The following is a 72,089-nucleotide window of genomic DNA, read 5'->3' on the forward strand; positions in this document are numbered from 1 at the left end:
TATATACACTTATATACATATATACACATATATACACATGCATATACACATATATACATATATACACTTATATACATATATACATATACACATATACATATACACATATATACATACATACACATATACATATATACACATACACATATATACACATATACACATATATACACATATATATACACATATATACACATATATACACACATATATACATATATACATATACACATATATACACATATACACATATATTCATAGATACACATATACATATATATACACATATATACACATATATACATATATACACATATATACATATATATACACATATATATAATTTAAAAAATAAAATAATATAGACTGGCCTCATTGATACTTGGGCACCCATACTGTCTTTTGCACATATGTCAAAAAAAAACCCATCCTTAACAAACTGCATTATGCCCACAGCTGGTGCACATGCGTGTGGAATGTAGCATGCTAAGTCATCCGCATGCATTGTGCGGTCATGCATTGTGCGGTCATGGGGGTGTAGAGTGAATGTGGGGAGTGGGAAGATTTGAGGCAGCTGCTGTGAATACCAACTGATCTCTTACCGCCCCCTCTTTCTGAAAAGGGGGTCAGGACAAGACTCTACCGCGAAAGGTAGAGCAGGGCCTGTCTGTGCCCATCACCAACAGGTGTTCCAAGATTTCAGGTCAATGCCAGGCACGGTGGCTCACTCCTGTAATCTCAGCGCTTTGGGAGGCTGTGATGGGGGGATTGCTCGAGGCCAGAAGTTTGAGACCAGCCTGGGAAACATAGCAAGGCCTCACCTCCGAAAAAGAAATGGAAAATTAGGTGGGTGGGGTGGTGCCCATCTGCAGTCCCAGCTACTCTGGAGGCTGAGGCGGGGGGTATTACTTCAGCCCAGGAGGTTGAGGCTGCAGTGAGCTGAGATCACACCACTGCACTCCAGCCTGGGCCACAGAGCAAGACAAGAAAAAGAAAGGAAGAAAGAAAAGAAAGAAGGAAAGAGGAAAGGAGGAGAGGAAGAGAGAAAGAGAAAGAGAGAAAGAGAGAGAGGAAGGAAGGAGAGAGAGAGAAAGAAAGAAAGAAAGAAAGAAAGAAAGAAAGAAAGAAAGAAAGAAAGAGAGAGAGAAAGAGAGAAAGAGAGAAAGAAAGAGACAAAGAATGAAAGAGAGAGAAAGAAAGAAAAAAGAGAGAAAGAGAAAGGAAAAAAATAAAGAGAGAAAAAGAAAGAAAAGAAAAAAGAAAAGAGAAGGAAGGAAGGAAGGGTGGGCTGGGCGTGGTGGCTTACACCTGTAATGCCAGCATTTTGGGAGGCTGGGGTGGGTGGATTACAAGGTCAGGAGTTCGAGACCAGCCTGACCAACATGATGAAACTCCATCTCTACTAAAAATACAAAAATTAGCCAGACGTGGTGGCAGGTGCCTGTAATCCCAGCTGCTCGGGAGGCTGAGGCAGGAGAATCACTTGATCCCGGGAGGCGGAGGTTGCAGTGAGCTGAGATCGTGCCACTGCTCTCCAGCCTGGGGGACAGAGGGAGACTCCGTCTCGAAATAAATAAATAAATAAATAAAAATAAAATAAAAGATAAAAGAAAATAAATAAAAACTGACCCCATTGACACACAGGTACCATCATTGCCTTTTGCGGACCCAGCCACGATGCAAAGGATATTTCCCAGTGTTCCCTTGAGCCCAGGAGCTTGAGACCAGCCTCGTCAACACAGCAAGATCCTGTGTCTACAAAAAATGAAAACATTATTCAGATGTGGTGGCGTGCACCTGTAGTCCCAGCTACTTTGAAGGCTGACGCAAAAGAATGTTTCGAACCCACGAGGCAGAGTTTGCAGTGAGCCGAGATGGTGCCCCTGCACTCCAGCCTGGGCAACAGAGTAAGACAAGAAAAAGAAAGGAAGAAAGAAGGAAAGAAAGAAGAAGGAAGGAAGGAAAGAAGGAAGGAAGGAGGGAAGGAAGGGAGGGAGGGAGGGAGGGAAAGAAGAAAGGAAAGAGAGAGAGAGAGAGGAAGGAAGGAAGGAGATAGAGAGAAGGAAGGAAGGAAGGGAGGGAGGGAGGGAAAGAAGAAAGGAGAGAGAGACAGAAACGAAGGAAGGAGATAAAGAAAGAGGGAAGGGAGGGAGAGAAGGGAGAGAGGAGAAGAGAAGAGGAGAGGAGAGGAGAAGCGGAGAAGAGGAGAGGAGAGGAGGAGCGGAGAAGAGGAGAGGAGAGGAGGAGAGGAGAGGAGAGGAGAACAGAACAGAACAGAACAGAACACAACAGAACAGAACACAACAGGAGAAAAGAGGTCAGGTGCAGTGGCTCACGCCTGTAATCCCAGCACTTTGAGAGGCTGAGGCGGTTGGATCACCTGAGGTTGGGAGTTCGAGACCAGCCTGGCCAACACGGCGAAACCCCATCTCTACTAAAAATACAAAACTTAGCCGGGTTTGGTGGCAGTCGCCCGGAATGTCAGGTACTTGGGAGGCTGAGGCAGGAGAATTGCTTGCACCCGGGAGGCTGAGGTTGCAGTGAGCTGAGATCATGCCACTGCACTCCAGCCTGGGCGACAGAGTGAGACTCCATCTCGAAAATAAAATAAAATAACTATCATTCAAATTCAGGGTCCTTGAGCCGTATTCCTAGTTCTATTGACTCACCTCACTTTAAAACTATCGTTCAACAATGAGAACACATGGACACAGGAAGGGGAACATCACACACCGGGGCCTGTTGTGGGGCGGGGGGAGGGAGGAGGGATAGCATTGGGAGATATACCTAATGTTAAATGATGAGTTCATGGGTGCAGCGCACCAGCATGGCACATGTATACATATGTAACTAACCTGCACGTTGTGCACATGTACCCTAAAACTTAAAGTATAATAATAATACAATTAAAAAATACAATTAAAAAATACAAATAAAAAATAAAATAAAAAATAATAAATAAAAATAAAAAATAAAAATAATACAATTAAATATATATATATATCGTTCAAGTATCTGCCCCCGGTTTTCTTCATCTCTGAATGGCTGTTTTTGCAGAACTGGCAGAAACTCAGAACGAACGCCATTCATTCTTAGGACGCAGAGTTAAATTCTGCAACAGCCACAGCATCCTAACGCCTGGTTGCCTGCACCCGCCAGCCTGTTGCAAATGCTCACAGAAAGTCTGAAAACAGGAAATTCTAAAAGGAGGGTTGCTTTTGTTTGACAACTAGACAGGCCAGTGATTTAGAGCCGGACCCGGCCGCTTGCTCCTGGTCAGCCCTCTCGGAGCAGGCAGGTGACGGCACAAATGTCTCGCACAAATGTTGCCCAGGCTCTGAGAATGTGAGAACGCCTTTTGCTTTTTGCAGTTCAAGAGGACTGTCCACCAGAACTTCCACCCCGGGCGGGAGATGCCAGTTCCAGATAAATGCATTTAGGTGGTTTACTATTCCAACTAATTTAATTAGGATTTAATTTAATTTAAATTTAATTGAGATAATTAAATTTATAAGGATAATTAAATTAATTAATTAATTTAATTAATGAAGTAATTAAATTATTAAATTAATAAATAAATTTATTAATTTATATTTAATTATAAATAAATATAAATATATAAATATATAAATAATTAAATATTGATTTAATAAACAAATAAATATTTATAAATATTAATTATATAAATATAAATATTAATTATATTATATTTTATATATAATTAATTTTATATTTTATATATAATTTTATAGCTATTAATAAATAATTATAAATATTAATTAAATAAATATTAATTAATTGTATATTAATAAGTTAGTTGATAAATTTAATTATTCACAAGTATTGATAAATAAATAATTGATAATTTTAATTATTTATAAATTTAATTATTTATTAATTACTTATAATTAATTATATAATAAAATATTAATCAAATTACTTTATTAATTGATTTGTTTTATTAATTAAATTAATTTTATTAATTGATTTGATTAATAAAGTGCATGAGGTAGTTAATAAATTACTTAAATTTATTAATTAATTTAGTTAGGATGATTCCTACATCTCATACACTTGTTTTTAAGAAACGCCACACACTCCGAATTTAGTAATTCTTAAATATCTTGCAGGCCTTCTCAGAGGAAGTGCTGTTTTTCTTTAAAAATGGGAACCCTATTTTATCTGTCAGTGAGCAGTCCACACGTTGTAATTTTTTTCTTTCATACGCTGTGAAATATGAGGCATTTTTGCTTCCCCCCAACCCCCTTTCTTCGGAAGACAGGGCTTCCTGCTGTCTGGTTTTGCTCTTGTAGCTGAACGTTGCTTGGGGCCAGCGAGATTTAAGCGGTGGTTTTGTGCAAAGCGTTGGAACCTGGCTCATGAAGGCAGCTTGCAGAAATATGGATAACGCCGTTACCTGGGACTTCCCACTCTTGCAGCTTGCCAAAGTCAGAGAGGTATTTGTTCTCTGACAACAAAGCCTTCTTTAAAATAAAATGGGACCCACAATTGCGCTGCTGGGCAAAACTTCGTGAGAAATAAAAACTGATAAAAATATGTATATAAATGTTCTGAGAATGAAGCTCTGATTTTTTTTTTTTTTTTTTGAGACGGGCTTTTGCTCGTTACCCAGGTTGGAGTGCAATGGCGCGATCTGGGCTCACTGCAACCTTCGCCTCCCGGGTTCAAGCGATTCTCCTGCCTCAGCCTCCCAAGTAGCTGGGATTATAGGTGTGCGCCATCACACCCAGCTAATTTTTGTGTTTTTAGTAGAGATGGGGTTTCTCCATGTTGGCCAGGCTGGTCTCGAACTCCTGACCTCAGATGATCCGCCTGTCTCGGTCTCCCAAAGTGCTGGGATTACAGGCCTGGCTCTTGATACATATAAATAAATATGGATATAATTATATAAATATTAAATATATAAAATAAATTAAAAATATATTAAATAGATATAATATATAATTATATATTAATAGATATAATAATTATATATAAAATATATAATCTATAAATTATATATTATATGAAATATATATAATCTATAAATTATATATTATATGAAATATATATAATCTATAAATTATAGATTATATGAAATATATATAATCTATAAATTATAGATTATATTAAATATATATAATCTATAAATTATAGATTATATTAAATATGTGTAATCTATAAATTATAGATTATATTAAATGTATAATCTATAAATTATAGATTATATTAAATATATAATCTACAAATTATAGATTATGTTAAATATATAATGTATAAATTATAGATTATGTTAAATATACATAATCTATATTATAGATTATATTAAATGTACATAATCTATATTATAGATTATATTAAATGTACATAATCTATATTATAGATTATATTAAATGTACATAATCTATATTATAGATTATATTAAATGTACATAATCTATATTATAGATTATATTAAATGTACATAATCTATATTATAGATTATATTAAATGTACATAATCTATATTATAGATTATATTAAATGTACATAATCTATATTATAGATTATATTAAATGTACATAATCTATAATATAGATTATATTAAATATACATAATCTATAATATAGATTATATTAAATATACATAATCTATATTATAGATTATAATATACATAATCTATATTATATTATATTAAATATAATCTATATTATAGATTATATTAAATATACATAATCTATATTATATTATATTAAATATAATCTATATTATAGATTATATTAAATACACATAATCTATATTATAGATTATATTAAATACACATAATCTATATTATAGATTATATTAAATACACATAATCTATATTATAGATTATATTAAATATACATAATCTAGATTATAGATTATATTAAATATACATAATCTATATTATAGATTATATTAAATATATATAATCTAGATTATATATTATATTAAATATACATAATCTAGATTATATATCATATTAAATATATATATATTTTTAATCTTGCCTACATTCCTATCTAAGGGGTCTGGGGAGTGGTGCCCTACAAACCATCCATTCTCATCAGATGGGTTTTATTTAACCTTATTTACCATGACTTACTTTCCAACCTGACTCCAGCATCACATTATGAGACAAGAAAAAAAATCAAATACTTATCCCCAAAATATGTTTCATTGCCATATCTCGAAATGGCCCTGGAAGGCCGTTCTTTGTGGGGGGAAATTCGCATCTGCAGAGAATCTATTCACATAGCTAGATCTTTTCTTCCAGGCCCTCCCAATCCTAAAGAGATTAACTAGGAGTCTAGCAAGCTTGTTCAAGGTCTGAATAAGAAACATTTGTCTTCCGCTGTCTCTAAGGGCAGCCACTATGACACCTCAAAAGAACCTTGGTCTCCACAATCTCTTATCTTAACCCAAACATTTCCTTTCTATGGATCCCAGGTCTTTAAACAAACTCAACCAGTTGTCAACCAATGTTTCAATTCACGGATAGCCTGGAAGCCCCTACTTTGAATTCTCTCGCCTTTGTGGACTGAACCAATACCTGTCTTTTCTTTTTCTTTCTTTCTTTTCTTTCTTTCGTTTCTTTCTTTTCTCTCTTTCCCTTCTTTTCTTTCTTTTCTCTTTCCCTTCCTTCCTTTCTTCCTTCCTTTCTTTCCTTTCTTTTCTCTTTCCCTCCCTTCCTCTGTCTCTCTTCTTTCTTTTCTTTCTTTCCTTCCTTCTTTTTCTCTTTCCGTTCCTTCCTTCCTCTCTTTCCTTTCTTTCTTTTCTCTCTCTCCCTCCCTCCCTCCGTCTCTCTCTCTCTCTCTTTCTTTCTTTCTTCCCTTTTGAGACAGAGTCTGGCTCTGGTGCCCAGGCTGGAGTGCAGAGGCATAATTCAGCTCACTGCAATCTCCACCTCCTTCCTGGGTTCGAGTGTTTCTCCAGCCTCAGCCTCCCGAGTAGCTGGGATTACAGGCGCCCACCACCGCGCCCGGCTAATTTTTGTATTTTTAGTAGAGATGAGGTTTCACCATGTTGGTCAGGCTGGTCTCGAACTCCTGACCTCAGGTGATCCATCCACCTCGGCCTCCCAAAGTGCTGGGATTACAGGTGTGAGCCACCAAGCCCGGCCTCAATAGAAACTTAAAAACAAACTTTACAATAAATCGTATAAAGGGAGAGAAAGTGCAATACACGTGCATATCGATTAAGAGACTCAATATTTTAAGGCGGCTGATGGAGTCTTCAGATTCACTTATAGTTCTCATGTAATTCAAATCAACATTTCAATAGTTTTTTCTGTGGAACTGGAGAAACTGTTTGTAAAATGTAAATGGGAATGGCACTAGAAAGAGAAGGGAATGGGGAGGGGAAGAGGGAGAGCAAGAGGAGGGGGAGGGAAAAACAGAGGAGAAAGAGGAAGAGGAGGAGGGGAGAAGGAGGAAGGAGAGATGGAGGAGGAGGGGAGAAGGAAGAGGAGGGAGATGAAGAGGGGAAAAGGCAGAGATGGGGAAGATAGCAAAGGAGGACAAACAGGAGGAGGAGGAGAAGGAGGAGGCAGAGGAGGAGAATGAGAAGGGGAAGAAGGAGGAGGAAGAGGAGAAGGAGGAAGAGGAAAGGGAGGGAGAGAAAGAAGGAGGGGAAAGAGAAGGAGGAGGGAGAGAAAGAGCAGGGAAGGAGGGGAAGAGGAGGGAGAAGGAGGAGGATGGAAAGGGAGGAGGGGGAGGGTGGGGAGGAGCAGGTGAAGGGAGGAGGAGGGAGGAGTAAGGGGAGTGAGAGGGGGAGGAGGAGGGGAAGGGAGGAGGAGGGGAAGGGAGGAGGAGGGGAGGGGAAGGGGAAGAGGAGGAGAAAAAGAGAAGGAGGAGGTGGAGGGAGGAGGGGGATCAGGAGAAGAGTGTAGGAGGAGAGGAAGGTGGGAGGAGGGGGAGGAGAAGGGAAGAGGGAGTGAGGACGAGGGAGGAGGAGGAGGGGAAGAGAAGAGGAGGAGAAGAAGAGCAGGAGGACAGGGAGGGGGAGGGAGGAGGAGGTGGAGGGGGAGAAGAGGATGGGAGACGAGGAAGGTAGGAGGAGGAGGGGGAGGAGAAGAGAAGTGGAGAAGAAAAGGAGAAGGAGAAGGGAGGAGGAGGGAGGAGGAGGAGGGGGAGCAGAAGGGGAAGAGGAGAAGTGGGGGAGGGGGAAGGGAGGAGGAAGAGGGAAGGGAAATTGTGTTTCCAATGCATTTCTTGCTTCCGCGGAAATTGTCTATCAAATTCATTTCTTTCTTCCGTGATAACTGTCTTTCAGATGCATTTCTTGCTTCTGCGATAATTGTCTGTCAAATGCATTTCTTGCTTCCGTGATAATTGTCTTTCAAATGCATTTCTTGCTTCCGCGGAAATTATCTTTCAAATGCATTTCTTGCTTCCGTGGAAACTGTCTATCAAAAGCATTTCTTGCTTCCATGGAAATTGTCTATCAAATGCATTTCTTGCTTCCATGGAAATTGTCTTTCAAATGCATTTCTTGCTTTCTTGGAAATTATCTTTCAAATGCATTTCTTGCTTCCGTGATAATTGTCTGTCAAATGCATTTCTTGCTTTCGTGGAAGTTGTCTTTCAAATTCATTTCTTGCTTCTGTGATAATTGTCTTTCAAATGCATTTCTTGCTTCCGTGGAAACTGTCTTTCAAATTCATTTCTTGCTTCCGTGATAATTGTCTTTCAAATGCATTTCTTGCTTCCGTGAAAATTATCTTTCAAATTCATTTCTTGCTTCTGTGATAACTGTCTTTCAAATGCATTTCTTGCTTTCATGGAAATTGTCTTTCAAATACATTTCTTGCTTTCCTGGTGAATGGCAGCATAAGAGAATTCGCTAGGTGCTTCTGCTCTAATTTTGGTTGTTTAACATTTTTTTTCAGTGTATGTGCAGCTTTTATTTTTTTTAATTTTATTATTATACTTTAAGTTTTAGGGTACATGTGCACAACGTGCAGGTTTGTTACATATGTATACATGTGCCATGTCGGTGTGCTGCACCCATTAACTCATCATTTAACATTAGGTATATCTCCTAATGCTATCCCTCCCCCCTCCCCCTGGTTGTTTAACATTTTTATTTGATCCTTTTATTATTTAATATTTGCTGAACTGTCTTCCTTCCTTTGGGAAGTCTTTTTTTTTTTTTTTTTTTTTTTTTTTGACGGAGTTTCGCTCTTGTTGCCCAGGCTGGAGTGCGATGGCGTAATCTGGGCTCACTGCAACCTCCGCCTCCCGGATTCAAGCAATTCTCCAGCCTCAGCCTCCCGAGTCGCTGGGATGACAGGCACTCACCACCACGTCCGGCTAATTTTGTATTTTTAGTAGAGACAGGGTTTCTCTATGTTGGTCAGGCTGGTCTCAAACTCCCAGCCTCAGGTGATTCACCTGCCCCTTCCTCCCAACGTGCCGGGATGACAGGTGTGAGCCACCGCGTCCAGCCTTGGCATTATTTTACAGTGCAGTGTCCCACATGCCTCAAGACAGATGTGCTTGTTCAGAAGCCCCTCCCCGGGTCTACCGTTTTCCTCTCCCCTGCTGTGGGATGAGCCACAGACAAAACTCCTCAGACACCGGATTAAAGAAGGAAGAGCTTTTCATTCGGCCGGGAGCGTCGGCAGACTCGCGTCTTAAGAGCCGAGCTCCCCGAAAAAGAAATTCTTGGCCTTTTTAAAGGCTTACAGCTTTAAGGGGTCCACGTGAAAGGGTCGTGATATATCAAGCAAGCGTGGGGAATGTGACTGGGGGCTGCACGCGTCAGCTAACAGAACAGAAAGTTTTACAATGTTTTTTTCATACAGTGTCTGGAATTTACAGACAACACAAGTAGTTTAGGTCAGGGGTTGATGTTATTATTTTTACTTTTTTTTAAGTCCTAGGGCCGGGCGGCGGTGCCAAGGGTGTCTGGCTACTTACCTTACTGAGGTGTAGGGAAAAGAAAGACAAATCAGACTGTTACTGTGTCTATATAGAAAGGAAAGACATAAGAGAGTCCATTTTGAAAAAGATCTGTACTTTGAACTATTGCTTTGCTGAGATGTTGTTAATTTGTAGCTTTGCCCCAGCCACTTTGCCCCAACCTGGAGCTCACAAAAACATGTGTTGTATGAAATCAAGGTTTATGAAATCGGGGTTATGAAATCAAGGGCTGTGCAGGACGTGCCTTGTTAACAAAATGTTCACGAGCAGTATACTTGGTAAAACTCATCGCCATTCTCTAGTCTCAATAAACCAGGGGCATGATGCACTGCAGAAAGCCACAGGGACCTCTGCCCTGGAAAGCCAGGTACTGTCCAAGCTTTCTCCCCATGTGATAGTCTGAAATACGGCCTCATGGGATGAGAAAGACCCGACCGTCCCCCAGCCCGACACCCATAAAGGGTCTGTGCTGAGGTGGATTAGTAAAAGAGGAAAGCCTCTTGCAGTTGAGATAGAGGAAGGCCACTGTCTCCTGGCTGCCCCTGGGAACTGAACGTCTCGGTATAAAACCCGATTGTACATTTGTTCAGTTCTGAGATCGGAGAAAAACCGCCCTATGGTGGGAGGCGAGACATGTTGGCAGTAATGCTGCCTTGTTAATCTTTACTCCACTGAGATGTTTGGGTGGAGAGAAACATAAATCTGGCCTACGTGCATGTCCAGTCATAGTACCTTCCCTTGAACCTAATTATGATATAGATTCTTTTGCTCACATGTTTGTTGCTGACCTTCTCCTTATTATCACCCTGCTCTCCTACTACATTCCTTTTTGCTGAAATAATGAAAATAATAATCAATAAAAACTGAGGGAACTCAGAGACTGGTGCTGGTGCAGGTCCTTGGTGCGCTGAGCGCCGGTCCCCTGGGCCCACTGTTGTTTCTCTATATTTTGTCTCTGTGTCTTATTTCTTTTCTCAGTCTCTCGTCCCACCCGACTAGAAATACCCACAGGTGTGGAGGGGCAGGCCACCCCTTCACTGACGGAAGAGAGAGACCCTCTCATATTGTTTTATATTGTTTTATACTCATTACCTGTTTTAAGAAAAAAACAAGGAAGTGAGATCAAAGACAGGCAGCCCGGTGCCAGGCCCGAAACCAGGCCTGGGGCTGTCTGGCCTAAACCTAGTAGTTAAAAATCAACTCATAACTTAGAAACCGATGTTATTCATAGATTCCAGACATCGTATAGAAGAACACTGTGAAACTCCCTGCCCTGTTCTGTTTCTCTCTGACCACAGGTGCATGCGGCCCCTGTCACGTACCCCTTGCCTGCTCAAATCAATCATGACCCTTTCATGTAAAATCTTTAGTGTTGTGAGCCCTTAAAAGGGACAGAAATCGTGCATTCGGAGAGCTCGGATTTTAAGGCAGTAGCTTGCCGATGCTCCCAGCTGAATAAAGTCCTTCCTTCTGCAACTCGGTGTCTGAGAGGTTTTGTCGGTGGGTGTTGTGAACCCTTAAAAGGGACAGAAATTGTCCATTTGGAGAGCTTGGATTTTAAGGCAGTAACTTTCCAATGCTCCCAGCTGAATAAAGCCCTTCCTTCTACAACTTGGTGTCTGAGAGGTTTTGTCTGAGGCTCGTCCTGCTACATTACTTTTGTGGGTTTTTTTGTTTTTTTTTTTTTCCAACTTCTTGCTTTTTCTCTCCTCCTGTCTTGTGAACTAGGCGAGATGAGGGGACGAGGGCAGCAGGAGGAGTACTGGTCTCCTTCCTTAAGAATATCCCTGGAAACTCTCTTTCCCATCTTGCACGATGGCAGGTGAAAAAGTTGAGAAGGCAGATACTAAAGAGAAGAAACCTGAAGCCAAGAAGGCTGATGCTGGTGGCGAGGTGAAAAAGCGTCACCTCAAGGCTAAAAGGCCCAAGAAGAGGAAGCCCCATTGCAGCCACCACCGTGTCCTTGTCAGAGGAATTGGCAGGGAATCCCTATATCTGCCGTGCCAAGGACGGAGGTACCCGCGTGGTTAAACTTCGCAAAATGCCTAGATATTATCCTGAAATGCCTAAGCTTGTTTTTACTTTAACTCGTTACTTTGAATTTTGTTCTGCTTGTCTCTTTAATCACCTAGCCTTGCTTCTCATGTAAATGAGACTCTCTCTAGCTGGGAAAGCCGGACAAACTCCAATTGACCGCTTAATTTACAAGACTCTAAGGGCTCCTCACCCAACCCCCTTCCGTAAGGAGTTGGCCTGCGTAAACAGATCCTCTGCATTTCAAATGAGCCCAATTAACTGATAAGGTACTAACACCCACAATGTATGAAGTTCCCCAGGAATTTTCCTCCAAGAGATAACAACATAAAACCTTGAGTTCGTGTCCGGCATAGACCCTACATATAATTACAATGAAAGATTTAGAACCTTGCACCTGCTACCGTTGCTCTTCTTGTCACCATTTGTCTTTTAAGTCGTTTATCACTCTGTAACCCTTTTGATTTTTTTCATTCTTGCATGTTTTTACTTCCGTAGAATTATTACATTTCAGTCCCCCTCCCCTTCCTAAACCTAGGTATAAAAGTTAATCGAGCCCCTTCCACATGGGGGAGAGAATTTTGAGCGTTAGCCGTCTCTTTGGCCGCCGGCTTAATAAAGGACTCTTAATTCGTCTCAAAGTGTGGCGTTCTCACTAACTCGCCTGGGTACAACAATCCTACTGAAGATGTACCCGTCAGCACGTGAGAAAACGGCGAGCCAGCATTACGCCCGGGACCATTCGGATCCTCCTCACTGGAGGCCACATGGGCAACAGGGTGGTTTTCCTGAAGCAGCTGGCTAGTGGCTTGTAACTTGTGACTGGACGTCTGGTCCTCAGTCGAGTCCCTCTACGAAGAACGCAGCAGAAATTTGTCATTGCCACCTCAACCAAAATCGGTATCAGCAATGTAAAAATCCCAAAACATCTTACTGATGCTTACTTCAAGAAGAAGCATCTGCGGAAGCCCAGACACCAGGAAGGTGATGGTTTTCCTGAAGCAGCTGGCTAGTGGCTTGTTACTTGTGACTGGACGTCTGGTCCTCAGTCGAGTCCCTCCACGAAGAACGCACCACAAATTTGTCATTGCCACCTCAACCAAAATCGGTATCAGCAATGTAAAAATCCCAAAACATCTTAGTGATGCTTACTTCAAGAAGAAGAAGCTGCGGAAGCCCAGACACCAGGAAGGTGACATCGTCGACACAGAAAAAGAGAAATATGAGATTACGTAGCAGCGCGAGATTGATCAGAAAGCTGTGGACGCACAGATTTTACCAAAAATGAAAGCTATTCCTCAGCTCCAGGGCTACCTGGGATCTGTGTTTGCCCTGACGAATGGAATGTATCCTCACAAATTGCTGTTCTAAATGTCTTAACAACCTCATTAAATAGCTGACTACAAAAAAACAGAAAAAAAAAAGGAATATACCTGGAACAAGCAGCAGGTTCCGTAGCGGGAACTTCCTTGGAATCAAAACACCTTAATCGGGAAGAGGTTTCCTCATCTCTCCTTCTTGTCACCTGCTTTCCTTTGCCCTGCAAAGGCTGCAGAACACACCACCTCAAAACATGGGGCTTTGTCACAAAGATTTCTGAAACGAAAGCCAGTGAGAAGAACGACAGATGAGAAAACCTCTTCCCAATTAAGCCACTTCCTCATCACAGCTTGTCTTACCAGGGACCAGGGACTCATGTGCCTGGTTTTATGAAATGAGACCATCACTTCTCCTGTTGTCCTTCCCAGCTTCTCCCCAGCCTCCCCTTTTCCCTAGTTTATAAGACAGGACAAAATGGAGAAAGCAAAAAGTTGGAAAGAAACAGAAGTAAGATAAATAGCCAGACGACCTTTTTTATCTATAATATTTTATTACAATATTTTATTATATAATAATATCTATATTACCTATAATATTTTAATATAAATATTATAGATATTTAATATAAATATTAGATATTATAATATATTATATTATAATATCTATAATATTTATTATAATATAATAATATATAAAATAATATAATATATCATATTATATATTATATCATTATATTATAATATTATGATATATTATATTATAATATGATATATAATATAATATAATATAATATCTATATTTTTTATTATTAAAATAATGAAATATTATTATTATAAAATAATAATGAAATATTATTATTATAAAATAATAATGAAATGTATTATTATAAAATAATAATGAAATGTATTATTATAAAATAATAATGAAATGTATTATTATAAAATAATAATGAAATGTATTATTATAAAATAATAATGAAATGTATTATTATAAAATAATAATGAAATGTATTATTATAAAATAATAATGAAATGTATTATTATAAAATAATAATGAAATGTATTATTATAAAATAATAATGAAATGTATTATTATAAAATAATAATGAAATGTATTATTATAAAATAATAATGAAATGTATTATTATAAAATAATAATGAAATGTATTATTATAAAATAATAATGAAATGTATTATTATAAAATAATAATGAAATGTATTATTATAAAATAATAATGAAATGTATTATTATAAAATAATAATGAAATGTATTATTATAAAATAATAATGAAATGTATTATTATAAAATAATGAAATGTATTATTATAAAATAATGAAATATATTATTATAAAATAATGAAATATATTATTATATAATAATAATAATATATTATTATATAATAATAATAATATATTATTATTATTATATAATAATATATTATTATTATTATATAATAATATATTATTATTATAAAATAATATAATATTAACCCCTGACCAAAACTACTGGTGCTATCTGTAAATTGCAGACATTGTATGAGAAAGCACTGTGAAACTTTCTGTTCTGTTAGCTGATGTATGTAGCCCCCAGTCACGTTCCTCACGCTTACTTGATCTATTATGACCCTTTCACATGGACCCCTTAGAGTTGTAAGCCCTTAAAAGTGCTAGGAATTTCTTTTTCGGGGAGCTCAGCTCTTACCACACAAGTCTGCCGACGCTCGCGGCCGAATAAAAAACCTGTTCATTCTTTAATCCGGCGTCTGAGGAGTTTTGTCTGCGACTCGTCTTCCCACAGTTTCAGGGACTCCTGTGCCTGGTTTTGTGACAGGAAAGGAGGGGTCCTAGTCCAGACCCCAAGAGAGGTTCCTGGATCTCGTGCAAGAAAGAATTCAAGGCCAGTCAAGACAGTGCAAAGCAAAAGCACGTTTATTAACAGAGGACAGGCCGGGGCGCGGTGGCTCACGCCTGTCATCCCAGCACTCTGGGAGGCCGAGGCAGGTGGATCACCCGAGGTCAGGAGTTCGAGACCAGCCTGACCCACACGGTGAAACCCCGTCTCTACTAAAAATACAAAATTAGCCAGGCGTGGTGGTGCATGCCGGTAATCCCAGCTACTGGGGAGGTTGAGGCAGGAGAATGGCTTGAACCCGGGAGGCGGAGGTTGCAGGGAGCCAAGATCCCACCATTGCACTTCAGCCTGGCTGACAGAGTAAGTCACCATCTCAAAATATATAATAATGATAATCGGCTGGGCGCAGTGGCTCACACCCGTCATCCCAGCACTCTGGGAGGCCGAGGTGGGCAGATCACCTGGGGTCAGGAGTTCGACACCAGCCTGGAAAACATGGTGAAACCCCGTCTCTACTAAAAATACAAAAATTAGCCGGGTGGCGTGGCAGCCTGTAATCCCAGCTACTCGGGAGGCCGAAGCAGGAGAATCACTGGAACCCGGGAGGCGGAGGTTGCAGTGAGCCAAGATCGTGCCACTGAACTCCAGACTGGGTGACAGAGTGAGACTCTGTCTCAAAAAATAATTATTATATTATATAATTATAATTATATTATATTATTATATATTCTATATAATATAATATAATAACATTAATATTATATATTATTATATAATATAATATATAATAATATATATTATATTATATATTATATTATACACATTATATATAATATATTATTATATATATTAAATATTATATATTACATATTAAATATATATTATTATATAATATTATTATATAATATTATTATATATTATTATATATTATATATTATTATATATTATTATAGGTTATATATATTATAATTATATTATTATCATATATAATTATATATTATATATTATAATTATATTACATTATTATAATATATAATATAATATAATATAACATATTATATTATATTACATTATTATTATATATAATATATTATATATTACAATTATATTTATATTGTATATAATTATATATTATATATTATAATTATATTGTATTATTATATATAATTATATATTATATATTATAATTATATTTATTATTATATATTATAATTATATTTATTATTATATATAATTATGTATTATATATTATAATTATATTGTATTATTATATAACTATATATTATATATTATAATTATATTATATTATTATATATAATTATATATTATGTATTATAATTATATTATATTATATTATATACAATTATATATTATAATTATATTATATTATTGTGTATAATTATATATTATATATTATAATTATATTATATTATTGTATATAATTATATATTATATATTATAATTATATTGTATTATTGTATATAATTATATATTATATATTATAATTATATTGTATTATTGTATATAATTATATATTATATATTATAATTATATTATATTGTTGTATATAATTATAATTATATTACATTATTATATATAATTATAATTATATTTTATGATATATACTTATATATTATATATTATAATTATATTATATTATTATATAATTATATATTATAATTATATTATATTATTGTATATAATTATATATTATTATATTATATTATTATATATAATTATATATTATAATTATATTATATTATTATATATAATTATATATTATTATTATATTATTATATATAATTATATATTATAATTATATTATGTTATATATAATTATATTATTATTATACTATTTTTAAATATTATTTATTATTATTATTATATCACAGAAAAATAGCTGAAGGCCACCGAGGCAGCTCATCCGTCATCACCCTCCACGTTTTATGTTTGAGGAAGTCCAGAGACGTCTGTAATTGCCGCAGAATTCCTAAGACGTGTGGAAGCATGAAACGACATATGCACTAATACCTTTGCTGTAGGAAAAACACAATCTTCCTAGCCACGTTTACGACCCTTTCCCTCCAAGGGCTTTCGGATGCAAACGCATACACGCTAATGATGCAGAAATTAAAAGGTTCTCCACGTCCCCTGTGCAACTGAGGGGTTTTTTTGTTTTTTTTTTTGAAGCTGGTGTTTCCAGCATTACAGGTCGCGACCACCCGGTTGCAGAAGCCAGGCACAGAGCCAGGGCAAGGAGGAGGAGGAACTTTCTTTCTGCAAAGCCTGCGTGACTTCAGCAGCCCAGGCAAGATCCACAGAGGGTCCAGAAGCAAGGCTCGGCCAAGAACAAAATAGAAAATCGCTTGCTCGCTTGTAAAATTTAACTGTCCTTTGCAATTGCAGGAGCCACGATTTTTTTTTTTTTAATAACATGAATGCGTGAGTATGTGTGTCTAAGTGGACTTTGCCTCTAAGAACTTGGTAAAAAGCGATTTTAACTTCAGCCTTGGAGGGAATCTCTCAACCCACAGAGCTCAGCACGTCTTAAATTCATGGAGTTTTTGGCAAGCGCGTGGGGGCACCGTCTCTAGCCTCTAAATACTCATTTTATGCGTTTTTTTTTTTCAGTTGAAGAAAATGTCAAAAGGTTGTCACAGCTGTGTGGAGGAAAAGTTAAATATTAAATTTGAACTCAATTGAAGATGGACACAAGCAATGGTCACCAAGTCCCAAAACAGGGTGGAGGCCTTCATCCAGCGGTGTTTCGTAGAAATGTCTATTTCAGTCTATTCTTTTCTTTTTTCTTTTTTTTTTTTTTGAGATGGAGTCTCACTCTGTCACCCAGGCTGGAGTGCAGTGCTGCAATCTCAGCTCACTGCAACCTCTGCCTCCCGGGTTCAAGCCATTCTCCTGCCTCAGCCTCCCAAGTAGCTGGGACTACAGGCACCCACCACAACAGGCTAAGTTTTGTTTTATTTTTATTTTTATTATTTTCTGTGACACAGTCTCGCTCTGTCGCCCAGGCTAGAGTGCAGTGGTGCAATCTCAGCTCACTGCAACCTCCACCTCCCAGGTTCAAGCCATTCTCCTGCCTCAGCCTCCCGAGTAGCTGGCACTACAGGCGCCTGCCACCACGTCCGGCTAATTTTTGTATTTTTAGTAGAGACGGGGTTTCACCGTGTTAGCCAGGATGGTCTCGATCTCCTGACCTCAGGTGATCCACCCGCCTCGGCCTCCCAAAGTGCTGGGATTACAGGCGTGAGCCACCGTGGCTGGCCACACCTGGATAATTTTGTATTTTTAGTAGAGACGAGGTTTCCACATGTTGGTCAGGCTGGTCTCGAACTCCTGACCTCAGGTGATCCGCCCGCCTCGGCCTCCCAACGTGCTGGGATGACAGGGGTGAGCCACCGTGCCCGGCCTCTATACTGTTTTTTATAGAGCTTGTACTAATTTACGTTCCCACCAGGAATATATAAAGCATTCTCTTTTCACCACACTCACGCCAATATATATATTTTTTAACTTTTTAATAACGGTCATTCTGCCTGGGGCAAGACGGTGTCTCAGTGTGATTTTAATCTGCATTTCCCTGATGCAAATTTCATCTCCATTTAAACAACAAAGAAAACAGTAGCCAGGCACGGTGGCTCATGCCTGTAATCCCAGCACCTTGTGAGGCCGATGTAGGTGGATCACCTGAGGTCACGAGTTTGAGACCAGCCCGGGCAACATGCTGAAACCCTGTCTGTACTAAAAATACACAATTATTTGTATACAAATACAAATACAAAATACAAAACCCTGTCTCTACTAAAAATACAAAAATTAGCTGGGAGTGGTGTCACATGCCTGCAGTCCCAGCTACTTGGAAGGCTAAGGCAGGAGAATCACTTGAACCCAGGAGGCAGAGGTTGCAGTGAGCCGAGATTGAGCCACTGCACTCCAGCCTGGCAACAGAGTGAGACTCTGTCTCAAGAAAAAAAAAAAAAATATGCCAGGCCCAGCGGCTCACACCTGTAATCCCAGCACTTTGGGAGGTCAAGCCAGGTGGGTCACCAGAGGTCAGGAGTTGGAGACCAGCCTGTCCAACATGGTGAAACCCCATCTCTACTAAAAATACAAAAACTAGCGGGCATGGTGGCGGTTGCCTGTAATCTCAGCTACTCAGGAGGCTGAGGTAGGAAAATGGTTTGAACCCAGGAGGCAGAGGTTGCAGTGAGCCAAAATCAAGCCACGGTACTCCAGCCTGGGCAGCAAAGCCAGACTCTGTCTCAAGAAAACAAAAAAAAACAAAAAAAGCCCGGGCGCGGTGGCTCACACCTGTCATCCCAGTACTTTGGGAGGCCGAGGTGGGTGGATCACGAGGTCAGGAGATCGAGACCAGCCTGGCCAACATGGTGAAACCCCGTCTCTACTAAAAATACAAAATTATCCAGGTGTGGCCGGGCGCGGTGGCTCACGCCTGTCATCCCAGCACTTTGGGAGGCTGAGGTGGGCGGATCACGAGGTCAGGAGATCGAGACCATCCTGGCTAACACGGTGAAACCCCATCTGTACTAAAAATACAAAAATAAGTCAGGCGTGGTGGCGGGTGCCTGTAATCCCAGCTACTCAGGAGGCTGAGGCAGGAAAATCACTTGAACCCGGGAGGCGGAGGTTGCAGTGAGCCGAGATTGAGCCACTGCACTCCAGCCTGGGCGACAGAGCGAGACTCTGTCTTAAGAAAAAAAAAAAAAAAAGCCAGGCAGAGTGGTTCACACTTGTAATCCCAGCACTTTGGGAGGCCAAGGCAGGTGGATCACCAGAGGTCAGGAGTTGGAGACCAGCCTGGCCAACATGGTGAAACCCCATCTCTACTAAAAATACAAAAATTAGCCAGGCGTGGTGGCGGGCAGCTGTAATCCCAGGTACTCAGGAGGCTGAGGCAGGACAATTGCTTGAACCTGGGAGGCAGAGGTTGCAGTGAGCTGAAATCGTCATGTGCTGCTTCCTATCTTCTTTTCTGAGAATCAGCACGTGTCCAGCTGCTCAGAAGCCTCAGGAAACGGTGTGGTTTCCCTCATTGCTGGCTGGAGCACACGGTCTCGAAACGGGGGGCCGGGGAGGGCTCAGAGAACAAGGGTCAAAGCTTTCTTAGGAAATGTCAGGCCGCTGGTTTCATTTAACTTGTTTTTTTGTTTGTTTATTGTTGTTGTTTTGAGATGGAGTCTCGCTCTGTGGCCCACGCTGGAGTGCAGTGGTGTGATCTCGGCTCACTACAACCTCCACCTCCCAGGTTCAAGTGATTCTCCTGCCTCAGCCTCCTGAGTAGCTCGGATTACAGGTGCCAACATCACACCCGGCTAATTTTTGTACTTTTGGTAGAGACAGGGGTTTCACCATGTTGGTCAGGCTGGTCTCGAACTCCTGACCTGAGATGATCCACCCACCTCGGCCTCCCAAAGTGTTGGGATTACAGGCGTGAGCCACCACACCCGGCCCATTTAACTTGTTAGTTCATGCTTCCAGGATTCTGCCTTTGTAACCTTCCGCAAGGCACCTGTTTCATGTCAAATTCCTGAGTTAGAGATATTCAACTATAACAATAGTCACAGGCCAGGCATGATGGCTCACGCCTATAATCCCAGCACTTTGGGAGGCCGAGGTGGGTGGATCACCTGAGGTCAGGAGTTCGAGACCAGCCTGGCCAACATGGCGAAACCCCGTTTCTACTAAAAATACATAAATCAGCCGGGCGTGGTGGCGGGTGCCTGTAATCCTAGCTACTGTGGAGGCTGAGGCAGGAGAATGGCTTGAACCTGAGAGACGGAGGTTGCGGTGAGCTGAGATTGCGCCACTGCACTCCAGCCTGGGTAACAGAGCACGACTGTGTCAATAAAATAAAATAAGATAAAAATAAAATAAAATAAAATAAAATAAAATGAAATAAAATAAATAATAAAATAAAATAAAAATAAAATAAGATAGAATAAAATAAAATAAATAAAATAAAATAAAATATAATGAAATGAAATAAAATAAAATAGTCACAGAAGCATTCCACCCTGGGACGCCATCCCCAACCGAGGCCACGGCTCCTACAAGACTCAGCTTCAAGCCTCCACCTCTCCCTGTTGTCATTGACAAATGCCCCACTTCCAGCAGGGTCACAGAAGGGCAAGTGGGGTCCCCTGCCCCTAAAGAGCCCAGCTGACCTTCCCCCACGTAAAAAATGACCTTCCCCCATTTTTTACGGCAGCAGTGCTAGGGCTGCCGTAAACAATGACCACAATGGCCAGGCACAGTGGCTCACGCCTGTAATCCCAGTACTTTGGGAGGCTGAGGTAGGTGGATCACCTGAGGTCAGGAATTCGACACCAGCCAGACTAACATGGAGAAACCTCCTCTCTACTAAAAATACAACATTTAGCCGGTCGTGATGGCGGACACCAGTAATCCCAGCTACTCGGGAAGCTGAGGCAGGAGAATCACTTGAACTCGGGAGGCAGAGGTTGCGGTGAGCTGAGATCGTGCCACTGCACTCCAGCCTGGGTAACACAGCAAGACTCTGTCTCAAAAAAAAAAAAAAAATGACCACAAACCAGGGGCTAAAACAACACACATTTATTCTCTCCCAGTCCTGGAGACCAGGAGTCTGAGACCAATGTGTGGACAGGGCTGTGTTCCCTCTGAAGATTCTAGGGGAGGGTCCTTCCTGCCTCTCCCAGCTCCTGGGGGCTCCGGGCATCCCTGGACTTGTGGCTGCATCACTCCAGTCTCTGCCTTCCTCTCCACGTGGCCTTCTCCTCTGTGTCTGTGTCTCCTCTTCTGTCTCTTTGAAAGACACCTGTCATTGCATTTAGGAGACACGCTACTCCAGGATGGTCTCATCTCAAGATCATTAACTTTCTTACATATGTGGAGACCCTATTTCCAAATATAAAGTCCCATTCATAGGTCTGGGGGGTAGGACATAAATATGTTTTGGGGTCACCATTCAATCCATTACAGTTGTACCCAGTTCCCTCTGGAGGCTCTAGGGGAAGGTCCTTCCTGCCTCTCCCAGCTCCTGGGGGCTCCAGGCATCCCTGGGCCTGTGGCCCTATCACTCCAGTCTCTGCCTCCGTCTCCACGTGGCCTTCTCCTCTGTGTCTGTGTCTCCTCTTCTGTCTCTTAGAAGGACGCCTGTCATTGCATTTAGGGCCCACCCTACTCCAGGAGGATCTCATCTCAAGATCTTTACCTTAAGATAACACCTGCAAAGACCCTATTTCCAAATAAACTGTCATTCTTAAGGACAGCATGAACACGAATTTGGGGAAGGAGACACTGTATAACCCACTGCTTTGACACAGTGACTTTAAAAATCTATAAATACTCACTGAGCAAATCACTGGTCAACCTCTTCTCCTAAATATTTGGCCATGATGTTGATGGTGATTCACAGAACTTTCCCCAACTTTTAGGTGTATGCCAGTGATTATATCTCTGCCATAGGGGTGTTTTTTTTTTTTTTTCTGACACGGTCTCGCTCTGTCGCCCAGGCTGGAGTGCAGTGGTACGATCTCAGCTCACTGCAACCTCCACATCCCAGGTTCAAGCGATTCTCCTGCCTCAGCCTCCTGAGTAGCTGGGATTACAGGCACGTGCCACCACGCCCCACGCCCGGCTAATTTTTGTATTTTTAGTAGAGACGGGGTTTCACCGTGTTGGCCAGGCTGGTCTTGAGCTCCTGACCTCCAGTGATCCGCCCGCCTCGACCTCCGAAACTGCTGGGATGACAGGCGTGAGCCACTGCGCCCAGCCAGGAGTTTCTTTTATGAGATGGAATCTGCTCATTTGAAAATACATTTTTTTTTGCAAAAATCTTTAGACAATACTGAGTGTGTCACAAAAATTAGCCACCACACCCAGCTAATTTTCTTTTATTATTATTTTTTGTAGAGATGGGGTCTTGCCGTGTTGTCCAGCCTGGTCTTGAACTCCTGGGCTCAAGGGATCCTCCCAGCCCAGCCTTCCCAAAGTACTGGGATGACAGGAGTGAGCCACTGCACCTGGCTTCTCGGTTCTTTGTTATCTGCCTTTTCAAGTCACACTCAGGGCCGGGAACACCCAGGTTTTCACCTAGGGCTTTCGGGTGTGAACCTGCCATGTCTGCTACTGATCAGAAGTAATGATTATTTCAGAGGAGAGGGACAGGGGCCTCCCTCTGATTCAGAATGTTCCCCAAAGGAGAGATAGCATCTGTGACTCATGACTAATTCTCTAGAACATGCTCTGCGGGGCTGTTTCTGCTGGGGTTTTTTTTTTGGGGGGGGTGGGGGGCACGGAGTTTCGCCCTTGTTGCCCAGGCTGGAGTGCAATGGTGTGACCTTGGCTCACTGCAACCTCTGCCTCCCGGGTTCAAGCAATTCTCCTGCCTCAGCCTCCCGAGTAGCTGGGAGACCTCGGCTCACTGCAACCTCCTCCTCCCAGGTTCAAGCAATTCTCCTGCCTCAGCCTCCCGAGTAGCTGGGATTACAGGTGCCCGCCACCACGCCCGGCTAATTTTTGTGTTTTTAGTAGAGACAGGGTTTCGCCATGTTGGTCAGGCTGGTCTCGAACTCCTGACCTCAACTGATCCACCCGCCTCGGCCTCCCAAAGTGCTGGGATTACAGACGTCAGCCACTGCGGAAGGCCTTAAAACTCAATTTCCAGTACCCCACTGAGGAAAAAAGACAACGTGGTCATCAGCTTGCTGTGGAGTGAACACTGTCATCGTGACCCTAAACCTGAGTCCCTGGGTTCCCATTTAATCACTTTTCTGACTTTTATCTTTAAACATTAGCCGGGCGTGGTGGCGGGTGCCTGTCATCCCAGCTACTCGGGAGGCTGAGGCAGGAGAATGGCTCGAACCCGGGAGGCGGAGCTTGCAGTGAGCCGAGATCGCGCCACTGCACACCAGCCTGGGCAACAAGAGCAAAAATCCACCTAAAAAAAAAAAAGACGGATGCCCTGGAGAAACAACTGCGTAATCTCCCGCCATGGGTAGAATAGAGATTTATTTTTATTTTATTTTTTTCGGGGGGAGGAGGGACAGGGTCTTGCTCTGTCGCCAGATTGGAATTCAGTGGCAACATCTCGGCTCACTGCAACCTCTGCCTCCCGAGCTCAAGCGATTCTCCTGCCTCAGCCTCCTGAGTAACTGGGATTACAGGTGCCCGCCACCACCGCCTGGCTAATTTTTATATTTTTGATAGAGACGGGGTTTCACCATGTTGGCCAGGCTGGTCTCGAACTCATGAGCTCAGGAGATCCACCCACCTCGGCCTCCCAACGTGCTGGGATGACAGGCGTGAGCCACTGCGCCTGTATACACTTATTTTGATACATAGTGTATATTATATACACTTACTTTTAAATATACACTTACATGCAAAATATACAAAAAAAAAGTTAGCTGAGTGGGGCGGTGTGTGCCTGTCATCCCAGGTACTCAGGAGGCTGAGGCAGGAGAATTGCTTGAACCCGGGAGGCAGAGTTTGCAGGGAGCCGAGATCGCACCACTGCACTCCAGCCTGGGCGACAGAGCGAGACTCTGTCCCATAAAAAAAAAAAAAAAAAATTTAAACTAATAGCCAATTGGGTAAAGTATGAAATGTGAGGTCCCATTCCAGTCAATGGAAAGTGGATGCAGCAGTAGGTTAGACGTGTCAGGTTGTAAATAACTCTGTCTCCTTTGTTCAGTGTACTCTGGTGGCTGGACAGCTATTGAGTAGCGATCATTTCTTCCTGCGTTAATTCTTTTTTTGTGTGTAGTTTTTTTTTGTTTTTTTTTTAGGGGAGTCTCACTCTGTCACCCAGGCTGGAATGCAGTGGCACGATCTCGGCTTCATTTGCAACAATGTATAAACCTAGAAAATCTGAGACAGGTCGGGGCACAGCTTGGTTTTTCTTGTTTTGAGTTTTTTGTTTTTTTTTTTTTTGTAGGGGTAGGGGTGGTTTGGAGTCTCGCTCTGTAGCCCAGGCTGGAGTGCAGGGGCACCATCTCGGCTCACTGCCACCTCCGCCTCCCGGGTCCGGGTTCAAGCAATTCTCCTGCTCCCGAGTAGCTGGGATTACAGGCACCTGCCACCACGCCCAGCTGATTTTTGTATTTTTAGTAGAGACGGGGTTTCACCACGTTGCCCAGGCTGGTCTTGAACTCCTGAACTCAAGTGATCCACCCGCCTCGGCCTCCCAAAGTGCCGGGATGATGGGCGTGAGCCACCGTGCCCGGCCACAGCTTGGTTTTATACATTTTAGGGAGGCGGAGCTTGCAGTGAGCCAAGATCACGCTACTGCACTCCAGCCTGGGCGACAGACTGAGACTCCGTCTCAAAAAAGAAAAAAAAAAAAAAGTAGTACAGGATGGGCTCAGCGGCTCACACCTGTCATCCCAGCACTTTGGGAGTCCGAGGCAGGTGGATCACAAGGTCAGGAGTTCGAGACTACCCTGGCCAACGTGGTAAAACCCCGTTTCTACTAAAAATACAAAAATTAGCCAGGCGTGGTGGCTCACGCCTGTCATCCCAGCACTTTGGGAGTCTGAGGCAGGTGGATCACCTGAGGTCAGGAGTTTGAGACCAGCCTGGCCAACATGGCAAAACCCCGTGTCTACTAAAAATACAAAAATTAGCCAGGTGTGGTGGTGGGCGCCTGTTATCCCACCTATTTGGGAGTCTGAGAGAGGACAGTCGCTTGGACCCGGGAGGCGGAGGTTGCGGTGAGCCAAGATCGTGCCACCGAACTCCAGCCTGGGTGACAGAGTAAGACTCTGTCTCAAAAAAAAAACATAAAAGAAAACAGAAAAAAAAGAACCTTTGTTTCCGCCCAGAAAGGCAGGGACAGCACAAAGCCAGGAGCAGGTTTCCAGGTAACAGGTAGGTGGGAGACAGATGGTTGCACTGTTTTGAGTTTCTGATAACCTTTTTTGAAGGAGATCAGATGTGGCTCTGTCTCACTGAGCAGAGGGGTGACTTTGAATACAATGGGAGGCAGGTTTGCCTGTAGCAGTTCCCAGCTTGAATTTTCCTCTTAGCTTCCTGATTTGGAAGGGGCCTAAGATGTTTTCCTTCCACCCTATACGCTGTGGAATATACTACACAGCCATAAAAATGAAGGAAATAAGGTTTTGTGCAGCAACCTGGATGCCGCTGGAGGGCATTATCCTAAGAGAATTAACAAAGGAACAGAAAACGAAATACCGCAGGTTCTCACTTTATAAGTAGAAGCTGTATATGTATATGTGTATATACATGTATTTGTATATGTATATGTATTTGTATATGTATTTGTATATGTATATGTATGTGTATTTGTATATGTATATGTATTTGCATATGTATATGTATTTGTATATGTATATGTATTTGTATATGTATATGTATATGTATTTGCATATGTGTATGTATTTGTGTATGTATATGTATATGTATTTGTATATGTATATGTATATGTATTTGTGTATGTATATGTATATGTATTTGTATATGTGTACATATATATGCACTCTGTAACATTGTTAACACACACTATAAGATTGCTATCCACTACTAGCATCTATATACACATCTATATATATATACATCTATACATCTATATATAGTGTATATATATAGTGTATATATAGTGTATATATAGTGTATATATATAGTGTGTATATATAGTGTATATATATAGTGTGTATATATAGTGTATATATATAGTGTGTATATATATAGTGTGTGTGTATATATATAGTGTGTGTATATATATAGTGTGTATATATATATAGTGTGTGTATATATATATATATATATAGTGTGTGTGTATATATATATATATAGTGTGTGTATATATATACTATAAGATTGCTGGCCTGGCGCGGTGGCTCACGCCTGTAATCCCAGCACTTTGGGAGGCCAAGGCAGGCAGATGACGAGGTCAGGAGATCGAGACCATCCTTGCTAACACGGTGAAACCCCGTCTCTACTAATAATACAAAAACTTAGCCAGGCGTGGTGGTGTGCACCTGTAGTCCCAGCTACTCGGGAGGCTGAGGCAGGAGAATGGCATGAACCCGGGAGATGGAGCTTGCAGTGAGCCAAGATCATGCCACTGCACTCCAGCCTCGGCGACAGAGCGAGACTCCGTCTCAAAAAAAAGAAAAGAAAAAAGATGAAATGCTTTACTCTTTGTTTAAAAAAAAAAATCCTCTGAAAATCAGATGAGGTGTCTCAAGCCTGTCATCCTAGCACTTTGGGAGGCTGAGGTGGGTGGATCACCAGAGGTCAGGAATTTGAGACCAGCCTAGTCAACGTGGTGAAACCCTGTCTCCACTAAAAATGGAAAAATTAGCCGGGCGTGGTGGTGGGCACCCGTAGTCTCAGCTACTCAGGAGGGTGAGGCAGGAGAATCACTTCAACCCGGGAGGCAGAGGTTGCAATGAGCCAACACTCTGCCACTGCACTCCAGCCTGGGCAACAGAGCGAGACTCTGTCTCAAAAAAAAAAAAAAAAAAAAAATTCCTCTGAGAGCTGGTCGTGGTGGCTCACGCCTGTAATCCCAGCACTTTGGGAGGCCGAGGCAGGAGGATCACCTGAGGTCAGGAGTTTGAGACCAGCCTGGCCAACATGGCAAAACCCTATATCGACTAAAAACAGAAAAATTAGCCAGGCATGGTGGCAGGCACCTGTAATCCCAGCTACTTGCGAGGCTGAAGCAGGAGAATCATTTGATGGGAAGTGGAGGTTGCAGTGAGCCGAGATTGAGCCACTGCACTCCAGCCTGGGCAACAGAGTGAGACTCCGTCTCAAAAAAAAAAAAAAAAATGCTGGGGACAGTGGCTCACGCCTGTAATCCCAGTACTTTGGGAGGCCAAGGCAGGTGGATCACCTGAGGTTAGGAGTTCAAGACCACCCTGGCCAACGTGGTGAAACCCCATCTCTACTAAAAATACAAAAATTAGCCGGGCGTGGTGGCGGGCAGCTGTAATCCCAGGTACTCAGGAGGCTGAGGCGGGAGAATCGCTTGAACTCGGGAGGCGGAGGTTGCAGTGAGCCAAGATCGCGCCCCTGCACTCCGGCCTGGGCGACAGAGTGAGACTCTGTCTCAAAACAAACAAACAAAAAATCCTCCGAGAATCCAATGCTATGGGAATGGTACATGGACGGAACTGGGGACTCACAGAGTGGGAAGATGGTTTTACGGCATTTTGGACGTGCTGCCTTGGGGTTTATGTGACAACGTTCAGGCACGAAAAGGAACTGGAAGTAACTCTCCTCGAGCAATCGGCTCCCATCTGCCATCAAGCCTTGGAACACAGAGACTCATGTGGGGGAAAGTTAGCAGGGCAGTGGCTGCAGTAGGCGGTGAGGCTGGGTCTTCAGAGTCTCCTAGTCCTACCATCATTGGCGTGGAGACTTCCCCTCCATGGTGGTGTGGAGTCCCCGGGACAGTCCCTCTGTCTTTAAATGTCAACGTGGATCCTGACGTTGACTTTGAGACTGGTGTGTCCATCACAACGCCACGTAGGAGCTGTCATTCATCACAAAGGTGAAGCCCCCGATTGCGACCACATCACCGCCTTGGAGGGGCTGGTGGGGAAGCTGGAGGGATCCCCCAGAGGCCTCTTTTCCTCGGTCTGTGGGTCCAGCATCCTGGGAGACTCGGCTTCAGTCTTGGCCAACTGGACCACCAGGGGCTCCTCGGGGCCAGTTTCTTGCTCTGCACCTGCCATCTTGTGGAGGTGGGCCACGTTCTGGGTGTCTGTGATCCACTCCTACCAGGAAGAACATTCTAGCTCAAACACAGTGGAGACACCACAGACAGCGTCCTGAGCATCCGTACAGACGGTACCCACCACAGACATCCCTGGACATCTTTCTCTTTCTTTCTCTTTCTCTCTTTCTTTTCTTTTCTCTTTCTTTCTCTTTCTTTCTTTCTTTATCTTTCTTTCTTTCTTTCTTTCTTTCTCTTTCTTTCTCTCTTTCTCTCTCTCTCTCTTTCTTTCTTCCCAAGAAACAACACCATTCCCAATGGAACAGGAAAGCCCTCTCATCTGGGAGGTCTGAGCCCTTACAAAGCTCTTGTTTGGGGCATCCAGGAGCTCTGACACCAATACCCTTGTAAACCAAAAATAATTTTTTTTTTTTTAAGACGGCATTTCACTCTTGTTTCCCAGGCTGGAGTGCAACGGCGCGATCTCGGCTCACTGCAGCCTCCGCCTACCCGGTTCAAGCGATTCTCCTGCCTCAGCCTCCCGAGTAGCTGGGATTACAGGCACCCGCCACCACACGCGGCTAATTTTGTATTTTTAGTAGAGACGGGGTTTCACCATGTTGGTCAGGCTGGACTCGAACTCCCAACCTCAGGTGATCCACCCGACTCGGCCTCCCAAAGTGCTGGGATCAAAGGCGTGAGCCACCGTGCCTGGCCCCCAAAAATAAAATTCTAAGCCCTCCAACAGACTGACGGACTCTCCAGTCAGCCAAGGTGATTCCAAAGTTAAGTTAAAACCTAGTTTGAGCCGGCCAGGCACGGTGGCTTATACCTGTTATCCCAGCACTTTGGGAGGCCGAGGCGGGCGGATCACGAGGTCAGGAGATTGAGACCATCCCGGCTAACAGGGTGAAACCCCGTCTCTATGAAAAATACAAAAAATTAGCTGGGCATGGTGGCAGGCACCTGTAGTCCCAGCTACTTGGGAGGCTGAGGCAGGAGAATGGCGTGAACCCGGGAGGCAGAGGTTGCGGTGAGCCGAGATCGCACCACTGCACTCCAGCCTGGGCGACAGAGTGAGACTGTGTCTTAAAAAAAAAAACAAAAAAACAAAAAAACAAAAAACACCTAGTTTGAGCCATAATGGCAAGTCAGAGTTGGACATGCTTCTTTATACCCTCTTCCCTTTGAAATTCAGACACAGCTGACCAGCATTAAAATCAACACATAGGACACACAAACCGGGCACGGTGGCTCACGCCTGTCATCCCAGCACTTTGGGAGGCCAAGGTGGGTGGACTTGAGTTTGAGACCAGCCTGGACAACATGGTGAAAAAACCCCTCTGTACCAAAAATACAAAAAATTAGCCAGGTGTGGTGGCGGGTGCCTGTGATCCCAGCTACTCAGGAGGCTGAGGCAGGAGAATCATTTGACCCCGGGAGGTGGAGTTTGCAGTGAGCAGAGATCAAACCATTTTTCTTTCTTCCTTCCTTTCTTCCTTTCTTTCTTTCCTTCTTTCTCTCTCTTTCTTTTTTCCTTTTCTTTTTTCTTTCTTTCCTTTTTTCTTTCTCTTTCTTTCTTTTTCTTTTCTTTTCTTTTCTTTCTTCCTTTCCTTCCTTCCTTCCTTCCTCTCTCCCCCTTTCCTCCCTCCTTCCTTCCCTTCCTTCCTTCTTTTTTTTTTTTTCTTGACAGAGTCTCACTCTGTCACCCAGGCTGGAGCGCAATGGCACAATCTCAGCTCACTGCAACCTCTGCCTCCACAGTTCAAGCGATTCTCCTGCCTCAGCCTCCAGAGTCGCTGGGACTACAGGAGTGAGCCAGCACGCCCAGCTAATCCTTGTATTTTTAGTAGAGATGGGGTTTCACATGTTGGCCAGGCTGGTCTCGAACTCCTGACCTGAAGTGAGCCTCCCACCTCGGCCTCCCAAAGGGCTGGGATGAGAGGCGTGAGCCACTGCACCCGGCTGTTAATGTCGTTCTCTAAAAGGGTCGCGCTCAGAGAGATAGGAATGCATGCAGAGGTGCACCTGCTTGGTGGAGAGGAGAAGAGACACAAGGAGAGGGCGGATACCTGGAAGTTCCCTTGGTGTATCTCAAAGAGCCCAGGGAAGATGGATTTCGGGTCTGGCACGCTGGGCATGAGAAACTTCTTCACTCTGAAATAGAGACGGAGAGTGTGGTCAGGTCGGCCACAGTCCCGCAGGAAGGGTTGGCAAGAAGCACCTACAGGGCATGGACCCCAGGGACAGACCAAGAATGGCAGAGTGGGGCCTTCCACATGGACACATGTGTCTCCTCCCGCTCCCCAGGGACCCTGCCTCTGGGGTCCTCATAAAGTTCCCATCAGGAGGCCGGGTGCGGTGGCTCACGCCTGTAATCCCAGCACTTTGGGAGGCTGAGGCAGATGGATCACCTGAGGTCAGGAGTTCGAGACCAGACTGGCCAACATGGTGAAACCCCCCTCTAATAAAAATACAAAAAAAAAATTAGCCAGGCGTGGTGGCGGGCACCTGTAGTCCCAGCTACTCGGGAGTCTGAGGCTGGAGAATGTCGTGAACCCAGGAGGCAGAGGTTTCAGTGATCCGAGATCGCGCCACTGCACTCCACCCTGGGTGACAGAGTGAGACTCAGTCTCAAAATAAATACATAAATACATAAATAAATATATAAGAAAATGACTCAACCTCCCAGCTACTTGGGAGGCTGAGGCAGGAGAATTGCTTGAATCTGGGAGGTGGCGGTTGCAGTGAGCCGAGATCGCGCCACTGCCCTCCAGCCTGGGTGACAGAGTGAGACTCAGTCTCAAAATAAATACATAAATAAATATATAAGAAAATGACTCAACCTCCCAGCTACTGGGGAGGCTGAGGCAGGAGAATCGCTTGAACCCAGGAGGCGGAGGTGGCAGTGAGCCGAGATCATGCCACTGTACTCCAGCCTGGGTGACAGAGTGAGACTCCATCTCAAAGTAAATACATACATACATAAATAAATATATAAGAAAATAACTCAACCTCCCAGCTACTCAGGAGGCTGAGGCAGGAGAATTGCTTGAACCCGGGAGGCGAAGGTTGCAGTGAGCCAAGATCACACCACTGTACTCCAGCCTGGGTGACAGAGTGAGATTCCGTGTCAAAATAAATACATAAATAAATAAATCAATAAATAAGAAAATGACTCAACCTCACATTTTTGAAAAGTTCTCTGTGGTCTGAAAGAATATTGTTTCGTCTAGAACTCTCACTGGATTCAAAGCCAAAAATTCAGTGAGAGATGGAGCAAAGACAATATTAGATCTTGGACCATTCTTCTTGCTGCCCTCACCAAGTTGCCCAGCTTACCTGGACTTCTTTAGTTTTGTTTTTGAGAGACTGGATCGTGCTCTGTCACCCAGGCTGGAGTGCAGTGCTGCAATCACAGCTCACTGCAGCCTTAAACTCCCAAGCTCAAGCCGTCCTTCCACCTCAGCCTCCCAAATAGCTGGGACTACAAGTGCACGCTACCACGCCCAGCTAATTTTATTTTTTCCTTTGTTTCAGACAGAGTTTCACCGTTGTTGCCCAGGATGGAGTATAATGGTGCAATCTCAGCTCATGGCAACCTCTGCCTCCTGGGTTCAAGCGGTTCTCCTGCCTCAGCCTCCGGAGCAGCTGGGACTACAGGTGCTAATTTTTATATTTTTATAAATATATATATATTTATATAATTACATATATATTTTATACATATTTTTATATATTATATATATTTATATAATTATATATATTTTTATATATATTTATATAATTATATATATTTTTATATATATTTATATATATTATATATATTAAATTATATATTTATATATTATATATTAAATTATATCTATTTATATATTATATATTAAATTATATATATTTATATATATTTTTATATAGATTAAATTAAATATATATTTACATATATTAAATTAAATATATATTAATATATTTTATATATATTAAATTAAATATATATTAATATATTTTATATATATTAAATTAAATATATAGTTGTATAAAAATATATATTTTATATATATACATTATATATATTTTTATATATACACATTATATATATTTATATATAAATATACATTATATATATTTATATATATTATATATAAATATATATAATATATATAAATAGAAATATATATAATTATGCGCCCAGCTAATTTTTATATTTTTAGTAGAGGTGGGGTTTCGCCATGTTGGCCAGGCTGGGCTCGAACTCCTGACCTCAGGTGATCCACCTGCCTCGGTCTCCTAAAGTGCTGGGATTACAGACATGAGCCACCACACCTGGCAGGGCTAATTTTTTTTTTTTTTTTTTTTTTTGAGACAGAATCTTGCTCTGTTGCCCAGGCTGGAGTACAGTGGCGCGATCTCGGCTCACTGCAAGCTCTGACTCCCAGGTTCACGCCATTCTCCTGCCTCAGCCTCCCGAGTAGCTGGGACTACAGGCGCGCACCACCATGCCCGGCTAATTTTTTTTTATTTTAAGTAGAGATGGGGTTTCACCATGTGGGCCAGGCTGGTCTCGAACTCATGACCTCGTGATCTGCCGGCCTCGGTCTCCCCAAATGCTGGGATGACAGGTGTGAGCCACCATGCCCGGCCCCTCCGAAATTTCTTATAATGCACCGTCAGAAGAGTGGGCATTGTATGGAAACTGAGGCCCAGGGAAATGACTCTATCAGGCGATTAATCTTTTTTCCTACTTCACAGACATTGTGCAAGCAGGTCCCTCCACCCACGGGCGGCAGGAGTCATCCTTACCTCCATAATTTCCATAAAGACAGAAGGAGGAGAGACACCATCAGAAGGATGGCCAGGCTGGAAATTAAAATAAATTTGGACAGCTTTGGTTTGGGAGGCGTTGGTGTCTCTGCACAGGCATCTGAAACAAAACGAAAAGGCGGCTGTAAGTTTTCAACATGACGTGGGGCTGTACGTTTTCAACATGATGTTACATCTCATCCCTAACCACTCTCCCTCATTTTTTGGTGTTTGTTTTTTTTTTTCTTGGTTCTTGTTTGTTTTTTGTTTTGTTTTTGTTTTTTGTAAATATTCGTGTCAGCAAATCTTTTACTTATTTTTTTTTTTTTTTTTTTTTTTTTTGAGACAGAACCTCACTCTGTTGCCCAGGCTGGAGTGCAGTGGTGCCATCTCAGCTCACTGCAACCCCCGCCTCCCGGATTCGAGCGATTCTCCTGTCTCAGCCTCCCGAGCAGCTGGGATGACAGGCACCTGCCACCACGCCCGGCTAATTCTTTGTATTTTTGAGTAGAGACGGGGTTTCACCATGTTGGCCAGGCTGGTCTCGAACTCCGGACCTCGTGATCCACCCGCCTCGGCCTCCCAAAGTGCTGGGATCACAGGCGTGAGCCACTGTGCCCAGCCCAGTCTGGTATTTTTAATACAGTAATTCTCCTGCCTTAGCCTCCCGAGTAGCTGGGACTACAGGCATCCGCCATCACACCGGGCTAATTTTTGTATTTTTAGTAGAGATGGGCCTATTTTTTTTTTAAATGAATGTTAGTGTCAGCAAATTTTGATTCCTATGGAAAATATCCTGGAAAGAGACACCGTGTCTCTGGACAACAACACATCCCACAGCCACCCCCAGGAAGTAAGGGCAGGTACAACATGCAGCCTTTGGAGGCTTCTGGTTGCTGGAGTTGTTTACAGCATATGAGAGCTTGCTTTCGTGTGTTGGTGGCTGTGCTCCTTAAATCATGCCCCCTGAAAACATACGTCGAAGGCCGGGCGCGGTGGCTCACGCCTTTAATCCCAGCACTTTGGGAGGCCGAGGCGGGCGGATCACAAGGTCAGGAGTTCGAGACCAGCCTGGCCAATATGGGGAAACCCCGTCCCTACTAAAAATACAAACATTAGGCGGGCTTGGTGGTGCGTGCCTGTAATCCCAGCTACCTGGGAGGCTGAGGCAGGAGAATCACTTGAACTCGGGAGGCAGAGGTTGCAGTGAGCCAAGATCGTGCCACTGAACTCCAGCCTGGACCACAGACTGAGACTCCCTCTAAAAATAAAAATAAAAATAAAAAAATAAAAAATAAAAACATTTAATCAGGTGTGCTGGCGTGTACACTGTAATCCCAGCCACTCGGGAGGCTGAGGCGGGAGAATCGCTTGAACGTGGGAGACAGATGTTGCAGGGAGCCGAGATCGCGCCACTGCACTCCAGCCTGGGCACCATGAGAATGTTTGTCAAAAAAACAAAAGAAAGAAAACTCTCCCAAGTGAAAGCAGCCCGAGAATGAAACAAGGAGAGGAATTACTTTCAGATGCGGCCCTGGAGGATGACAGAAGGCTGAGCTTGCTCAGACACACCCTCCTGGGAAGGCAGGACACCCTCCCTCCCACCTCGAAGGCAGGACACCCTCCCTCCCACCTCCCGGGAAGGCAGGACACCCTCCCTCCCACCTCCAGGGAAGATAGGACACCCTGCCTCCCACCTCGAAGGCAGGACACCCTCCCTCCCACCTCCCAGGAAGGCAGTGGCTATGCCTACTCCAGCCTGGTGACAAGGCTATGGGGCACTGCCGCGTAACAAGCATTACCCCGAATCTCGCCTCTCTGCCAGCACGTCACCTCTGACCAGTCGCTTGGGTATGTGTCTGGCCCATATACATCCTCCATAGCCTTCACCCTGACCCAGAAAGAGTAACACTTCTCAGCATCCAAGCCTTCTATGGTGACGTTGCAGGTATTTTCCTGTTTGGACTGGAGAAACACACACACACACACACACACACACACACACAATGATTAGTGATGTAAACTGTCTGTCCGGAGTTTTCCTTCTGGAGGGTTCACAGTCTCGCTGACTTCAAGAATGCAGCCGCGAGGCTGGACACGGTGGCTCACGCCTGTAAACCCAATGCTTTGGGAGGCTGAGGCGGGTGGATCACCTGAGGTCACAAGTTCGAGACCAGCCTGGCCAACATGGAGAAACCCCGTCTCTACTGATAATACAAAAATTAGCCAGGCGTGGTGGCAGGTGCCTGTAATCCCAGCTACTTGGGAGGCTGAGGCAGGAGAATCGCTTGAACCTGGGAGGCGGAGGTTGTAGTGAGCAGAGATCGCACCACTGCATTCCAGCCTGGGTGACAGAGCAGGACTGCGTCTAAAAAAAAAAAAAACAGATGGGGTCTCGCTCTGTTGCCCAAGCTGGTCAACAACTCCTGGGCTCAAGCGATCCTCCTGCCTTGGCCTCCAACAGTACTGGGATTACAGGCATGAGCCACTGTGCCTGGCCTGTATTTACTTTATTATTATTTTAAAATATTATTTACTTATTTACTGAGACAGAGTCTTGCTCTGTTGCCCAGGCTGGAGTGCAGTGGTGCGGTCTCGGCTCACTGCAACCTCTGCCTGTCAGGTTCAAGCAATTCTTGTGCCTCAGCCTCCCGAGTAGCTGGGATTACAGGCACCACCATGCTCGGCTGATTTTTGTATTTTTAGCAGAGACGGGGTTTCACCACGTTGGCCAGGCTGGTCTTGAACTCCTGACCTCAGGTGATCCACCCTCCTCGGCCTCCCAAAGTGCTGGGATTAAAGGTGTGAGCCGCTGCATCCAGCCTGTATCTACATATCTTTACAGATATAAATGGATATAAAGATACAGATGAATGTTCTATTCTATGTATCAGTTTATACATATATAGTTTATATATGTTTGTAGATATATATACCAATAAGATATCTCTATATGTATATTTATATATGTGTGTATAAGCTGTATATATATAAGGTGTGTATATATAAATGTGTATATATAAGCTGTGTGTATAAGGTGTGTATATATCTCTGTGTATAGAAGCTGTGTATACGTGTATATATGTGTATATATAAGCTGTGTATCTATATGTGTGTGTATATATGTGTGTATATAAGCTGTGTATGTCAGGTGTGTATATATGTATGTGTGTATATATGTGTATATATAAGCTGTGTATATTAGGTGTGTATGTACGTGTGTATATATGTGTATATAAGCTGTATATATAAGGTATGTATATAAAAGTGTGTATATATGTGTATATAAGCTCTGTATATATGTGTGTGTATATATATGTGTGTATATATGTGTGTATATGTATGTGTATATAAGCTGTGTGTGTATATATATAAAAGGTGTGTGTATATATAGTGTGTGTATATACATGTGTGTATATATATGTGTATATAAGCTGTGTATATAAGCTGTGTATATGTGTGTATATATGTGTGTATATAAGGTGTGTGTATACGTGTGTATAAATATGTGTATATAAGCTGTGTATATAAGGTGCATATATACGTGTATATAAGCTGTGCGTATATGTGTGTGTATATATATGTGTATATAAGCTGTGTGTGTGTATATATATATGTGTATATAAGATGTGTATATATGTGTGTATAAATATGCGTATATAAGGTATGTATATATGTGTGTATATATGTGTATATAAGCTGTGTATATAAGGTGCATATATACGTGTATATAAGCTGTGTATATAAGCTGTGCATATATGTGTGGGTATATATATGTGTATATAAGCTGTGTATGTGTGTATATATGTGTGTATATAAGATGTGTATATATGTGTGTATAAATATGCATATATAAGGTATGTATATATGTGTGTATATATGTGTATATAAGCTGTGTATATAAGGTGCATATATACGTGTATATATACGTGTATATAAGCTCTGTGTATATAAGCTGTGCATATGTGTGTATATATATGTGTATATAAGCTGTGTGTGTGTGTATATATGTGTGTATATATATGTGTGTATATAAGATGTGTTTATACGTGTGTATAAACATGCGTATATAAGGTATGTATATATGTGTGTGTATATATGTGTATATAAGCTGTGTATATGTGTGTATATATGTGTGTGTATATACGGTGTGTGTATACGTGTGTATAAATATGTGTATATAAGCTGTGTATATAAGGTGCATATATAGGTGTATATATATGTGTATATAAGCTGTGTATATAAGCTGTGCATATATGTGTGTGTATATATATGTGTATATAAGCTGTGCATATATGTGTGTGTATATATATGTGTATATAAGCTGTGCATATATGTGTGTGTATATATATGTGTATATAAGCTGTGTATGTGTGTGTATATATATGTGTGTATACAAGGTGTGTATATACGTGTGTATAAATATGCATATATAAGGTATGTATATATGTGTGTATATAAGCTGTGTATCTATATGTGTATGTATATGCATGTGTATATATGTATATGTAAGCTGTGTATATAAGGTACGTACATATGTGTGTGTGTATATGTGTGTGTGTGTACACACACATATAGGTAGATATACAGTCATGCATTGCTTAACGATGGGGACATGTTTTGAGAAATGCATTGTGAGGTGATTTCTTCATTATGAGAATATTCTAGAGTTTACTTACACACACCTAGCTGGTCTAGCCCGCTGCACACTTAGGCTGTATAGTAAATTGCTCTTCAGCTACACACCCATACAGCACGTTACTGTACTGAATACTGCAGACAAACCTAACGCAAGGGTAAGTATTTGTGTATCTAAACATATATAAACAGAGAAGCTACAGGAAAAATATGGTATAGAAGAAAATAATTGGGACAGCTGCATAGGACAGCTGTGTGATAATCATAGGAGACTACCGTGATATATGCAGTCTGCTGATGACCAAAAGGTCGTTAAGCAGCACATGACTGTGTGTGTGTGCCTGTGTGTGTCTGTGTGTGTCTGTGTGTGTCTGTGTGCCTGTGTTTGTGTGTCTGTGTGTGTGTGTGTGTGTGTGTGTAGAGAGACAGGTGTGTAGAGATAGAAATAGAGATAGGACTAGAGGTAGACAGATAAAGAAATGACAGACAGACAGACATATTATTGGTTCTCTTTCTCTGGAGACCCCTCAGAGACACAGAGAGAAACATGAAAAAGCCAAGCTGGACTAGAGCTCTCTCAGGAAGGTACAGCAGAGTGGAATTCAGGAAGGTGTAGACAGAGGGGAGCGGGGTCTGATGAAACAGCGAATCCCACAGCCCGCACCCGGGGGAAGCTCAGCCACCATCGCCCTGAGTCGCGGCCATCCGGCTCACCTGCCACTCGGTGTCGAAGGGGCTCCGGTACTGAACCTCATAGAGGAGATCCCCGTAGGACAGGTCAGAACACGTCACCGTCACTGCATCCTGATGCCACGAAAATCTCACGTGCTTCGGGGAACTGGGTTTCACTGAGAAGAAGAAATAACGGAAGCGACGTCCCTCCTCTCTGAGCTGATTGTGACAGGCTGACCTCATCCCCTTTCTCTAGCCTGTACCCCTCCTCCCCTTAATGCCTTATGGATCTCGGGGTTCACCCGTCCTCATTACTTTTATAGGAGAAGCTTCCACCAGAGCTCCGAGAACCTGTACGTTTGTGAAGGAAGGAACTCTCTAAAATTCTGCGGAAAATGTCCTGTGTGTCTGTTACGGGCTACATTAAGTCCCCCACAAAAATATATGTTAAAATCCCAACTCCCCAGAAACTCAGAATGGAACTGTATTTAAAAATAGGATCCTTTAGAAGGCCGAGGCGGGTGGATCACCTGAAGTCAGGAGTTCGAGACCAGCCTGGCCAATATGCTAAAACCCCGTCTCTACTAAAAATACAGGCATGGTGGCCGGCGCTTGTAATTCCAGCTATTAGTGAGGCTGAGGCAGGAGAATCGCTTGAACCCGGGAGGCGGAGGTTGCGGTGAGCCGAGATTGAGCCACTGCACTCCAGCCTGGGTGACAGAGCGAGACTGTCTCAAAAAAAAAAAAAAAAAAAGGATCATTATAGATTCAGTTAGTTAGGATGAGGTCATACTGGAGAAGGAAGGGTTCTAAATCCAATGACAGGTGTCCTTCTCGGAGACAGAGGAGGAGACACAGACACAGAGGAGGAGGCCACGTGCAGATGCAGGCAGAGACTGGAGTGATGCGGCCACAAGCCCAGGGATGCCTGGAGCCCCCAGGAGCTGGGAGAGGTGGGAAGGATCCTCCCCTAGAACCCTGGAAGGAACTGAATATAATTATACCGGATGGAACAGTGGCCCCCAGAAAGATCTGTCCACATCCTAAAGCCCAGGACCTGGAATGAGACCGGATTTGGAAATAGGTTCTCTGCAGATGTAATTAGGTGAAGGACCTTGAGGTGAGGTCATCCTGGAGTAGGGTGGGTCTTGAATGCAATGACAGGTGTCCTTGTAAGAGACAGAAGAGGAGACACAGACACAGAGGAGAAGGCCACATGCAGAGGGAGGCAGAGACTGGAGTGATACGGCCACAAGCCCAGGGATGCCTGGAGCCCCCAGGAGCTGGGAGAGGCAGGAAGGATCCTCCCTTAGAGTCTCCAGAGGGAGCACGGCCCTGAGACTCCTTGACCTCAGACTCCTGGTTTCCAGGACTGGGAGAGGCAGGAAGGACCCTCCCTTAGAGCCTCCAGAGGGAATGCGGCTCTCAGACATCTCCATCTCAGACTTGTGGGCTTCAGAACTGGGAGAGAATATATTTCTGCTGTTTTAAGCCTCCAGTTTGTGGTGACCTATTATAGCCCAGGAAACGCACCCAGTATCTGTAAGTAATTTCGCGAATAAAGAGTTCATAGTTCTCACCGGATTCTCAAACAGATCCGTTTCCCCTACCTCTAAAAAAATAAAAAAGTAAAAAAGAAAGACAGCCTTAGAGAATTCTAGGATAAAGAATAAACATTTTGGAAACAGGGTTTCCCTACATTTGTCCCTCATTTCCTCACCCGAGACTTAACAGCCAGTTCTCAACGCACATAAGAAAACCAGCCTGGGCAACAGAGCAAGACCCTCTCTCTCAAAAAAAAAAAAAAAAAAAAAAAAAAGAGAAAATCCAGTGAGTGGGATGAGGATGAGAGAGTATTTCCAGCTCACTCTGTGTGTGTGTGTGTGTGTGTGTGTGTGTGTGTGTGTGTGTGTGTGTGTAGGCAGGGCACCAGAGGGCATCTCTAATTAATTCCCTTATTTAATTTAATGAGTTTATTTATTTGAGATGGAGTTTCACTCTTGTTGCCCAGGCTGGAGTGCAATGGCGCGATCTCGGCTCACCACAAACTCCGCCTCCCAGATTCAAGCGATTCTCCTGCCTCAGCGTCCCGAGTAGCTGGGATTACAGGCATGCACCACCAAGCCTGGCTAACTATGTATTTTTAATAGAGATGGAGTTTCTCCATGTTGGTCAGGCTGGTCTCGAACTCCCCACATCACGTGATCCCCCTGCCTTGGCCTCCCAAAGTACTGGGATTACAGGGGAGAGCCACCGCCCTGGGCCTTATTTATTTTTAAATAATAAATTTATAAATCGCCTAGGCTTCAGTGCAGTGGCACCGTCTTGGCTCACTGCAGCCTCCGCCTCCCGGGTTCAAGCAATTTCCCTGCCTCAGCCTCCCGAGTAGCTGGGATTACAAGCGTGCGCCACCACACCTGGCTAATTTTTTTATTATTATTTTTAATAGAGACGGGATTTCACCATGTTGGCAAGGCTGGTCTCGAACTCCAGACCTCAAGTGATCCGCCCGCCTTGGTCTCCCAAAGTACTGGGATTACAGGGGAGAGCCACCACCCTGGGCCTTATTTATTTTTAAATAATGAATTTATAAATCGCCCAGGCTGGAGTGCAGTGGCACCATCGTGGCTCACTGCAGCCTCTGCCTCCCAGGTTCAAGTAATTCCCCTGCCTCAGCCTCCCGAACAGCTAGGATTACAGGCATGCGCCACCAGCCCGGCTAATTTTTTGTTTGTTTGTTTATTTGTTTGTAGAGATGGGGTTTCACCATGTTGGTGAGGCTGGTCTCGAACTCCAGACCTCAAGTGATCTGCCCGCCTTGGCCTCCCATAGTGCTGGGATTACAGGCGTGAGCCACCGCGCCCCGCCTTTAATTCATTCCCTTAAATCACAGTCTCCCAGGGTCATCTGGTCTCCCCACGGGGGCAGATTCAATCCCCAACCAGTGTGCGGGTAAGAGGGAACTTCCTGGAAGGCCGGTTTCTTCCCACTTGGAGTCAGGAGCTGGGCACCGGGCTCTAGTGGCCAATGGTCCATGAGCTTGATTTTCAGAACTTACTGAAAGTAACTGGAGGTAAGGAGATGAAGGGGTACTGAAAAGTGTGCTGGGCTTGCTTTTCAATCGTTACGGTAATCATTGATCCCGCGACTTGCGAGACCTTGCTTTTCGGTACTTATGGTAATCAGCTGAAGGAAGTACTGAAAAGCATGCTGAGCTTGCTTTTCAATAGTTATGGTAATCATTGATCCCGCGACTTGCGAGAGCTTGCTTTTCAGTACTTATGGTAATCAGCTGAAGGAAGTAATGAAATGTATGGTGAGCTTGCTTTTCAATAGTTATGGTAATCATGGATCCGGTTATTTGCATGAGCTTTTGTATTTATGGCAATAAGCTGAAGGAAGTAGTGAAAAGGATGCTGGGCTGCTTTTCAATAGTTACGGGAATCACTGATCCTGCGACTTGCTAGAGCTTGCTTTTCAGTACTTATGGTAATAAGCTGAAGTAAGTACTGAAAAGCATGGTGAGCTTGCTTTTTAATAGCTACGGTAATCACTGATCCAGTGACTTGCATGAGCTTGGTTTTCAGTACTTATGGTAATAAGCTGAAGGAAGTACGAAAAGCATGGTGAGCTTGCTTTTCAATAGTTATGGTAATCATGGATCTGGTGATTTGCATGAGCTTTTCAGTACTTATGGTAATAACCTGAAGGAAGTACTGAAAAGCGTGCTCGGCTTGCTTTTCAATTGTTACGGTAATCATGGATCCCGAGACTGGCATAAGCTTGCTTTTCATTACTTACGGTAATAAGCTGAAGGACGTACTGAAAAGCATTCCGAACTTGCTTTTCAATAGTTATGGTAATCATGGATCCGGCGATTTGCATGAGCTTTTCAGTATTTATGGTAATAAGCTGAAGGAAGTAGTGAAAAGTAGGCTGGGTTGCTTTTCAGTAGTTACGGTAATCATTGATCCAGCGACTACATGAGATTGCTTTTCGGTACTTACGGTAATCAGCTGAAGGAAGTAGTGAAAAGCGTGCTGAGCTTGCTTTTCAATTGTTACGGTAATCATGGATCCGCCGATTTGCATGAGCTTTTCAGTACTTATGGTAATAAGCTGAAGGAAGTACTGAAAACTCTGCTGAGCTTCCTTTTCAATAGTTACGGGAATCACTGATCCCGCGACTGGCTGGAGCTTGGTTTTTCGTTACTTACAGTAATAAGCTGAAGGAAGTACTGAAAGGCATGGTGAGCTTGCTTCTCAATAGTTAACGGTAATCATGGGTCCGGCGATTTGCATGAGCTTGGTTTTCAGTCCTTGTGGTAATAAGCTGAAGGAAGTACTGAAAAGCATGGTGAGCTGGCTTTACAATACTTACGGTAATAAACCATCCAGCGACTTGCGGTGAAGACGGGGTGCGTCCCATTCCTGATGGAGAAATAGAGAATGTCGTCTCGCTGCTCTGCGTCTAGGAGGCACCCCGAAGTGTGACCTTCCTGGAGAAGGTAGTTGGTGCACTGGTCATAGGCCTCATCACCGTTGAATCTGTGGTTTAAAACGACGACCATTCAGCAACAGAACAAAAAAAGCAACTCTTATTTATTTAGAGATGGGGTCTTGCTCTTGTCGCCCAGGCTGGAGTGCAATGGCGCGATCTCAGCTCACTGCAACCTCTGCCTCCCGTTCAAACCATTCTCCTGTCTCAGCCTCCTGAGTAGCTGGGATTACAGGCACCTGCCACCGTATACAGATAATTTTTGTAGTTTTACTGGAGACAGGGTTTCACCATGCTGGGGCCAGGGTGGTCTGGAACTCCTGACCTCAGGTGATCCACACACCTTGGCTTCCCAAAGTGCTGGGATTAGAGGTGTGAGCTACCACACCCGGACTTTTTTTTTTTTTTTTTTTTTTTTTAAGACAGTGTCTCGCTCTGTCCCTGAGGCTGGAGTGCAGTGGCACGATCTCGGCTCATTGCAATCTCTGCCTCCCGGGTTCAAGCGATTCTCCTGCCTCTGCCTCCTGAGTAGCTGGGATTACAGGCACGCACCACCACCCCCAGCTAATTTTTGTGTTTTTAGTAGAGACGGGATTTCACCATGTTGACCAGGCTGGTCTCGATCTCCTGACCTCAGGTGATCCACCTGCCTCGGCCTCCCAGAGTGCTGGGATTACAGGTGGGAGCCACCGCGCCCGGCCGTTTTTTTGTTTGTTTGTTTGTTTGTTTGTTTGTTTGTTTTTTGAGACAGAGTTTTGCTCTTGTTGCCCAGGCTGGAGTGCAATGGCGTGATCTCGGCCCACTGCAACCTCTGCCTCCCGGATTCAAGCGATTCTCCTGCCTCAGCCTCCCAAGTTGCTGGGATTACAGGCGCACGCCCCCGCGCCCGGCTAATTTTTTTGTATTTTTAGTAGAGACGAGGTTTCACCATGTTGGCCAAGCTGGTCTTGAACTCCTGACCTCAGGTGATCCATCCCCCTCAGCCTCCCAAAATGCTGGGATAACAGGCATGAGCCAACACACCCCCCAAGAACTGCCCCTTTTACAGAGGAAGAAACTGAGCTGAATTCTGCAACCACGTGCAAAATCCAGCACTTTTTTTTTCTTTTTGTGAGGTTTTTGTTTTGTTTTGTTTTGTTTTTGAGACAGTCTCGCTCTGTCGGCCAGGCTGGATTGCGGTGGTGCAATCTCGTCTCACTGTGAACTCCGTCTCCCAGGTTGAAGCGATTCTCTTGCCTCAGCCTCTTGAGTAGCTGGGATTACAGGCACCTGCCGCCACGCCCGGCTAATTTTTGTATTTTTAGTAGAGACGGGGTTTCACCATGTTGGCCAGGATGGTCTTGGAACTCCTGATCTCAGATGATCCACCCACGTCGGTCTCCCAACGGTGAGTCTTATTTTCCAAATAACTTCGTTTTAAAATTTCCCTGTTCTGTACACTTTGCCGTTTATCTCGTTTGTTATCAAACTGAAGAATCATCCACCCATGACTAAATTTATTGGAAAAACCCTTCCTGCAATGTTCGCACGCATACTTCTGGGTGTCTAACTAAGCCAAAGTAAAAATAAAAATAAAGTCACATCAGGGAGACACAGGGTTGGGGGTAGCCCCGGGTAAGGCTGTGAAATGTTTCAGAGACTGAGTCTTTCCCTCCCCAGCTGCCTAGCGGATAAGACTTCATGTTCACCCAGAGCTCTGGGTGAACAAAACTCTCTGTTAATCTCCCGTGAAGAATCTAGGTGATTTTCAATCCGGATGCCGTGACTCATGCCTGTCATCCCAGCACTTTGGGAGGCCGAGGTGGGTGGATCACCTGAGGTCAGGAGTTCGAGACCAGCCTGGCCAACACGGTGAAACCCCGTCTCTACTAAAAATACAAAATTAGCCCAGCGTGGTGGTGCGTGCCTGTAATCCCAGCTACTCGGGAGGCTGAGGCAGGAGAATTGCTTGAACCTGGGAGGCAGAGGTTGCAGTGAGCCGAGATTGCGCCACTGCACTCCAGCCTGGGCGACAGAGCGAGACTCCGACTCAAAATAAAAACAAACAAAAAAAAGAATGTAGGTGATTTTGAGAGTGAGTCAGCCATCCCTTGGCAAGAAGGTTTGGGGCAATGAGATTGTGGTTGTGGTGAGGCCTGAGGGTTTCACAGAACAAACATTCCGGCTTGCACAGTCTGATGCTTTACACTTTTGTTCTCAAGCATTCCCGATCGCAGATGGCTCAGAAGAGAGATTTTGAGCCCCCCGGGCGTGGGGTTCGCTTTCTGGGGGCCACTTACCTGTAGTGGAAAGTCAGGTTGGTCCTAGAGTATTTGCTGGCATTCCATGTCACCTGCATGGTTTCTAAATTGAAGTAGATGATCTGAATCTGTACTCCTTCTCCTAGACACAGAGAGATGCATGAAGTTCACAGTGAGGCAACGCTATTTTATTTTTTTATTTTTTTAATTTATTTTTCTTTTTGAGACGGAGTCTCTCTCTGTCACCCAGGCTGGAGTACAATGGCACGATCTCGGCTCACTGCAACCTCCGCCTCCAGGGTTCAAGCGATTCCCCTGCCTCAGCCTCCCGAGTAGCCGGGATTACAGGCACCTGTCACCACGCCCGGCTAATATTTTATATTTTTAGTAGAGACGGGGTTTCACCGTGTTAGCCAGGATGGTCTCGATCTCCTGACCTCGTGATCCGCCTGTCTCAGCCTCCCAAAGTGCTGAGATTGCAGGCGTGAGCCTCCGCACCCGGATGCTTTTGTTTTTGTTTTTGTTTTTCTTTTTGCAAAAGGTAAGTTCACCCACTAGTGCCATGCACAGATGTATCTGTATACATCAATCATGTATCCAACGACACATCCCCTGTGGATACCTAAGGTGGCATCGGAAACTGTCCCCATCGATCCACCTTACTGTCTTTCTCAAAACACCACACACACCAACTTCAGAAATGGACCGGCCAGGTGCAGCGGCTCACGTCTGTAATCTTAACACTGGGAGGCCGAGGCGGGTAGATCACCCGAGGTCAGGAGTTTGAGACCAGCCTGGCCAACATGGTGAAACCCCGTCTCTACTAAAAACACAAAAAAATGAGCTGGACATGGTGGTGGGTACCTGTAATCCCAGCTACCTGGGAGGCTGAGGCAGGAGAATGGCTTGAACCCAGGAGGCAGAGGTTGTAGTGAACCGAGATCGTGTCACTGCACTCCAGCCTGGGTGACACAGCAAGACTCCCTATCAAAAAAAAAGAAAGAAAGAAAAGAAAAGAAATGGGCCAACCGTAAAGAAGACTTTCTACGTTTGCTAGGAAGGTTGCATAGACTTCAGTAGGTTTGATGTTTCAAGAAGTCTGGGTTTGTAATTCTGAACGGGGACAGTGGAAATATTTTAGGATTGAGCAAACATGTAATGATATTTTGGATAATGAAAGCCAAGTCTCTTTTTTTTTTTCAGACAGAGTCTCACTCTGTGGCCCAGGCTGGAGTGCAGTGGTGCGATCTCGGCTCACTGCAAGCTTTGCCTCCCGGGTTCATGCCATTCTCCTGCCTCAGCCTCCCAAGTAGCTGGGACTACAGGCGCGTGCCACCACGCCCGGCTGATTTTTTGTATTTTTTAGTAGAGACGGGGTTTCACCATGTTAGCCAGGATGGTCTCCATCTCCTGACCTCGTGATCCGCCCACCTCGGCTTCCCAAAGTGCTGGGATTACAGGCGTGAGCCACAGCACCCGGCCAAGTCTCTCACTGTCAAAGAAGTCAGTTACAGGTTTGGAAAGATGGGGTACAGTGAACCTTGTCATGTTGGGTTCTAAGTGGAGGTATCTGGAGGATAGATAGATACAGATAGATAGATAAATGGTAATGTTAGATAGATAGAATTATATAGATGATGAGAGAAATAGACACAGATAGATAGGGATGGGTAGGTAGATGGATGAATCAATGGACAGGTGGGTGTATAGGTGGAAGACAAGTGGATGGGTGGGTGGATGGGTGAGTGGATGGATGAATAAATGGATGAACAGATACACAGGTGAATGGGTGGATGGGTGGATGGATGCATGGATAGATGGATATGTAGATGTGTACATGGGTGGGTGGGTGGATGGATGGATGGATGGATGGATGGATGGATGGATGGATGGATAAGTGGATAATAGTGTGGGGGAATGCATGGGTGGATGGATGGTTTGATGGATGGGTGGATGGATGTATTGGTGGATGGATGTATTGGTGGATGGATGGATGGATGGATGGATGACAGATGGGTGGATGGGAGGATGGATGGATGGATGGATAATAGATGGGTGGATGGATGGATGGGTGGTTGGATGGATGGATGGATGGGTGGATGAGTGAATGAAAGGTTGGGTGGACGGATGGCTGGGTGGGTTGATGGGTGGGTGAATGTATGAGTGGATGGATCGTTTGATAGATGGGTGGATGGATGTATTAGTGGATGGATCAATGAATAATAGATGGATGGATAGTGGATGGATGGGTGATTAATGGGAAAAGATAGATGAGATACATTGATGGATAGATTAAAAATGAATATATCAATCAATCAATCAATAGATAAACACACACACGCACACATACAGTTCCTAGTTCTGGCCACCGAAAGGGCATATAAGCAGTGGATATTCCAGGAGCAATAAGTATACTTATTATTCATGTATTTACTTATAAATATGTTTTGTCCCAGCTACTTGGGAAGCTGAGGCAGGAGAATTGCTTGAACCCAGGAGGTGGAGGTTGCAGTGAGCCGAGATCGTGCCACCGCACTCCAGCCTGGGCAACAAGAGCGAGACTCCGTCTCAAAAAAAAAAAAAAAAGAAAAGAAAAGAAAAGAAAAAAGAAACCTCCATGCTCATTGTTTAAGTTTTACAAAATAAAGAGTGCCTGGTTGCAAAGGAAACCACAAGCCAAAATACAACAAGAAGAGGGTGTTTAAATAATTACCTGCTCCTCCTTGCCCCAAGGCCATCCAGCCTCCCAGCAGAAAGACGGCAGCTCCCCACAGCAGAACCAACCGCCCCATGCCTGAAACAGGAGTGGAGAGTGAGGTCCTCAAGGGACCTAAGACGAACAGATCACTCATGACTCATAAGCAGAGGTCACCATCGATTTTAAAAAGTCAGAAAGGAAACTAGGGAAATGATTACAGGCAGGAAGCACAGTGACAGTTGATTTTAAAAGATACGCTTGTCAAGAACACACACACACACACACACACACACACAATCAATCCAGGATCAGGACTGCCACACACACTGCTGAGCTGAGCCCTCCCCTTCCCTCCCTCTCCCCTCCCCTCCCCTCCCATTCCCTCCCCTTTTTTCCCCTCCCCTCCCCCATCCCCTCCCTTCCCCTCCCCTCTCCCCATCCCCTCCCTTCCCCTCCCCTCTCCTTCCTTTCCCTTCCCCTCACCCCTCCCCTTCCCCCCTCTCCCCTCGCCTTCCCCCTCCCCTCCCTTCCCTTCCTTTTGCTTCCCCTCCCCCTCCCCTCTCCCCTCCCCTCCCCTCAATCCCCTCCCCTCCCCTCCCTTCCCCTCTGCCTCTCCCCCACCCCCTCCTCCCTCCCCTCCCCCTCCCCCTTCCCTTTCCTCCCCTCCCCTCATCCTCCCCACCTCCCTTCCCCTCCCCCCACCCCTTCCTCCCTCCCCTCCCCCTTCCCTCTCCTCCCCTCCCCTCCCTTCCCTTCCCTTCCCTTCCCCTCCCTTCCCCTCCCCTCCCCCACCTCCCCCTCCCTTCCCATCCCCCTCCCATCCCCTCACCTTTTGTTCCCCTCCCTTCCCCCACCCCCTCCACCTATCCCCTCCCCTCCCCTCCCCTCCATGGATGGTATATGGATGGATGGATAAGTGGATGAAATGGTGGGTGGATGGGTGTGTGGATGAGTGAGTGGATGGATGGATAAGTGGATGGATGGATAAATGGATGAACAGATACATAGGTGGATGGGTGGATGGATGCATGCATAGATGGATACGTAGATGTGTACATCCCCTCCCCTCCCTTCCCCTCCCCCTCTCCCCCCACACACTCCTCCCTCCCCTCCCCCTTCCCTCTCCTCCCCTCCCCTCCTCCTCCTCACCTCCCCTCCCCCTCCTCACCTCTCCTCCCTCCCCCTACCCCCTCCCCCTACCCCCTCCTCCCTCCCCTCTCTCTCCCCCTTCCCTCTCCTCCCCTCCCCCTCCCCACCTCCCCACCTCCCCTTCCTTTCCCTTTCTTTTCCTTTCTTTTTTTTGAGCTGCAGTCTCACTCCCTGTCACCCAGGCTGGAGTGCAGTGGCACGATCTTGGCTCACTGCAACCTCCGCCTCCCGGGTTCAAGCGATTCTCCTGCCTCAGCCTCCCAAGTAGCTGGGATTACAGGCGCCCACCTCCACACCTGGCTAATTTTTGTATTTTTAGTAGAGATGAGGTTTCACCATGTTGGCCAGGCTGGTCTCAAACTCCTGACCTCAGGTGATCGGCCCGCTTCAGCCTCTCAAAGTGCTGGGATTATAGGCGTGAGCCACCGTGCCCAGCTTTTCTTTCCTATTCTTTGAGACAGGATGTCCGTCTGGTACCCATGCAGGAGTGTCGTGGTGCAATCAGGACTCACCACAGCCTCAAACACCTGGGCTCAAGCAATCCTCTTGCCTCAGCCTCCCTAGTAGCCGGGATTACAGATGCATGCCACCCACCCTGCTGATTTTTGTATTTTTCGTAGAGACAGGGTTTCACCATGTTGACCAGGCTGGTCTCAAACTCCTGGACTCAGGTGATCCACCCGCCTCGACCTCCCAAAGTGCTGGGATTATAGGCGTGAGCCACCGCACCTGGCCTGAGCTTTGCTTGAAAGCATATCACAGAGCAGCCTGGCCAACATGGCGAAACCCTCTCTCTACTAAAAAAAAAATACAAAAATTAGCCGGGCGTGGTGGTGGGCACCTGTAATCCCAGCTACTCGGGAGGCTGAGACGGGGAGAATCGCTTGAACCCAGGAGGCAGAGGTTGCAGCGAGCCGAGATCATGCCACTGCACTCCAGCCTTGTTGACAGAGCGAGACTCTGTCTCAAAAAAAAAAAAAAAAAAAAAAAAAAAAAATGACATGCTAACTTTCTAAGCCCGGAATTGTTGCTCTCTGCTAAATGATGAGACTCGTGGATGAGTGTGCAGTTGTGTGGTCAGTGTTCTGTGATATACTCTGCACCCAAGCTGGGCTGGACATCCAGAGACTTCATAGTTCATCTGTCTTCAGACAAATGCAGAGTTCCCCTTTGCTGCTGACCAGCTTCCCAGACCAAGGGACTCAAGATTGTAGGTATTCTCCTCGTAACACCACAAACACTGTGATGGTAGCATATGCTGGATAGATGGCGCCCCAGTTTAAGACTGTAGAGGGCCGGGCACGGTGGCTCACGCCTGTCATCCCAGCACTCTGGGAGGCCGAGGCCGGAGGATCCCCTGAGGTCAGGAGTTCAAGACCAGGCTGGCCAACATGGTGAAACCCCGTCTCTGCTAAAAATACAAAAATTAGCCGGGCATGGTGGCGGGTGCCTGTAATCCCAACTACTCAGGAAGCTGAGGCAGGAGAATGGCGTGAACCCGGGAGGCAGAGTTTGCAGTGAGCCAAGATCGTGCCACTGCACTCCAGCCTCTGTGATGGGAGCAAGACTCCGTCTCAAAAAAAATAAAAGCCTGGGCCGGGCACGGTGGCTCACGCCTGTCATCCCAGCACTTTGGGAGGCCGAGGCGGGTGGATCATGAGGTCAGGAGATCGAGACCATCCTGGCTAACATGGTGAAACCCCGTCTCTACTAAAAATAGAAAAATTAGCCGGGCGTGGTGACGGGCACCTGTAGTCCCAGCTACTCAGGAGGCTGAGACAGGAGAATGGCATGAACCCGGGAGGCGGAGGTTGCAGTGAGCCGAGATCGCGCCATGACACTCCGGCCTGGGTGACAGAGCGAGACTCTGTCTCAAAACAAACAAACAAACAATTCAATGAAGAGAGCACTTTTAATTTGTCATATGAGAAAGTGTCATTACATGACATTACTACTTAAAGCCTGGTTTCATGGAGACCAAAAATAAACAAATAATACGGTCATGAAGGCTGATATATTTTAACTCCATCAATCTGGGTCTCTACCTCCCAGGAGCCTGGTATCTACTCTGTTTCTGACACAGGGAGGCTAAAAGTTGGCTGAATAAATAAATGGATATATGAGCCAGGTGCCGTGGCTCACGCCTGTAACTCCAGCACTTTGGGAGGCCGAGGCGGGTGGATCACTTGAGGTCGGGAGTTTGAGACCATCCTGGCTAACACGGTGAAACCCCGTCTCTACTAAAAATACAAAAAAATTAGCCAGGCGTGGTGGCGGGCACCTGTAGTCCCAGCTACTCAGGAGGCTGAGGTAGGAGAATGGCGTGAACCCGGGAGGCGGAGGTTGCAGCGAGCCGAGATCGCGCCATTGCACTCCAGCCTGGGCCACAGAGCGAGACTCCGTCTTAAAATAAATAAATAAATAAATAAATAAATAAATAAGTAAATAAAGTCTGGAGAGAGCTGGTTGGAACAGACATGTCATCTTAAAAGATCTCGGCTCATGCCTGGAGATTCCTTGCGGTCAAAACACAAGTGCGCCAGGCAGAGCAGGTGATTCCTGTTGGCTGCCACCACTCCTTCCTACAAGCAAAGCAGAAGTGGTTGTGGGATCTGTTTAGAGATGCGGTTTGGGGACTTTCAGAGCACAAATGCGGGATCTTTCTCCAGTACGTGACTGAAAGAATTCTAGGTGTTCTTTTGCTTGAGAGCAGGAAGATTGGATTAACCGTGAGTGACCAGTTTGAGACTACTAACATTTGTTTTATGTTTTTTTGAGGTGGAGAGTCTCCCTCTGTCACCCAGGCTGGAGTGCAATGGTGCAGTCTCAGCTCACTGCAACTTCTGCCTCTTGGGTTCAAGCAACAGGCACCTGCCACCACACCTGGCTGATTTTTTGTTTTTCTGTTTTTGAGGGGCTATTTTTTGAGACGGAGTTTCTCTTGCTGCCCAGGCTGGAGTGCAATGGTGCAATCTCAGCTCACCGCAACTTCTGCCTCTCTGGTTCAAGCAGTTCTCCTGCCTCAGCCTGCCGAGTAGCTGGGATTACAGGCAGCTGCCACCACACCTGGCTAATTTTTTGTTTTTCTGTTTTTTTGTTTTTTGTTTTTTTGAGACGGAGTCTCGCTCTGTCGCCCAGGCTGGAGTGCAGTGGTGTGATCTCTGCTCACTGCAAGCTCCACCTTCAGGGTTCACGTCATTCTCCTGCCTCAGCGTCCCGAGTAGCTGGGACTACAGGCGCCTACCACCACGCCCGGCTTATTTTTGTATTTTTAGTAGAGACGGGGTTTCACCATATTAGCCAGGATGGTCTCGATCTCCTGACCTCGTGATCCGCCCGCCTCGGCCTCCCAACGTGCTGGTATGACTGGCATGAGCCACCGCGCCCCGCCCAATGCTTTCATTATTGAGAGCTCTGAGCTGTATGGTTCATCATGGAAGAGATAAAATAATCCAAATAATGATACAGTGTGAAAGGTTAGATGACAACGTTGACCAGAATACCATGTCTCATGGAACCCTGTAGAGAGTAGGGGACAAGAAGGAAGTGTGAGCCTCAAGAACCATCTCCTGCCGGGTTCAGTGGCTCACGCCTGTCATCCCAGCACTTTGCGAGGCCGAGGCAGGAGGATCACCTGAGGTCAGGAGTTCAAGACCAGCCTGGCCAACATGGAGAAACCCCGTCTCTACTAAATATGCAAAAATTAGCCGGGCGTGGTGGCAGGTGCCTGTAATCCCAGCACTTTGGGAGGCTGAGGCGGGAGGATCACCTGAGGTCAGGAGTTCAAGACCAGCCTGGCCAACATGGAGAAACCCCGTCTCTACTAAATATACAAAAATTAGCCGGGCGTGGTGGCAGGTGCCTGTAATCCCAGCACTTTGGGAGGCTGAGGCGGGAGGATCACCTGACTTCTGGAGTTAGAGACCAACATGATGAAACCCTGTCTCCACTAAAAATAGAAAAATTAGCCAGGCGTGGTGGCGGGCACCTGTTATCCCAGCTGCTCGGGAGGCTGAGGCAGGAGAATCGCTGGAACCCGGGAGGCGGAGGTTGCAGTGAGCCAAGATGGCACCACTGCATTCCAGCCTGGTGACAGGGCAAGACTCTGTCTCAAAAAAAAAAAAAAAAAAAAAAAAAAAAAAGGAAGCATCTCTGCCCAGGACTCTCCACAACTTCTGCTTCTACAGATGACAGAAATGGCTTCATTCAATACTCACTCAAGATACATTTGTTGAGGGTCTGTTATCTCCCAGGCACTGGGGAGGTGACAATAATATCACCTAGCTCAGAGAGACAACGTGATAATATACATAAAACATTGAGCATCGTTCTGAATTCAGCCCCCAGTCAACGTCCACTGTTACTACTGGACAGTAGATACTGTCGCATGCAAAGTAGGCAAGTCTGCAGAGAGAGAGAAAGGAAGTTGGCCTAAAAACAGACAGGACTCCCTGCCCTCGTGAAGAATGTGTTCTGTAGGACGAGCCGAAGCTTAAATAAGTACGTATGCCCTGGACATGGTCATGGTGAGCGCTGGGAAAAGGGGAAGTGGCCCGGCACGGTGGCTCACGCCTGTAATCCCAATACTTTGGGAGGACGAGGTGGGTGGATCACCTGAGGCCAAGAGTTCAAGACCAGCCTGGACAACATAGTGAAACCCTGTCTCTACTGAAAATACAAAAATTAGCTGGGCGTGGTGGCGGGTGCCTGTAATCCCAGCACTTTGGGAGGCCGAGGCGGGAGGATCACCTGAGGTCAGGAGTTTGAGACCAACATGGTGAACCCCCGTCTTCACTAAAAATACAAATATGAGCTGGGCGTGGTGGCATGCACTTATAATCCCAGCTCCCCAGGAGGTTGAGGCAGGAGAATCACTTGATCCCAGGAGGCAAAGGTTGCAGTGAGCCAAGATCACACCACTGCATTCCAGCCTGGTGACAGAGCAACACTCCGTCTCAAAAAAAAAAAAAAAAGAAAAAAAAAGGAAGCATCTCTGCCCAGGACCCTCCACGAGTTCTGCTTCTACAGGTGTCAGAACTGGCTTCATTCAACATTCATTCAAGATATATTTGTTGGCCGGATGCGGTGGCTGACTCCTGTAATCCCAGCACTTTGGGAGGCCGAGGCGGGTGGATCACCTGAGGTCAGGAGTTCGAGACAAGCCTGGCCAACATGGTGAAACCCCGTCTCTACTAAAAATACACACACACAAAAATTAGCCAGGTGTAATGGCAGGCACCTATAATCCCAGCTACTTGGGAGGCTGAGGCAGGAGAATCACTTGAACCCAGGAGGCAGAGCTTGCAGTGAGCCGAGATTGAGCCACTGCACTCCAGCCTGGGCAACAGAGTGAGACTCCGTCTAAAAAAGAAAAGAGAAGCAGCCCGTCACGGTGGCTCATGCCTATAATCTCAGCACTTTGGGAGGCCGAGGCAGGTGGATCACAAGGTCAGGAGTTTGAAACCAGCCTGGTCAATGTGGTGAAACCCTGTCTCTACTAAAAATACAAAAATTAGCCAGGTGTGGTGGCAGGTGCCTGTAATCCCAGCTACTCGGGAGGCTGAGACAAGAGAATTGCTTGAACCCAGTAGGTGGAGGTTGCAGTGAGCGAAGATCGTGCCACTGCACTCCAGCCTAGGTGACAGAGTGAGACTCTATCTCACAAAAAAGAAAAAAAAAAAGAGAAAAAAAAGGAAAGGGAAAGGGAAGTGGAGGGGGAGGAAGGGCAGAGGCAGAACTGCTGATTTCTGTGGTCAGGAAGGTTTTCGGGCTGAGGACCTTCAGGCGTAAAGGAAGAAGCCCCTAAACCCAGCCTAGGCATCTCACTTACCCAGGGGTTCTTGACCTCTACCCTCGTGAGATTTTAGCTGGAGAATTCTTGGTTGTGTGGGCTGTGTTATGCTTCATAGGATGCTGAGAAGTGTCCATGACCTCCACCCACTAAATGTCAGTAGCCCCTCCCAGCTCTTGCTGTGACAACCAAAAATTCCACTGAGGTTGCCAAGTGTTCCCTGGGGGGTGGAATCACTCCTGATTGTAAATCGCTGCCATAGATAGATAGATAGATAGATAGATAGATAGATAGATAGATAGATAGATAGATAGATAGATAGACAGATACATAGCTACATAGAGTGATAGATAGATAGATAGATAGATAGATAGATAGATAGATAGATAGATGATAGATACATAGATACACAGATACATAGATAAATGAATGGGTAGATATGACAGATTAGATACATAGATAAATAACAGATTGATAAATAGATGATAGATAGATAAATGGATAGATAGATACATAGATACATAGATGAATGGATAGATGTGACAGATTAGATAGATGGATAGATGATAGATGATAGGTAGATACATAGATACAAAGGTAGGTAGATGAATGAGTGAGTAAATAGATGATACATAAGTGGGTAGATATAGATAGATGACGGATGGATAGATGATAGATAAATGGATAGATGAATGGATAGATATGACAGATTAGATAGATGGATAGATGAATAGATAGATTATAGGTAGACAGATACAAAGGTAGAAGAATGAGAGGCGGGTAAATAGATGATAGATAAGTGGGTAGATAAATGATAGTTATAGATAGATAGATATGACAGATGGATAGATGATAGACGGATAGATAGATACATAGATACATAGATGAATGGATAGATATGACAGATTAGATAGATAGATATGACAGATGGATAGATGATAGACGGATAGATAGATACATAGATACATAGATGAATGGATAGATATGACAGATAGATTAGATACATCGATGAATAGATAGATAGATGATAGATAGATACATAGATAGATACAAAGGTGGGTAGATAGATAAGTGGGTAGATAAATGATAGATATAGATAGATAGATATGACAGATGGATAGATGATAGACGGATAGATAGATACATAGATACATAGATGAATGGATAGATATGACAGATTAGATAGATAGATATGACAGATGGATAGATGATAGACGGATAGATAGATACATAGATACATAGATGAATGGATAGATATGACAGATAGATTAGATACATCGATGAATAGATAGATGATAGATAGATACATAGATAGATACAAAGGTGGGTAGATAGATAAGTGGGTAGATAAATGATAGATATAGATAGATAGATATGACAGATGGATAGATGATAGACGGATAGATAGATACATAGATACATAGATGAATGGATAGATATGACAGATTAGATAGATAGATATGACAGATGGATAGATGATAGACGGATAGATAGATACATAGATACATAGATGAATGGATAGATATGACAGATAGATTAGATACATCGATGAATAGATAGATAGATGATAGATAGATACATAGATAGATACAAAGGTGGGTAGATAGATAAGTGGGTAGATAAATGATAGATATAGATAGATAGATATGACAGATGGATAGATGATAGACAGATAGATAGATACATAGATACATAGATGAATGGATAGATATGACAGATAGATTAGATACATCGATGAATAGATAGATAGATGATAGATAGATACATAGATAGATACAAAGGTGGGTAGATAGATAAGTGGGTAGATAAATGATAGATATAGATAGATAGATATGACAGATGGATAGATGATAGATAGATAGATAGATACGTAGATACATAGATGAATGGATAGATATGACAGATAGATTAGATACATCGATGAATAGATAGATAGATGATAGATAGATACATAGATAGATACAAAGGTGGGTAGATAGATAAGTGGGTAGATAAATGATAGATATAGATAGATAGATATGACAGATGGATAGATGATAGACAGATAGATAGATACATAGATACATAGATGAATGGATAGATATGACAGATAGATTAGATACATAGATGAATAGATAGATAGATGATAGATAGATACATAGATAGATACAAAGGTGGGTAGATAGATAAGTGGGTAGATAAATGATAGATATAGATAGATAGATATGACAGATGGATAGATGATAGACGGATAGATAGATACATAGATACATAGATGAATGGATAGATGTGACAGATTAGATAGATAGATATGACAGATGGATAGATGATAGACGGATAGATAGATACATAGATACATAGATGAATGGATAGATGTGACAGATTAGATAGATAGATATGACAGATGGATAGATGATAGACGGATAGATAGATACATAGATACATAGATGAATGGATAGATATGACAGATAGATTAGATACATCGATGAATAGATAGATAGATGATAGATAGATACATAGATAGATACAAAGGTGGGTAGATAGATAAGTGGGTAGATAAATGATAGATATAGATAGATAGATATGACAGATGGATAGATGATAGACAGATAGATACATAGATACATAGATGAATGGATAGATGTGACAGATTAGATAGATAGATATGACAGATGGATAGATGATAGACGGATAGATAGATACATAGATACATAGATGAATGGATAGATGTGACAGATTAGATAGATGGATAGATGATAGATGATAGGTAGATACATAGATACAAAGGTAGGTAGATGAATGAGTGAGTAAATAGATGATACATAAGTGGGTAGATATAGATAGATGACGGATGGATAGATGATAGATAAATGGATAGATGAATGGATAGATATGACAGATTAGATAGATGGATAGATGAATAGATAGATTATAGGTAGACAGATACAAAGGTAGAAGAATGAGAGGCGGGTAAATAGATGATAGATAAGTGGGTAGATAAATGATAGTTATAGATAGATAGATATGACAGATGGATAGATGATAGACGGATAGATAGATACATAGATACATAGATGAATGGATAGATATGACAGATTAGATAGATAGATATGACAGATGGATAGATGATAGACGGATAGATAGATACATAGATACATAGATGAATGGATAGATATGACAGATAGATTAGATACATCGATGAATAGATAGATAGATGATAGATAGATACATAGATAGATACAAAGGTGGGTAGATAGATAAGTGGGTAGATAAATGATAGATATAGATAGATAGATATGACAGATGGATAGATGATAGACGGATAGATAGATACATAGATACATAGATGAATGGATAGATATGACAGATTAGATAGATAGATATGACAGATGGATAGATGATAGACGGATAGATAGATACATAGATACATAGATGAATGGATAGATATGACAGATAGATTAGATACATCGATGAATAGATAGATAGATGATAGATAGATACATAGATAGATACAAAGGTGGGTAGATAGATAAGTGGGTAGATAAATGATAGATATAGATAGATAGATATGACAGATGGATAGATGATAGACGGATAGATAGATACATAGATACATAGATGAATGGATAGATATGACAGATTAGATAGATAGATATGACAGATGGATAGATGATAGACGGATAGATAGATACATAGATACATAGATGAATGGATAGATATGACAGATAGATTAGATACATCGATGAATAGATAGATGATAGATAGATACATAGATAGATACAAAGGTGGGTAGATAGATAAGTGGGTAGATAAATGATAGATATAGATAGATAGATATGACAGATGGATAGATGATAGACGGATAGATAGATACATAGATACATAGATGAATGGATAGATATGACAGATTAGATAGATAGATATGACAGATGGATAGATGATAGACGGATAGATAGATACATAGATACATAGATGAATGGATAGATATGACAGATAGATTAGATACATCGATGAATAGATAGATAGATGATAGATAGATACATAGATAGATACAAAGGTGGGTAGATAGATAAGTGGGTAGATAAATGATAGATATAGATAGATAGATATGACAGATGGATAGATGATAGACAGATAGATAGATACATAGATACATAGATGAATGGATAGATATGACAGATAGATTAGATACATCGATGAATAGATAGATAGATGATAGATAGATACATAGATAGATACAAAGGTGGGTAGATAGATAAGTGGGTAGATAAATGATAGATATAGATAGATAGATATGACAGATGGATAGATGATAGATAGATAGATAGATACGTAGATACATAGATGAATGGATAGATATGACAGATAGATTAGATACATCGATGAATAGATAGATAGATGATAGATAGATACATAGATAGATACAAAGGTGGGTAGATAGATAAGTGGGTAGATAAATGATAGATATAGATAGATAGATATGACAGATGGATAGATGATAGACAGATAGATAGATACATAGATACATAGATGAATGGATAGATATGACAGATAGATTAGATACATAGATGAATAGATAGATAGATGATAGATAGATACATAGATAGATACAAAGGTGGGTAGATAGATAAGTGGGTAGATAAATGATAGATATAGATAGATAGATATGACAGATGGATAGATGATAGACGGATAGATAGATACATAGATACATAGATGAATGGATAGATGTGACAGATTAGATAGATAGATATGACAGATGGATAGATGATAGACGGATAGATAGATACATAGATACATAGATGAATGGATAGATGTGACAGATTAGATAGATAGATATGACAGATGGATAGATGATAGACGGATAGATAGATACATAGATACATAGATGAATGGATAGATATGACAGATAGATTAGATACATCGATGAATAGATAGATAGATGATAGATAGATACATAGATAGATACAAAGGTGGGTAGATAGATAAGTGGGTAGATAAATGATAGATATAGATAGATAGATATGACAGATGGATAGATGATAGACAGATAGATACATAGATACATAGATGAATGGATAGATGTGACAGATTAGATAGATAGATATGACAGATGGATAGATGATAGACGGATAGATAGATACATAGATACATAGATGAATGGATAGATGTGACAGATTAGATAGATGGATAGATGATAGATGATAGGTAGATACATAGATACAAAGGTAGGTAGATGAATGAGTGAGTAAATAGATGATACATAAGTGGGTAGATATAGATAGATGACGGATGGATAGATGATAGATAAATGGATAGATGAATGGATAGATATGACAGATTAGATAGATGGATAGATGAATAGATAGATTATAGGTAGACAGATACAAAGGTAGAAGAATGAGAGGCGGGTAAATAGATGATAGATAAGTGGGTAGATAAATGATAGTTATAGATAGATAGATATGACAGATGGATAGATGATAGACGGATAGATAGATACATAGATACATAGATGAATGGATAGATATGACAGATTAGATAGATAGATATGACAGATGGATAGATGATAGACGGATAGATAGATACATAGATACATAGATGAATGGATAGATATGACAGATAGATTAGATACATCGATGAATAGATAGATAGATGATAGATAGATACATAGATAGATACAAAGGTGGGTAGATAGATAAGTGGGTAGATAAATGATAGATATAGATAGATAGATATGACAGATGGATAGATGATAGACGGATAGATAGATACATAGATACATAGATGAATGGATAGATATGACAGATTAGATAGATAGATATGACAGATGGATAGATGATAGACGGATAGATAGATACATAGATACATAGATGAATGGATAGATATGACAGATAGATTAGATACATCGATGAATAGATAGATAGATGATAGATAGATACATAGATAGATACAAAGGTGGGTAGATAGATAAGTGGGTAGATAAATGATAGATATAGATAGATAGATATGACAGATGGATAGATGATAGACGGATAGATAGATACATAGATACATAGATGAATGGATAGATATGACAGATTAGATAGATAGATATGACAGATGGATAGATGATAGACGGATAGATAGATACATAGATACATAGATGAATGGATAGATATGACAGATAGATTAGATACATCGATGAATAGATAGATAGATGATAGATAGATACATAGATAGATACAAAGGTGGGTAGATAGATAAGTGGGTAGATAAATGATAGATATAGATAGATAGATATGACAGATGGATAGATGATAGACAGATAGATAGATACATAGATACATAGATGAATGGATAGATATGACAGATAGATTAGATACATCGATGAATAGATAGATAGATGATAGATAGATACATAGATAGATACAAAGGTGGGTAGATAGATAAGTGGGTAGATAAATGATAGATATAGATAGATAGATATGACAGATGGATAGATGATAGATAGATAGATAGATACGTAGATACATAGATGAATGGATAGATATGACAGATAGATTAGATACATCGATGAATAGATAGATAGATGATAGATAGATACATAGATAGATACAAAGGTGGGTAGATAGATAAGTGGGTAGATAAATGATAGATATAGATAGATAGATATGACAGATGGATAGATGATAGACAGATAGATAGATACATAGATACATAGATGAATGGATAGATATGACAGATAGATTAGATACATAGATGAATAGATAGATAGATGATAGATAGATACATAGATAGATACAAAGGTGGGTAGATAGATAAGTGGGTAGATAAATGATAGATATAGATAGATAGATATGACAGATGGATAGATGATAGACGGATAGATAGATACATAGATACATAGATGAATGGATAGATGTGACAGATTAGATAGATAGATATGACAGATGGATAGATGATAGACGGATAGATAGATACATAGATACATAGATGAATGGATAGATGTGACAGATTAGATAGATAGATATGACAGATGGATAGATGATAGACGGATAGATAGATACATAGATACATAGATGAATGGATAGATATGACAGATAGATTAGATACATCGATGAATAGATAGATAGATGATAGATAGATACATAGATACAAAGGTGGGTAGATAGATAAGTGGGTAGATAAATGATAGATATAGATAGATAGATATGACAGATGGATAGATGATAGACAGATAGATACATAGATACATAGATGAATGGATAGATGTGACAGATTAGATAGATAGATATGACAGATGGATAGATGATAGACGGATAGATAGATACATAGATACATAGATGAATGGATAGATGTGACAGATTAGATAGATAGATATGACAGATGGATAGATGATAGACGGATAGATAGATACATAGATACATAGATGAATGGATAGATATGACAGATAGATTAGATACATAGATGAATAGATAGATAGATGATAGATAGATACATAGATAGATACAAAGGTGGGTAGATAGATAAGTGGGTAGATAAATAATATAGATAGATAGATATGACAGATGGATAGATGATAGACAGATAGATAGATACATAGATACATAGATGAATGGATAGATATGACAGATAGATTAGATACATCGATGAATAGATAGATAGATGATAGATAGATACATAGATAGATACAAAGGTGGGTAGATAGATAAGTGGGTAGATAAATGATAGATACATACATACATACATACCTGAATGAGTGGGTACATAGATAGATGATGGATGGATAGATAAATAGATGATAGATAGATAGATAAATGAATGGATAAATAGATGGATACATGGATGAATGGAAAGATAGATGATAGATACATGCATAGATATATAGATAAACGAATGGATAGATGACAGGCAAATGGATAGATACATGATAGGTAGATACATAGATACAAAGGTAGATAGATCAATGAGTGGGTAGGTAGATGATAAGTGGGTACATAGATAATAGATAAATGAATGGATAGATGGATAGATGGATGAATGGATAGATCATAGATACATAGAAACATAGATGAATGGATAGATGACAGATAGATAGATGAATGGATAGATAGATAAACATAGATAAATGTGGGCTGGGCGCGGTGGCTCACACCTGTAATCCCAGCACTTTGGGAGGCCAAGGCAGGCGGATCACGAGGTCAGAAGATTGAGACCATCCTGGAGAACACAGTGAAACCCCGTCTCTACTAAAAATACAAAAAAAAAAAAAAAAAAAAAAAAAACTGGGTGTGGTGGCGGGCACCTGTAGTCCCAGCTACTTGGGATACTGAGGCAGGAGAATGGGTTGAACCTGGGAGGTGGAGGTTGCAGTGAGCCGAGATCACACCACTGCACTACAGGCTAGGTGACAGAGCGAGACTCCGTCTCAAAAAAAAAAAAAAAAGAAGCATAGGTAAATGAATGGATAGATAGATGACAGATAGATACATAGATGAATGGATAGACAGATGACAGATAGATGAATGGATAGACAGATGATAGGTACATACATAGATGCAAAGGTAGATAAATGAATAGGTAGATGATAGATATATAAATCCATCCATACATACATACATAGATACATAGATGAATGAGTGGATAGATGATTGATTGATAGATAGATAGATAGATAGATAGATAGATAGATAGATAGATAGATAGATAGCATGGGCCAGGTGTGGTGGCTCACACCTGTAATCCCAGCACTTTGGGAGGCCGAGGCTGGCAGATCACAAGGTCAAGGGATCGAGACCATCCTGGCCAACACAGTGAAACCCTGTCTCTACTAAAAACACAAAAATTAGCTTGGTGTGGTGGTGCATGCCTGCAATCCCAGCTACTCAGGAGGCTGAGGCAGGAGAATTGCTTGAACCCAGGAGGCTGAGGCTGCAGTCAGCTGAGATCACAACACAGCACTCCAGCCTGGCGAAACAGTGAAACTCTGTCTCAAAAAAAAAGATAGGTGGATAGATAGATAGATATATGAATAGATGGATAAATGGTTAGATAGATGATAGATACATATATAGATAGAAAGGTAGAAGAATAGATGAATAGAAAGATAAATGGGTAGATAGATGATATTAATAGATAGGAGAATGGAGGGGTAGATGACGGATGGATAAATAGATGGATACGTATATGGATGCATAGATAGATGAATGGACAGATGATAGATACATACATAGGTGATAGAATGGATTGCTAGATAGATGAATAGACAGATAAGTGATTAGATAGATGATAGATACATAGATAAATAGATTAATGAATGGGTAGATAGGTGAGAGATAGATAGGATAAATAGATGAATAGATGGATAAATCGTTAGACGATAGATACATAGAAAGGTAGAAGAATGGATGAATAGATGGATAAATGGATAGATGATATTAATTGATATGTAGATAGAAGTATGGATGAATAGATAGACGAATGGATGGACAAATGATAGATGAATGATAGATAAATAGATAGATAGATAGATAGATAGATAGATAGATAGATAGATAGATAGATAGAGAAAGAACATAAAGAGAATTTCTCAAGCTAAGTCAGGGTTTCTCAACTTTGAAGCTATTTCCGCCCAGGATATTCTCATCTGCGTCGTTCTCTGCTGTGAGGCCGTCCTGTGCATTGGGGGACGTGGGGCAAACATCTAGACCATACCCAGTAAATGTCAGCAGTATCCCCCACCAAGTCATGACAAGCAAAAACGTCTCCATCCTTTTCCAAATGTCCACTGAAACTTGAGAGAGAGACCTCCCTTCCTCTCCCGTCCCAACCGTCCATTGTCCCCAACGCCGCCCCAGGGTCACTGGAGCTTCCAGCTCTTCTCCAAATGTCTTCTGGGAGCTGTGATTTCAGGAATTTTACGCAACAAGAGGAGACAATTGTAGGCTGATAACGAGGGGAGACCTGCGGGCCACAGAGGCCAATCCGAAGTCAAACTAGACAACCAGGGTTCACCTTAGTTCTTCTGAGACTCAGGAATTGTAATCTGGAGAAATGGGTCTTTCATGGAGACAGAAACATGTGGTTCCTGAAAATGGATTATTACAGCTACTCAGCTTAATTAAATTAAAAAAAGGAGTATTTGCTCTTGGGGGAACCCAGGATGCACAATGAGAAACTTGGAATACATCAAGTTCTCTTGCACCTCCTTGTCAATTACTAAGCCCGTTTCCTCCGCGCTTCATAGCTCCTTCCACTGAAACGCAGAATGAAAGACACGACTCTGGGAAGGGTGATACTGTGGGAAGAACACGCTTGCTGGAGTTGGGCGAACAAGATGAACTGCCAGGTGTGTTTGTTTGTTTTTTTTGTTTGTTTTTGAGACAGAGTCTTACTCTGTCACCCAAGCTGGAGTGCAGTGCCTCAATCTCGGCTCACGGCAACCTCCACCTCCTGGGTTCAAGCAATTCTCCTGCCTCAGCCTCCTGAGCAGCTGGGATCACAGGCACCCACCAACATGCCCAGCTAATTTTTGTATTTTTAGTACAGACGGGGTTTCACCATGTTGGCCAGGCTGGTCTCAAACTCCTGACCTCAGGTGATCCACCCACCTCAGCCTCCTAAAGTGCTGGCATTACAGGCATGAGCCACCATGCCCGGCTGCCAGGTGTTATATGTAAAGTTTCAGTGCCACAAAAGGAATAGCACTCAAATATAAAATTTTCTTTTTAATTCTCAGCAAGGCAAGGTACTTCTATAGAAGGGTGTCCCGTACAGATGGAACAATGGCGAGTGCATAGCTGGACAAGGGAGGGGAAGGGGTTCTTATCCCTGACGTACGTGGCCCCTGCGCTGTGTCGTTCCTCTGTTGGCTAGGGTTAGACCGCACAGGCTAAACTAATAACGATTGGCTAATTTAAAGAGAGTGACGGGGTGAGTGCTTCGGGGGGAGTCAGGGCAGAGCAGATAGCAGGTAATCGGAATGAGTCAGGGTGGAGCAGGTGATCGAAAAAGTTTGCTTTACAAGGAAGTTAAAAAGTAGAAGGTAAACAATTGAACATACTAACATATTAACTCTTTGAAAAGAAACTTAGAACTCATATCTAACACAGGGAAATTCTTCAGCCACTTCAGTGCTCCGCCTCTTCCCTTTACACGGGTATACGTTTGGGGGCATTAAGGTCTGAAGGGGCAGGCAAAGCACGTCCTCCTTTCTGGACTCCAGAGTGGAAACTTATTCTACGCACGTTCTGAAGGTCATCCTTGTCTGTCATGCAGATGACACACACCCACCTGCCCCGCTTCCTTTTTCTTCATCATCTTTATCCCAGACCACAAACCAATATTCTGTTGTTTGTGTTTCACAATAGCAGGCATGGACAATGAGTCAGCTGGGAGGAAAACAGGAGGATGGCAGCCATCAAACATCTCTTCCAATGCAGCTCAACATGGAACAGCTGCTCTAAGAAGGCCTTTCTAATTTCTTCCATAGATTGCTTTTTACTAATCCTGAGTGAGGGGATTGTTCTGGTTATCAATTGTCATGTGACACATTAACCTGGAAACATAGAGGCATTGAGGAACTCCGACTTGTTGTTATGTGGTATGATTCTGAGGGCTGACAGGGCTCAGCTGGGAGGTTCTTCTGCTCCATGTGGTGTTGACTGGGGCTGTAGGAAACTGGAGGATTGATTGGGCAGGTGTGTTCTAGTTGGTTCAATCACATGTCTTGTAGCTGGGCTGAAGTTCAACTGAGGGCTTGACTTGGGCTGTGTCTATCTGCTGGCTTAATGGATCCAGAACATTCTAGATGGCTCACTCACATACCTGGAAGCTGGGCTGCGTGTCAGCTGACTTGGGCTGTACCTATCTGCTGGCTTAATGGATCCAGAACATTCTAGATGGTTCCTTCACATACCTGGAAGCTGGGCTGAGTGTCATCTGACAGTGCTTAACTCAGGCCGTATCTATCTACAAACTTAATAGGTCCAGAACATTCTCAAGGGCCCATTCATTTGGAAGCCCACCTGGAGGCTGAGTGGAAAGTCAGCTGAGAGCTTGGCTTGGACCCTATCTATCTGCAAACCTCAGAACATTCTCAAGGGCCCATTGATTTGGAAGCTCACCTGGAAGCTAGGCAGAAGGTCAGTTGAGAGCTAGACTTGGGCTGTATCTATCTATGTGCAGACTTACTTGGTGCAGAATCTTCTGGATGGTTGACTTACATATCTGGAAGCTGGGCAGAGACTCGGCCCATTTGTGCTGGAAGGCTGATAGAACCAGAACATTCCGGAAGGTTCACTCACATGACTTTCATTTCCACCCCATTCTATTGGCCAAAGCAAACCATGGGTTAGCCCAGACTCAGTGGAAGACAAAGTGTACTCCAGCTCTCCTGGGGGTTTGGGAAAAGGGCTCTGTGAAGCATTTGCACCCACCTTTCTTTCTCCGCAATAGGTATCTCCTTTAAATAAAGTCTCCTGGCAGGGCACGGTGGCTCACACCTGTAATCCCAGCACTTTGGGAGGCCGAGGTGGGCGGATCACCTGAGGTCAGGAGTTCAAGACCAGCCTGGCCAATATGGTGAAACCCAGTCTCTACTAAAAATACAAAAATTAGCCTGACGTGATTGGGGGCGCCTGTAGTCCCAGCTACTTGGGAGGCTGAGGCAGGAGAATCACTTGAACCCGGGAGGTGGAGTTTGCAGCGAGCCGAGATCGAGCCACTGCACTCCAGCCTGGGCAACAGAGTGAGACTCCATCTCAAAAAAAAAAGAAAAGCAGCTGGGCACGGTGGCTCACACCTGTAATCCCAGCACTTTGGGAGGCCGAGGTGGGTGGATCACAAGGTCAGGAGTTAGAGACCAGCCTGGTCAATGTGGTGAAACCCCGTCTCTACTAAAAATACAAAAATCAGCCCGACGTGATTGGGGGCGCCTGTAGTCCCAGCTACTCAGGAGGCTGAGGCAGGAGAATCACTTGAACCCGGGAGGCGGAGGTTGCAGCGAGCCGAGACTGCACCACTGCACTCCAGCCTGGGTGACAGAGCAAGACTCCGTCTCAAAAAAGTAAATAAATAAAATTTAAAAATTTTTTTAAATTTTTTTAAAAAAATTTTTAAAAATTACATAAAAATTAAAAAAAAATAAAATACAGGCTAGTGTTACTTCAAAAAGAAAAAAAAAACTTCATTCTCAGCTTTAACTCAAGATTCAGTCTCCTCATCGCCAGGGTAAAGCCTCAACCTTAAATGTCAGACACTTTCTGTATTGAATTGAGTCAAAATGTACATTGTGAGGTGATCTCTTATCTCTAGCTGTTTCTGTTTCGAAAAAATCTGCCAGACCAGCTGAATCTAATCATGAAAAAGAAATAGGGGCTTGCTGCCGTGAGCAGTGTGGTTTCCTATCAGATTAAGTGCCGAGCCAAAGCCAATTGACTCCACCTTGCTGTGAGGATTCCCCTCCCTGTCCCAACCCTCCATTGTCCCCAATGCCCCAGGGACACTGGAGCTTCCAGCTCTTCTCCAGTTGACTTCTGGGGGCTGTGATTTCAGGAATTTTACACAGGAAGCGGAGACAATTGTAGGCTGATAACGAGGGGAGACCTGCAGGCCGCAGAGTCCAATCCCAAGTCAAAATACATAACCAGGGTTCACCTTGGTCCTTCTGAGACTCAGGAATTGTAATCTGGAGACATGGATCTTTCATGGAGACATGGATCTTTCATGGAGACAGAAACGTGTGGTTCCTGAAAATGGATTATTACAGCTACTCAGCTCAATTAAATTTAAAAAAGGAGTATTTGCTCTTCAGGGCAACCATAACAGAAGGGTTTCCTCACTCCAGCAGAGGGAACGGTTATATGCATAGTACTGCAGTGTTTATTTTATTTTATTTTATTTTATTTTATTTTATTTTATTTTATTTTATTTTTATTTTATTTTATTTTTTGAGGCACAGTCTTGCTCTGTCACCCAGGCTGGAGTGGAGTGCAATGGTGAGATCTCGGCTCACTGCAACCTCCGCCTCCCGGGTTCAAGCGATTCTCCTGCCTCAGGCTCCCGAGTAGCTGGGAGTACAGGTGCCCACCACCACGCCCGGCTAACTTTTGTATTTTTAGTAGAGATGGGGTTTCACCATGTTGGCCAGGCTGGTCTCGAACTCCCGACCTCACGATCCACCCGCGTTGTCCTCCCTAAGTGCTGGGATTACAGGCGTGAGCCACCGCACCCGGCCACAGCAGTGTTTTATAGCACAGAATAATGTGAGGAGTCTGTTGTGATTTCATTCGTTTGAGGCAAGATTTTGTTCTGGGCCGGGCGCGGTGGCTCACACCTGTAATCCCAGCACTTCGGGAGGCCGAGGCGGGCGGATCACGAGGTCAGGAGATTGAAACCATCCTGGACAACATGGTGAAACCCCATCTCTACTAAAAATACAAAAATTAGCAGGGCTTGGTGGCAGGTGCCTGTAGTCCCAGTTACTTGGGAGGCTGAAGCAGGAGAATCACTTGAACCCGGGAGGTGGAGGTTGCAGTGAACTGAGGTCAAGCCACTGCACTCTGGCCTGGTGACAGAGCAAGACTCTGTCTCAAAAAAAAAAAAAAAAAGATTTGGTTCTGATCCAGGTTTCAGAGACTGCGTGAATAGACCGGGGTGGGGGGGTTGTATATGCCAGGGAGAAGGACACCTGTTACCCACCTCGTCCACGATGGTTTATGTTATGGCTATGCCTGTCCACCCCTCTCTCTGAGAACAGGTCAGTGGAGAGCATTGTAATGAGGCATGAACCTGTGCTCAATGCTGACATCACAAGCAACAGAAAACACTGAAAGGAGCCGGGCACATTCCTCAGCCCTGGGCTCAAAACAAACAAGCCCAGTACAAACACATCCTATCTTCCTATCTCACCACATATCGCCATATATCTCTTAAACTTCCTGAGCCCAGTACAAACACATCCTATCTTCCTATCTCACCACATATCGCCATATATCTCTCAAACTTCCTGAGCTCAGTACAAACACCACCAGGAAAGTCTCCGATAAAAGGACAGCCGTTCAAAGTTTTACTGAAAAAGCGGGAACCAAAAGAATTCCTTTGTTCCCCTGTAACTCTCAGGCTATAAAAAGCAAACACTCGCATTGTTCAGGGCCCTCTTGTATGCTGTGGAATGGAAGGACCAGGTTCGAACTTGTAGTAAAGATCCTTGCCGCTTGGCTTTGACTCTGGACTCTGGTGGTCTTCTTTAAAGAACTAATAGTCTGGGCATAACAACACAAGTTCTGGCCGGGTGTGGTGGCTGACACCTGTCATCCCAGCACTTTGGGAGGCGGAGGCGGGTGGATCACCTGAGATCAGAGTTTGAGACCAGCCTGGCCAATACGGTGAAACCCCATCTCTACTAAAAATATAAAAAATTAGCTGGGTGTGGTGGCACGTGCCTGTAATCTCAGCTACTCTGGAGACTGAGACAGGAGAATCACTTGAACCTGGGAGACAGAGCTTGCAGTGAGCCGAGATCGTGCCACTGCACTCCAGCTGGGGTGACAGAGCGAGACTCCATCCCAATTAAAAAAAAAAAAAGTCTGGGTGCAGTGGCTCATGCCTGTCATCCCAGCACTTTGGGAGGCTGAGGCGGGCGGATCACGAGGTCAGGAGATCAAGACCAGCCTGGCCAACGTGGTGAAACCCCATCTCTACTAAAAATACAAAAAATTAGCCAGGCGTGGTGGCGGGCGCCTGTAATCCCAGCTACTCAGGAGGCTGAGGCAGAAGAATTGCTTGAACCCAGGAGGCAGAGGTTGCAGTGAGCCGAGATGGCACCGTTGCACTCCAGCCTGCGCAACAGAACGAGGCTCTATCTCAATAAAAAAAGAGAAGAAAAGAAAAGATGGAAAAGAGAACACAAGTCCGCTTTAAGTGCATACATCTTTTCCGGGTGGAATAATTACAACACTGACCACAATGGATGGCCTTCCTGAGTCATGTTCCCTAAATAAATAACTGAGTGTTAGAAAAGGGGGGTTGAAGGGCAGCTGGAGTTACCTCTGTCTCAGTTTCCTGTCTTCCCCCATTCAGACTCAGCCCACCCCCTACCCCAGTCTTCTCACAGAAGTATCCAGAAGGAATATAGTTGGTGGCAAGTGCTCAGGATATAAATGGGAGAGTTGAAATGCAGGCCAGGTGCGGTGGCTCACACCTGTAATCCCAGCACTTTGGGAGGCCGAGGCAGGTAGATCACCTGAGATCAGGAGTTCGAGACCATCCTGGCCAACATGATGAAACCCCGTCTCTACTAAAAATACAAAAATTAGTCGTGCCAGCTACTTGGGAGACTGAGGCAGGAGAATCACTTGAACCCAGGAGGCACAGGTTGCAGTGAGCCAAGACTGTACTACTGCACTCCAGCCTGGGTAACAGAGCGAGAATCCATCTCAACAAAAAATAATACATAAATAAATTGATATATGAATTGTTAGATACATGGGTGGGTGGAGGGAGGAAGGGAGGGAGGGAGGAGTAGATGAATGGATAGATTGATGGATGGATGGGTAGATGGATAGGTAGATGAATTAATGGATGGATGAACAGATGGATAGATGAGTAGGTGGATGAATAGATGGGTTGGTAAATGGATGGATGGATGGATGGACGGACGGACGGATGGATGGATGGATGGATGGATGGATGGATGGATGGATGGACGGACGGACGGATGGATGGATGGATGGATAAATGCAAGAGTGGGTGGATGGATGGGTGGATGGATGGATGGTTAGATGGGTTGGTGGATGAATAGATGGGTTG

General features: G+C 43.3%; 1 protein-coding gene and 1 pseudogene across 1 annotated transcript; one reads left to right on the forward strand and one right to left on the reverse strand.

Annotated features, from left to right (window-relative positions):
* The first annotated feature begins 11,739 nt into the window (after positions 1-11,739).
* On the forward strand, positions 11,740-13,329 carry LOC129530134 (large ribosomal subunit protein eL6-like; annotated as a pseudogene).
* Positions 13,330-28,239: 14,910 nt separating this feature from the next.
* Positions 28,240-48,476, reverse strand: LOC101148206 (cytokine receptor like factor 2). The gene is given in 9 exon segments (XM_055376908.2): positions 28,240-28,751; positions 28,754-28,895; positions 30,907-30,991; positions 33,635-33,755; positions 35,437-35,599; positions 38,987-39,120; positions 43,325-43,491; positions 45,721-45,823; positions 48,395-48,476. Coding segments are annotated over 9 exon segments (1,113 nt in total). The 5' UTR covers positions 48,474-48,476; the 3' UTR covers positions 28,240-28,632.
* Between the last annotated feature and the right edge of the window lie 23,613 nt (positions 48,477-72,089).

Source organism: Gorilla gorilla, chromosome X (genome assembly GCF_029281585.2).
Source record: "Gorilla gorilla gorilla isolate KB3781 chromosome X, NHGRI_mGorGor1-v2.1_pri, whole genome shotgun sequence".
NCBI lineage: Eukaryota > Metazoa > Chordata > Mammalia > Primates > Hominidae > Gorilla > Gorilla gorilla.